A 72,089-nucleotide genomic window follows, 5' to 3' on the forward strand; every position below is an offset into this window, starting at 1 on the left:
TAGACTCCCATGGCATCGTACTGGTACAAACTGGTGGATCCACACCCTTCTGTGATCACCTGGTAAGGCTTGCGCCCTTGGATATAGAGTCGGACACTCTTGCCAATCATGGCCTAGCTATTTCATACGCCCACAGATATAGAGCCGGACACTCTCAGTACCTGGAACAACTCAGAACCCAGTTCCGATTGTGTTCCACCAAAACACAACCATGCATGCTGATATAACCAAACAAACCACACCCATTTGGTAATCCAAGAATCATGATTTTTTAAACATATACAGTTTAAATAAAGTCAAGGCATGACTATCCCTACTACACAGCATAAATCACCATATACCTATGATTTTTCAACAAAAATAGGGATGTAACCCAATACCCCATTTTTCCCAAAACTGTAACATGAAAAACCCATAATTTTTACCCATTAGATTCCCCCAAATGAGTAACCAAAACACACACAAGACCGTGAACCACATTTCTACTGAGTCCGATTTAAAAAATAACCGACATAAACTGAATCCCCTTACCTTTTCCCCAAATGGCAAATCCCGAACTCCGAGGTCCCTAAACAGCGAACTGAGTTCCAAAACCTACAACGTACAGTACAAAATATACTCACCACTCCATTCTCTACAAAACTAGTGGAACAAAAATGAAAACTGAGCCTTACCTCGATTTTACGCCAAAACCCAAAAATGCCCGCACTGAAAATCCGATCCGTAGAACTTGTAGAGAATCCTTTCACAATCCTCGTGGTAAAGTCAAATCAATGATTCCCATGATGAACGGTGAAGAAATCTAGAGAGATGGAGAGTAGGTTGAGTTTCTAGAGAGATAGAGAGAGAAAATGAGATTTCTTAGCTGAGAAGTAATGAAAATATCTATTTATAGCCCTTTGATTCGGCCACTTCTCGTTGATGAATTGCTTCCTCGTCGATAAGGCCTTATAGATAGCTCGTCAATGAGACAAGGACCTCATCGACAAATCTAATATTACCAGTTTCCCGAAACCCCTCAGTTTCTCCTCGTCGACGAGCCTCTAAATTTCGTCGACGAGCAGTGCATGGACTTCGTCAACGAACTCTAGCTTTGTTAATGGAGCCTACTCAATTCCCAATTTGCCCCTCTCTTAATTAATTAAACCCACCATCAGAGTTCAGGTTCTTACAGATTCTATTAGACATATACCAGAGTTCTAACTATATCTTTAATACATAGGATCCATACTTAAAACATAAACTGTATTACATCCCCAAAAGAAACTAACCATGCTAACAACCTAGTACTAGTACAAAAACTTACTCCTATCAATCAGATTCTAAGCTCCAAAGTCTCACTAGAAGACTAGGATCGATGCCCTGAAGGACCTGAAATAAAGGTTGTAAAATTGGGGTGAGACACTTCTCAGTAAGGTGGAAGATATTACAACAGCATGTGATTACATAAGCTTATTCTAGTTAAAACATTTGCACAATTCCACATTCATATTACTGCACCATAGAAGATATACAAATATAATTCAGCATCTTTACAAGTGGGAGTTCCCGAGGTTAGGGTAGGGTACAGGCCCATACACTATACGATCCCTCCACACGGTACTCAACGTTGTGACCTTACCCATTTTAATTTTTAAATCACGTATATGAATATTTAGAACAATGACTAGCTTTGAAATGTCATAATATGTTTATTTACCCTATGGCACGGGTTGTGCGTTGATAACTCTGATATGCCATGTTCGTGCAGGCACTATCAAGCGTCTATTATATAGTCCGACTGCCCCACCTAGTCCATTATTTCACCAGTGGTCCTAATACTTCTGCAAGCCGACTATCTTTGTACCCACACTGGTTCATATGTATGGTTGCACTGTACTTTACTAGCAACAAACCGCACCTTTAAAAACTAGAGTATCTTTCAACTCCATTAATCTGAAGTATCTTTCAACTCCTTTAGTAACAAGTTGTGGTCCTATTTATCATATATACAATTTATAATGAAAACATAATAACCTGTGCATTTCCAGTATTTTCACAATCTCATTAATAAACTAAATAAGCATTCTTTCTTTCTTTCAAACTGAGGTATCAACCGGCACACGTACTCTCGGTTTTCCCCTTTTCACATATAAAACTTGGTATTTAACCGGCACCTGTTTTCCACAGTTTCAGATAGTATAATGGAAACTTAGTTCCTATAGTTCATAATTGTATATTCCAATACATTATAAGTCCATTTAACAACATATATCACGTTCGTTTCGTCAAAAACTGCTTTAAGGAGTAATCGGTTCAAAAAGTCATTTAAATGAAAAATGAGGGTTCAAGCATTTCCTACTAGTAGTTTAAAGCAACTAGGTAAGTTTTTAAACCTTTGGAAATTGTATGCAAAAATCCTTAAATTTACCAAAATCGTAAAAATAATTAAATCGACACTTTTACCCGGTAGAATTTTGCAAATGAATAGTCATAACGTACATAATAGTATAGACTATAGTTTTACCGGTTTACTTTTCAAAATAAACTAATGTAAGCAAATCCCCTTACCTTAAACCTGAAATCATAACATGAATGAATTGATCCAAAACAACAACTCGGGGTCCCCAAAACCTAAAAACCAAAGAACAATACTTCAATATAATTTCCAATACTACCAATCTATCAAACCAAAACCGAATTCAGACCCTTACCTCAATTTTAGGGAAAATCCCAAAATTCCACAAACGAAGATCTATTCTACAATAAATGTAAAGATTCTCCTCCTGATCCACATGGTAACCACGGATCGTTGATTCTAACAACGGACGATGTGAAATCCTTGAGATAGAGAGGGTTGGTTCAAGTTCAATAGAGAGAGAGAGAGAGAGAGAGAGAGAGAGAGAGAGAGAGAGAGAGAGAGAGAGAGAGAGAAAGAGAGAATGAGAGTTTATAAAATAAAACCTAAATTACCCTTTTAGTAATCAAAATAATATCTCCTCCAAGATATTTATATATAAATATCACAAAATATCTCCTTTCAAAATATCTTCTCCAAAATATCTCCTCCAAAATATCTCTTTATTTATTTATTTATTTATTGGGTTAGGTTACTACACTGATAATAACCTATTCCTTCTTACTGAGAGGTGTCTCACTCTAATAATTTAACATCTCAGGGGGCCAAGCTTAGAGAGCTCTGGGGCGAGATTGTTTAGTTTTGAATTGGAATAGGTACTGGTGAGACTTTGATATGTTCATGTATATGGATATGTTTTGTAAACTTTAGGCAGTAGTATTATTTGGTTTTTCTTATGGGGAGATACTATTGTATTATGATGGATCTAGAGCTCTGGTATTGTTATTTTGATAATTATGTTTTCTGCTGCATGTTGGATAATGAGTTATGACAAGTTTACCCGGTACCCTAGTTCGGGTTCGGGTCAGTATAGTTATGGTATCACATCATATATATAGCAATATAGTTTGTTGGGTCGTTAAAGTTTTGTGTCAGAGCCTAGGTTTTTAGGTTCTGTAGACTTCAGCAGATAACAATACCAGAGTATAGGAATGGATCTTGGGGCGGGTAGGAAATAGGAAGATCAGAATTTTAGTAAGTCATTACTAGGGGTTAAAGTTGGAATTTAGGGTTTTGTCGTATAGCCTAGAGGTAGGAATTCCATGATGATTTTTCTGATTTTCCTGAAATGACGATTTCAGGAAAGTCATGACAAACTATTGTCGGTTTTTGTTTCTTAGTGGTAAGACTAAATCTTAAATTGGGATCATGGAAATTAAGTTGGTAGGTTTGTGTATGAGGATATAGTATGTTTTATAGTTTCTTAGTTAAATGATTGTATTGATCGTGTTATGATGATGGGATTCTAAGATTATCATATCCTATTTTTAGGATGGACCCTGAGAATGATAATGCAAATGGTGGAGGTAGTAGCAATGTGGGTACCTTTAGTAAGGATGGCAAGGATTTAGATACAATGCTACGTAGTATAGCCCAGCAGGTCATGGCAGAGATTGTGAGAAACTCAGGGGAACAGGGCTGCCCACCAGGTCACTAGGGTTGCACTATCAAACAATTTATTTGGATGAATCCCCCAGCTTTCTCAGGAGGAGCTGACCCATTCATTGCAGAGAATTGGGTTGAGAAGATTAAGGAAATACTGGCAGTCCTCCCTAGCATTGATGAACAAAAAGTCGTGTAAGCTATTTTTATGATGACTGGGGAGGCTAAATACTGGTGGAGATCAATGAGGTTACTAGAAGAACAGAGGCTAGAACCCGCAACTCTAACTTGGAATCATTTTAAGGAAATCTTCTTCGATCTGTACTTTCCCACTACTACTAGAAATGCTAAAGCGAAGGAATTTCTGAACTTGACCCAAGGGTATCTGACAGTCCAGCAGTATGTCGCTAAATTTGATGAGCTGTCTCACTTTGCCCTGTATATGGTACCAGATGAGGAGAAGAAGGCGAGGAGATTTGAGAGAGGCATAAAGTAGGGCATTTATGAGCAGGTGGCGATCTTGAAGGTATGGGATTTCTCGTAGCTGGTGGATAAAACCATCATAGCATAGATGAGTTTGCATAGAAGTGCAGGAATACAAAATCAATGGAAGAGCCCCATAGCTTCTGGTTTTCACGCAGGTATAAGTCAGGGCCTAGGGTGTGGGCATTGTAAAGTAGAGTTCAGGGACAAGATGTAACGACCGGCTTCCTACTGTTGTTTTTTTATTTATTTTTATATACCATGAAATTTATAATGCTTTGATACCTACTAGATTAAATCAAACCATCAACCTAAGCAGCGAGAAGCTGAATTTATATAATTGAAACCATGCATATACAATACCAGAGTGCCGCAATATTCCCAAAATATACATATAAACTATCCTAAAAAATACCCTCAACTGAAACTAGGGCTATACAAAATAATCTCCTAATAATACTCACTCTATCATCAGAGCAGCACTGAAGCCCCTTTACCTGCGAGCTTGATCAGCTCGCCTAGCTGGATCACCTGAAAAATATTAACTAAATGGAATGAGGCGATGCTCAGTAAGAAGAAACATGCTATTACTAGTGTGTAGCAAGTGAGTCATATGATTGTAAAATATGATTAGAAATTACCATAAATAACAATACTGGAAAAACCTGTATACTTGTTACAATATAAAACATGCTAATGTAGCTTAACATAAACTAATTTGAAAGGGTGTTTTATTCATAATACCGATAACATTTGTAAGTATAAGTGTTTTCTATAAATCTGATCGTAATATGTATAATAACTATGAAAATTTCGTGGATGGATAACTGAAGTCATGAATTAACCCCTCATGACAGGGTTGTGCGGCCTGTAGGTGGGACCTAACCTGGCTGGCCGACCAGGGTAAGTCAACTGAACTCCGATAGTCAAATCGGCCCCCTCAACCCATATCTTATGGGGAGCCTGTCCACAATATAGGCATGATCGACTTCTGAATACCACCTATTATCTGAATAGGGGTTGCACTCTGAACTAAATATAGCTACAGTACCGGGCTTTGCTAGCCAAATATGGTCCATCAGGGTCTGATACTATATATAAATAACCGATATTTCTAAAATACTGCTTTTACCATGATTTTGTAACAACTGAAATAACCATAACATTATATAAATTACTGAGTAAATTGTAATAACTAAGTTTCTAAGATATCTGTGTGTTTGAATAACTGAAATATCTGATTTACCTTATGAACTGAATGTTATGGTTTTGAAATAGGTATATCATAATATTCTGGAAATACTGCAAAATACAAGTTTCTGCGCATATGTTGAGAATCATGGTATTCTGAAAATTATGGAAACCTTATACTGAGCTAATACTAACTCATGCCACACAATTAAAAATCAACATTATAAAGCTTTGAACCTGCATAGATAATTTGAATAATAATTTGCTGAAAACATATAATTTATACTGATTCATAATAGGTTGGCCTAGCATAGCATATTTCCCTTACCCGATTCCTGCTAAAATCCCCTACTGTGACAGGTCCTACACCTACAGGGTTCTCCACTAAACACCCTGAAAATAGCATTTCCTAGAGCAAAATATCACTATTTTTCAACTACTACATTTCCTACAGCTGCCAGAAAGCCAAACTTTGACAAAAAGACCTTACCCTGAATTTGGGATGAAATTCAACTTTGTCCCACAACCGATCCGCTCTGACAAACTTGGAGAGAACTTCCCCAGGAGCGTTGTGGTGGCCTCATATCATCGATCTGGCAAATGACGGGGCCGAAATCGAAGAGAGAGGGAGAAGGAACTAGAGAGAGAGAGAGAGAGGAGAGAGAGTTCCGCTAAATTTTTGCGTAAAATATGAGTTTAACACTATTTATACTGTGGGATTCATCGATGAGCCACGTCACCTCGTTGACAAGGCCAAGAGGAAATTTGTTGATGAACTCTCCCCTTCGTCGATGAAATTCAGAGTCACCTAGAACATCCTCTCGGTATCTTCTCATCGATGAGGCACACCCTCATCGACGAGCCCAGTATGCAACATCGTCGACGAACATAAACCCACTGCCTCCTTCTGTTACTGTTTCCCATTTACCCTTTTCTTTATTATTTAAATATTATTATTTTTCAGGTCGTTACATTCTCCCCTCCTTATAAAATTTCGTTCTCAAAATTTACTTATCTATATGATTCCTCATTCCTTAAAATAAACGATCTACTTATTTTATTACATTCCCTCACTTATAGCGGAGAAATACCGTGGTTACATAGGTAGTTCAGGGAGATTACAACTATAAAAGAAAATTCTCCCAAAACCAAAATACTACCTATCATATACTCTACATTACAATTACACTGTACTAAACAAAATAAAATTATTACTATCTTAACATATACATCACTGCTGTATTCCATTAAACAAGTGGGGTATTTCTGTCTGATCTCATCTTCAAGCTCCCAAGAAGCTTCTTCTATTGTGTGATCCCTCCATAGGACTTTTACTAGTGGTATCTTCTTACTGTATAATTCCCATTCTTTTCTATCTAAAATTTATACTGGAGCTTCCTTATATGCTAGAACATCACCGGGTTCCAATTCTGCATAGCTGATGATATGGGAAGGATCTGGGACGTATTTCCTTAACATGGAAACATGGAATACGTCATGAATCCTAAATAAAAATGGTGGTAAAGCTAGCCAAAAAGCAACTGACCCAATCTTCTCAAGTATCTCAAATAGGCTAATAAACCTAGGGCTCAACTTACCTTTCTTCCTAAACCTCATGATTCCTTTTAGTGGTGCTATTTTTAGAAATACATGATCTCCCACCTCAAACTTTAATTCCCGATGGCGAGTGTCTGCGTAGCTTTTTTGCTGTCTCTATGCTACACTGATTCTATCTTAAATAAACTGAACTTTATCGTACGCCTACTGTACTATCTTTGACCCCAAAACTCGCCTCTCACCTAGCTCATTCCAATATAAAGGAGAATAACACCTCCTACCATAAAGCGCTTCATAAGGTGTCATGCCTATGCTAGCCTGATAGTTGTTGTTGTAGGCAAATTCCACCAACGGCAAATACTGGGTCCAGCTAGTCCCAAAATCTAACACACACGCTCGTAGCATGTTCTCAAGCACCTGGATTGTTCTCTCTATCTGTCCGTCTGACTGAGGATGGAAAGCGGTGTTGAATGCCAATTGAGTCCCCAAAGCCTTCTGCAAGCTCTTCTAGAATCGCAATGTAAAACGTGGATCACGGTCTGAGACTATAGATATCGGCATTCCATGGGGTTGAACAATCTCTTGAATGTAAATATCTGCCAATTTTTTCATAGGGTAGCTAACTTTAATAGGTAGAAAATGAGCCATCTTTGTTAACCTATCAACAATTACCCAAATGACATCTTGACCATGCGGCGCCAATAGTAACCCAATAACAAAATCCATGGATACTTGGTCCCATTTTCACTCGGGAATGAAAAGTGGCTGCAACTGTCCAACCGGTCTCTGGTACTCAACCTTAACTTGCTGGAATGTCAAGCACTGCTGTACAAATTCTGCAATCTCTTTCTTTATGCCACTCCACTAGAAATACTCTTGCAAATCCCTATACATTTTCGTAATGCCAGGGTGAATAACATATAGAGATCTATGAGCCTCTTCTAGAATTGTTCTCCTAATGCTATCATCCGCAGGCACACACAATCTAGTCCTAAATCTCAAAGACTTATCATCAGACATGCTGAATTCTTCTCTCTAACCATCTTATATTATGGCTATTACTTCTGCTAATTTTGGATCATCCCCTTGAGCATCTTTAATTCTTCTATATAGTGTAGGCTATACAATTAGACTGGAAATAAATGCCTGAGGATCATCTTCAACTAATTCCATGATGAGCCTTTCTAAGTTCATCTGAATTGGGTTCTGAATCACTGCTGCTGCTAACTTTGCCGTATCCTCTGATTTACTGCTCAATGCATCAGCTACCACATTTACTTTACCTGGGTGGTAACTGATGGTGCAATCATAATCCTTGATGAGTTCCAGCCATCTCCTTTGGCGCATATTCAAGTATTTTTGTGTAAATAAATACTTTAGACTCTTACGATCAGAAAATATCTCACACCTCTCATCATATAGATAATGTCTCCAAGTCTTCAGTGCGTGGACCACTACAACTAATTCCAGATCGTGAGTAGGGTAGTTCTTTTCATATTCTTTCAACTTCCTGGAAGCATATGCTATCACCTTACCATGTTGCATCAGTACACAACTGAGCCCTTTCAAGGACGCATCACTGTAAATTACATAACCATCCCTTCCTGATGGTATCATCAGTACTGGTGCAGTGATGAGCCACTGTTTTAATTCCTGAAAACTTTGCTTGCATTCTTCATCCCACAAAAATTTGGCATTTTCTTGGTTAAACATGTGAGAGGCCCTGATAAAGTAGAAAATCCCTTGACAAATCGATGATAATAACCTGCCAGTCCAAAGAAACTTCTAACTTCCTACACGTTCTTCAGCCTGGCCTAATTCACCACCGCATCAATCTTACTAGGATCTATTGAAATATCATCTCTTGAGATTACATGGCCCAAAAATGCAACCTTCTTAAGCCATAACTCACATTTACTAAATTTAGCATAAAACTTTTTCTCCCTAAGCGTCTACAGTATCTGTCTCAAATGCACCTCATGATCCTCAAAACTCCTCAAGTACACCAGTATGTCATTAATAAAAACCACTACAAACTGATCTAGATACTGGTGAAAAAATTTATTCATTAAGTCCAGGAACACAGTTAGGGTGTTTGTTAGACCAAACGACATATCGAGGAATTCGTAGTGCCCATACCTAGTCCTAAAGGTTGTCTTTTAAACATCTTTTGCCTTTACCCTTACTTGATGATAACCTGATCTGAGGTCGATCTTGGAATACACTCTTGTACCTTGAAGCTGATCAAATAAATCGTCTATACGGGGCAGAGGATATTTTTTCTTAATAGTGACCTTGTTTATCTCTCTGTAATCAATACATCCTCATAGTCTCGTCCTTCTTCTTTACGAACAACACTGGAGCTCCCCACGACGATGCACTGGGTCGTATAAATCCCTTATCCAGAAAATCTTGCAACTGATCCTTTAATTCTCCCAATTCAGCTGGAGCCATTCGGTAAGGAATCTTAGAGATCGGTGCTGTCCCTAGAGGTAAATCTATAGTGAAATCCACCTCACGTTTGGGAGGCAACCCTGGTAGCTCTTCTGGAAAAACATCGGGAAATTCTCATATGACCGGGGTACTGTCAATTTTTGATTCATTCTTTGACGCTTCCTTTACAAAAGCCACAAACCCCTGACTTCCATCCTGGAGTAGTCTACTTACCTGTATAGCTGATACTATCTGCAACAGAGCATGTAGACATGAACCAACAAACCTGAATTCTTGTTCACCAAGGGGTCTGAAAATTACTTTCTTCTTATGGCAATCAATACTGGCATGATTAATTGCCAACCAATCCATTCCCAATATTACATCAAACCCACACATATCAAACACAATCGGATTTGCTGGTAGCACTCTCCCCTGAATTTCTATTGGATAACCCTTGAGTACCTTTTGACACCGCAACACTGACCCTGACGGTGTAGCTACCGACAACTCTATATCTAATGACTGGGTATTACTTTCAAATAATTTAACATAGCATGTAGAGACAAATGAATATGTAGCACTTGAATCAAATAAGACAATAACTAGATATGATAACGCAGTAAAAGTACCTATCACCACATCTGTGGCAGCCTCAGCATCACCCAGCGTCAATGCGTAAACTCTCGCTGGGGCCACATTCTTCTGTTGACCTCCTCGAGCCGCCTGATAACCTCCCCGATAGGGCCTGGGAGCTAGGACCTAGTCTGGAAAACCTAGGCATGTACAAGTCATGTGGCCATGGGACCTAGTCTGGCAGACCTGAGCATGCACGTGTAGGGACCTAAGGTCATTTTAAGGTCTAGGCTTTTTAATCTAGCTTAAAAAACCTGGCATCGGTCAACCCTTTTCTATGGTCTTTTGAGCTTATGCATCCTATCATGCATGCAATGCAATTATTACAGTCCATAATATTATAGACCCAAAATATAAAACAAAATGCATTTACAATATAGCACAAATGTCTTCTCCTTCTTCTTTTGCTCCTCTGATTTGTCATGGAGTATGCTGGATGATATGGTCTTTATGTTCCTCCTGGCTTCCATCACTTTCTTATGTGTGCGCTAAAAAATTAAGCCTTCTCAAGCACTACACACATAAGTACCTTGCAGTTTGTCATTATCAAAAACAGAGATCGAATTCAAAAATCAACATATATATATATATAAGCATGTCAGACTATTTTACGATTATCCAGAACAAGTACAGTTTGACAATGATTTTTAGAAAATGTTATAAATATTACAGAAATTATGACATGATAGTTCAGCTGGCATCATACCGTGTTCAGTATATTATGATAGTTTAGCCAACTTTATGCCGTGGTAGTTTAGCTGGCTTAATGTTGTGACAGTTCAGCCAGGTTTATGCCGTGATCAGTTATGAAATGATAGTATTATGATATGACGGGATTTTTATTGGAATTATAAATATGACAGGTTTTGTTCTTGTTTGTGGAAATAATTATTGATAATTCAGTGTTGAGAAACAAGAGTTTGTATTGAGACCAATACGAAGGGATATTTAGTATAGAGAAATATGTTCAGAAGTCTATACTGAGACCGATGGGGAGGGATGCTCAGTATAGAGAAATATGTTTAGAAGTCTGTACTGAAACCAATGGGGAGGAATGTTCACTATAGAGAATTATGTTGTGAAGTTTGTATTGAGACCGATGGGGAGGAAAGCTTAGTATAGAAATTATGGGGGCTGCTATGAAGTTTGTGTTGAGATCATGATATTTGTTGTAATATAGTAAATATGTATATGTAAATTTATGTAGACAGAGAAATTTATTGAGCCAAAACATATGTTAAGAAGAAAATATGTGCTTTCTAATATATATATATATATATATATATATATATATATAAAAGGGTGAGAACATTTTTGCATGATTTCTCAGACGAAGTTAATAAATTCATTGATATTATATGATTGTTGATCCAAGGAAAAAGTTTAGTTAAATATATATATAACAGATGACTTCCACAAATAGAGTAACTTATTACGATAAGTATGCTTATGATGAAAATTATATATTTTTCAAGTATATATATAGATACGAGTACAGATTTACATGATTTATCAGTTAAAGTTAATTATTTGTAGGATATGTAAATGATACATTTAACTCATGTTGTTACACACTGATAATAACCTATTCCTTCTTATGGAGAGGTGTCTTACTCCAATAATTTAACATTTCAGGAAGTCCAAGGGGCCGAACATAGAGAGCTCTGGGGCGAGATTGTTTAGTTTTAAATTGGAATAGGTACTGGTGAGACTTTGATATGTTCATGTGTATGGATATGTTTTGTACACTTTGGGCAGTAGTATTATTTGGTTTTTCTTATGGGGAGATACTATTGTATTATGATGGATCTAGAACTCTGGTATTGTTATTGTGGTAATTATGTTTTCTGCTGCATGTTGGATAATGAGTTATGACAGGTATACTTGGTACCCCACTTCGGGTTCGAGTTAGTAGTACACTTTGGGCAGTAGTATATATATATATAGTAGTAGTAGTATAGTTTGTTGGGTCATAGTGGGGGCTATGAATAATCAATCACAATGTGATAGAAGAGTGTTTCATGCATATCCACTGTGGCAAGTTGTATGAAACCAAGATGACAGGCCAACAACTATGAGTACTATTCATTATTCAAAAAGGGTTGAATCCATCAGCTGCTAAGCCAAGACTTACATTATGAGGAGCAGTGTAAAAATTTTCATATCGCTCATCAAATTATTTCCATGTTGGAGAATTGGCTAGATGTCTCACTATCCCATCATTAGTTCTACCCTTAACATGCCACTTCATCAAAGGTACAATCTTTAAAGAAATAAACAACTTTTGTAGTTTTGGTTTAAAAGGGAACCACCACAGCACCTTTGCTACCATTTTCTCTCTAATTGGCTTATCTTCACATTTTCACCTAAACCATCACACTTGTTTGCCACCTCAAACTACCACATTTTAGACATGCTTCATTTTTTTATTTCTTCCCAAAATAACATACAACCATTCGGACAAACATCAATTTTCTTATATCTAGACCCTAATTCCTTGACATACTTCATTCTCTCAAAACAATATATATTTTGGTAACTTAGCATCCAATGGAAGCATATTTTTTGTAATCTCAATTAGCATTGTAACTGTCTTATTGCCTATTCCACTAACTGCCTTAGTATAACTAAAAATAGTATTAAATACCAAAAATTATTCTTAGTAAAAACAAAATCACTCAATACCCTTCTTTTATGCAAACACACTCACTCTTAAAACTCGTAGTTAGTTAGATTTGTTTTGAACTTTTCATTTACATTATATATGTCTTTATAAAGAGTAATAACATATCCTAGTTGAATGTATAGTTCACTATATGCATAGCTTTTCTTCGCTAATTTTTAATACCCCTACCATAAATTTCTTAGTTTTAATGAAATTCCTAATTCCTCACCTTCTTTAATAACCTTGTCCCTTAGTCATAAAAAAAAAAACTATTTTTTATTTCTTGATATCAATCCTAAATTCCTTATTCCAAAAAAACTAATAAATAAGCATTTTGGATACTCGTATTTATTTGAAGACCCTAGTGACTCTATTATTTGTTTATTTTTTATATTTAATATGTACTTATAAAAACATAAAGAATATCTATATGTATATTCCTATCTCAAAAGATAAACATATAAGTGAGTATACATGCATTCATCCATTTAATTTATCCACTTTCAACATCAGTAGATCCATACCTATACTCTTGTAAGTTGAAAACAACAATACAAGCATAACTCTAGAACAAAGTGGATTCCAATTGTGTATCTTTTAGGTCCTAATCCCATTAAAATAGTATGTTCTAAGTAGTCGAGTAGTTGATTGTGTGCCTCCTACAAAGAAGCTAAAAAAAAATCACCAACCCATTACAATAATAATACGTATCGTAGGTCGATCTAAAATATGAACTTCTTTTCACCGTGGCTGACTTGATAATGTCAATAAATTCTAACTATAAGAGAGAAAAATGGGGGTTGTGAAAATTAGGGTGTAATTCCAAGAGGGGGGGGGGGGGTAAATTGGGTATTTTAAAATTTTATGCGTGGAAGCTCAACCAATTTTAAATGTTATGATTTTCACAAGTGCGCCAACTTCTCAATAACCACTGAAGTGTTTTCAGCAAACAACTATACCAATAAAGATATTCCTAACTACGAAAGAGTTTAAGTTGAAATTTTACTACGTAATTAATCTCCTCACAAACAGCAATGCTCACACCAAATTTCAAACAAAACTTATGATCAACTATTGTAGATTGTAATTAATAAATATGTGCTCAACTATAGCTGAGTTGCTGCAATGATTCTAGCAACTAATCCAATCAGCACAATATAAGTTGGAGGATTCTTAGCATTCACAAGAGATATTTATGTTGAAATAAATATGTTTAAGGTTAATATCAATATATAGGACTATCAAAATCAATCATAACATTCACAATATTCAAAAAAAAAAATGCTTGAAAAATAAAGGAGATAAAGGAAAGAGTGAAACTCGATTTTTTATAAGGTTCAGCAACTGTGCCTATGTTCTTGCCTCAAGCAACCTGCTATGAAAATTTTACTATCCCTCTTTCAATAGGTATAGAAGCCTCTCTCTTTTAGTAGGTAGAGATGTCTTTTACAACTCTCCTTCAATAGGTGGAGTCGCCTCTCTCCTTTATGTAGGTGGAGTTACCTCTCTCCTTTGCTTAGGCGGAGTACCTCATTCCTTCACTAGGCAGAGTCGCCTCTCTCCTTTACTTAGGTGGAGTTACCTCTTAAGTGAGAGCAATCCTCCTGCTTGTTAACGATTCACAACTAGAATCGTTAGTTTTTACAACCAAGTAAGAATGGATTTGTACGAAGAAATGCTCTCCAACTAGAGTGGATTCTTACAAAATATAAGCACTACAATACTCTCAAAAGTTATTTGCTAAGAATCTTAAAAGATTGGCTCAATTTTCTAGGTTTGAAAGCTTAGAACTTGAAAGTATAAACTAGAAAATCAGTTTCAGCAAAGGAACGACGCATAGAAAATTTTTCAATGTAAAATCAATGTATTATCTTGCCTTAATACGATTAGAGTTAGCTATATAGTGCTAGGTTTGAATTCTGACCGTTTGTGCAAGTTTTGGAAACATTATCTTTTAAAATAAAAAAGGATTTCTCGCCATTTGCTAAACTTATTGTGCGCTTTAGTCGACTAAACTAGTAGTTTGGTTGCCTGAACCATTTTGACTTATGAATTTCAAAACAAGCAGTAGTCTTTCGGTCGACTGAAATTGCAATTCGGTCGCCAGAACTAACCCTATCTGGAACTTTAATAATGGCAGTAGCCATTCGGTCAACAGAACCTATGGTTCGGTCGCTCGAGCTCTCTGATGCCAGACTAGTTTGTTTAGACTCCTACATTCAGTCGATTGAGCATAAGTCCGAGGAGCCCGAACATCCAAAAATTCAATGTTCTTTATATTTTGATTTCAAAATTGATTTTTATCCATTAGAAATGATATTTTAACTTTGTAAAAATATTTTCCAAATCTTTAAAAAGGTATCTAGGTCCAAGTATATAACGTAAGATGTAATAACCCAGAAAAAAATTTTAAAAAAATTAATTAATTAAAATTATCAATCAATTAATTAATTAAACATTATTAAATTAATGTATTAAATAAACAAATAAAAGGAATAAAAAAAATTAAATTAAATTAAAATTATTTATTATTAATCAATTAATTAATTAAGTATTGTTAAATTTGATTTGTTGAATAAATACTATGATATATATATAATAATATTATTATCATATAAGTTAAAGTAAGTAAAGAAAAAAAAAGAAGAGAAAAGAAGAAAACTTGAAGCTTCCTGTAGATTGAATTGCAAAGAGAGAGCTCTTGCACTCTCTCTCAGTCCGTCACTCTCCTCCGTCCCTCCTTCCCTATCTTCTCAATTTCTCAGTGAATATTTTGCCTATCGGAAAACGGAAGGTATCGTTGGGTTTTTAGTTCCACCACCAACATTTCTACTGGAGCAAATTTGTCGTGGGGACGGCATAGACACCACTCCTAGGGAAAGGTATATTTCCTCTAAATCCTTAATTTTTCTTTAAATTTTCCGTTAAATCGAAAATTAGGTACCACTACAGGAACCTAGTCGCGATCGTCGTCATTTTGGCATGAGTAAATTTCCAATTGGGGTTTTGTAAGCCCCACTCCAAAGCGAGAGTGTGATTTGGGAAATTAGGTAAATTGGTTATATGTGAGGGTGTAATTATTTATTTGAAATTTATAAGCTTAGGAAATATTAAAATAATATTTTATTTAGGATTAATTCAATGGAATTAGGATTTTTGATTCAGGGCTCGAGTGAGCACTACAGGTATTTTTTGGGGACTCTATTGGCAGAGTTCAAGAAACCAGGTAAGGGGAAATTGTATATTAAATCAAGTTTTATGAAGTTAACAGTAATAAATTATGTTATATTTATGTATATGTTTTGGTATGAGTTTAAAAATGCCAACCACGTAAATTATGTTTTCTGAGCCTAGGACTATTTATTTAGCTATGTATATGTGGAAATGAACTAATGAAAGTAAAGGTATTTTCTAGGAAATTATGTATGAAATGGAAATTATATTTTCAGTATTTAAATGCTAAATGTGGGTTGACTTATTTTACAATGAATATGTATAAATTTTATTGTTAAATTGTGTGATATGAGTAAATGTAAGTTCTGTGCAAATGTACATTATATGTATGAGATGCAGGCTAACGTAAGTAATGCATTGAGAATAAAATATGAAATGAACTATGTTGCTTGTGTAAGTTAATGCAACCATGTAAAGGTATGACAGCTAAAAGTTGTGTTAGTAGATTTTAGCGCATTTCTATGTGGACTAACTGATGACAGCTAAAAGGAGTTGTGTTAGCAGATTTTAGCTCGTTTCTATGTGGACTAACTGATGACGGCTAAAGAGTGGCTGTAGTATGAATGAATGAAATGAAAATGGAATGAAATGACAATGGAATAAAATATGAAATGTGAACGATGTAAATGGGAAAGAGTCACTTAAAGTAAAATGCAATGCAATGTTTAAGCTATGAACATGAACAAATATGAATGGTTGAATAATGACAAAAAGAATAATGTATTATGATATTAGAAGTATCTATGCTCGTAGAACATGTTATGATCGAGTGGGGCGTGCTCTTCACCTGAGGGCTTGTTAAGAAAGGCGAGTGTGCTAGCAACTTCAAATGCGACAGTAGCTATATAATGTACTAAGGCAGAGGGAACCTACTTGTATAGGCGGGTAGATTTCCCTATCTTTGGGGCTTTCGCTGGTAAACCTTTGTTTGAACTGTGTGAGTACGAGATTAATCTAATACTAGAGGACTTACTAAGTAAGGTGAGTGCCCTGATATGCTTCAATAGTGACCTTCGGGTTGCCAAATGTACCAGAGCAGAGGATTGCTACTTGTATGGTCGGGTAATCACCCCTATCCTTGGGTAATCTTGTGGGTTAAATCTTTTGCATGTGATTGATTAGGTTCAGAGAATGATTTCAGAAATTATGTTAACAATTTTCAAATGTTAAATATTATGTTGTATATAAACTCATGTTAGCCACACGCTATTTTAATATATTATTTCTTCCCTTACTGAGATGTGTCTCGCCCGAATATGAATTTATCCTTTTCAGGATTTCCTCGAGATCGAACTTTGAGAGCTCGAGGTTTTATAGCATTTTTGGGAAATATAAAGAGAAAAGGGTATATTTTTATGTTATTTTTGAAATGTATAAATTTATATTTTATGTTCTATGTTTTAAGTTTTCTAAGATATGGATGGTTGAGAATATTGGTATTTGGGGATTATGTTTTGGAGACATATATATATATGTGATTACAGGTGGTGAATAGTTAATTTGAATTATGGATAGGAATAATAAACTTTGGTATTATATTTGTGGAGATTATATTTATGTTTTTTGTTGCATACATGATATTAGTATTTGGATTATCAGGTAAATGAATGAATTAGTAGCACTCCAGGCCCACATAGAGGCTTGGGGCATTACATAAGAGCTTCATTGACAAAGACTAATTGAGAAGTACTTATATGAGACCTATTGTACAATAGACATTATAAACTACCTAGGTCTTCGTATCCATAAGCTTGATCTTCATCCAAGCTTTCCTTCAAAAGCCATCCTTCATTTATTTGTGTTCTTTATGGCTTTACATTTAAACATCTTTCATTGTGCTTTTAAACCTTAACACCTGAAAGTACACTTGATAGCGCTATTAGATACCTTGATTTGTCATTTCAAACAAGATTAAGCCTTGTTAGGCCAATAGGGTGGAGGGAACATTAGCTTATTAACTGTCAAGTTAGGAGAATTAAAAATAAAACCATAAGCCAACAACATCGTTAGTACCTTCAGAGAAGATTCACCGATCGACCAAAATTACCTACTACTAGCTTAAAGCTCAATTTTTCTTTACCTGTAAATAAGGAGTTAAAAGGAAAAGGTATGAAAATGAAATTAAACACTATAGATTGGGTGCATAGCATAAAGACATAATCCACATTGAATGGAAGTAATTAAAAAGAGGAATTCAATCAATATCATGCTCATAGAAATAAAAATGACTAATCCAAACCCCAAAAATGAAAAAAAAAAAAAAAAAACTAAGCATGCAAATGCATATTATGCAATACACATGTACGTATATCTAATTTTTAACTATACATAAAACTCTCCCCTTGCTATCAAATTTACAATGGACTCCTTGGTTTACACAATGGACATATCCCAGGATACATGTGCTTCAAGAAATAATTCTTAAGCTAAAAAAGAAAATGAGTCCAAATTGGTTTACGTTATGCTTCGCCATCAGAAACTGAATGACAGGACATTAAGGAGGAACTATTTTTGGAAAATTACTCGTACCATCATATTTTATATTGTAGGCACCATGGTTATGTCTACAAATAGTCTTTAGAGTATGGTTGCATTTAAAGAAATTCGTATTGGTATTTATTGTTAAGGAGATTATGGAGAAATAAGAAAACTCATATTCTTGGAAACATCACACTTGTGTTGTTTCAAGTGTTGCTGAATCTATATGTAGTTGATGAAAATGGGGTCATCATGAGATATGTTCATATTTAGTGCCAACTAAGTGAACCAGCAATGATCCTTTTTCAATTTGATAAAACACTAGCCATGAGCACACAAATGTGTGCACAAATAAAGGCAACATTCCAAAATGCCCAAACTTAAAACTCTTTTGAATGGCATACAAAAATCCAAAGGAAAATGAACCAGGTGACGATCAATTTTCAATATGTGAAAACATTGGCCACAAGCACACAAATGTGTGCAGAAATAAAGGCAACAAACCAAAATCTCCAAACCCAAAACTCGTTTGAATGGCAAACAGAAATCCATAGTGTTAGCTTTGGTGCAACCCTAAGAGGGGGGGGGGGGGTGAATTGGGAATTTAAAAATTATTACCTAGGTCAATGGGTTTAACTGCAGTATTACACAACTTAAGGTCAGTCTATGCGATCGATAAATAAACATACACGTGCAATAAAAGTAAAGTGCGGAAAAGTAAATAATACACGCGATATGTTATCGAGATTCGGCCAAATTGCCTACGTCCCCGCGTTGGCCACACTAGCACAAGGATTTCACTACTGCTAATTTAACGGGCAAAGCGGCACTGGTTACAACTAGGTCAATTAACGGGGCTGACCTCAACCAACACGTCTTACTAGGACGGTGCATCTAACTTTCCTAACCGAGTTTAAGCCAGTCTGGGACTATTTCACAAGGCTAGTCTCCCTCTTCAAGCCCACGCCTAGAATACAAAAAATGTGTACAAATTTTGTACATAAAAATACGCTTACACAAGCAGGTATGTGCACCAGTACAGGTCAAGCAATAATGCAAGCACGTATGATATGTAGATATGCCCAGTACTCTAATGTGTGCTACACACTCATTCAAGTATAGATTATCAGTCTAGATCTAGAGTGTATATCAAAACAAGATTTGAAACAAGTATATGAATAACACAAGATCAAATTAGGGTTTCAAATATGTTAAGAAAATTGATTCAAACAAACTCAATAGAATATTTTAATATACAAAGTACAATGGAGTGTTTGAAAACAAGCTTTTGAAAAGGATTTTGTACACGAAAATATAGGCTTAGGTATCTTGCAATGACAATGCAAGAACAATAACCCTCAAAGTCCTCCCACATAAGATTTATGAAATGAAATTAGTAGAATAACTTTAATGCTAAACTCTCTAAACAACATCAATCAAGCAATAATGCAAGTGAGAGTTCTAACTAGTACGATTAAGCACAATAGCTTTAGAGATACTCACAACACTTAAAATGATCAAAGAGAGTGGAGTATGTGAGTGTTTGGAAGTAGTATGGGCTAATATAGGGTTTTGGATGTTGAGAGTTTTTGCCATAATCAAGTTTGCTAATCCTTGTTAATTATGACAAATGAACAGGTATTTATAGGCAAGGAGGATTTTTTGACCGTTGGGGACTAAATGGATATAATTAGAAAAAGTTTAAAATAGGTTTACAAAAATTAACCCTATTTACCCCTTTTTAAAAAATTAGTAAAAATATTTTAAGCCGAGGGGTTCGAGTGCTCGACTTGAGATTCAGGTGCCCAAATAGAATCAGACACAAAACAATATTTTGATGGTTTGGGTGCCTTATTTGAGGACCGGTTGGCTGAACCAAAGTCAGTAGCAAAATGTTCATAGGTTTGGGTGCCCAATTCCAAGTTCGGTTAACTGAACTGACCAATTTGGTCACCCGAGGCCATAATGAACGTGAAGGTTCGGGTGCCTGGGTAGTTGAAAAGCATTCTGACACATGTTTAAGTGCCTAAAGAAAAGTCAACAAGTTGACTTGTCCAGGGTTTGATCGCCCGAAACGTTTTAAACGCAATGGGTTCGGTTGCTCGAACACTCGCAATATTTTCAATTAAGTCCATTTTTATCCTATTTTAATTCCCCTGATATAGTGAATGATAATGGGGACTTATTAGTGCATATGTGTTGGAACCTAAGGTCTTTTCAAGTACGCCCAAAAACCTGGCGTCGGTTGACCGAAGGGTGCCCTAAGGCCCTATGGTCAATCTATGGAATTTCTAAGCATACCTACCTATCATGCATGATGCAAATTATTACAAGCCATAGGTGTATAGTACATAATTAAATTTACATCCTAGAATGAAGAAAATGAATAGAAAATTCAAATTACAATACAAATTTCTTCATTCTACTGCTTGATCACCGCACACCATCATGATATGCCTTTCAGTTTGAGTACGCGTGCAAGTTGAACTTGCATGCAAGCCTTTGTACAACTATTAGTACTAAGAGTATTTGTCATGATCAAAATTGGGTGTGATCTATCAGGTCAACAATCTCCCTCTTTTTGATGATGACAAATACTTTATGTAAAAGTGGGTACAACCTAGAAAGGGCTCCACCTAACTTTATGCATAAAGACAATTAAAGCTCAATTTAAATGATTTATTAATGGGTAATTAAATTTGAACTTAGCAACGTACCTAGTTTTGCCTCTTTTCCCCCTTTTGGCAATAGCAAGAAGGGCTAAGCAAAGCAATCAAGCATGAAGGCAAAGGAGATCATTTAGATACAAAAGGTATATTGGGAGGATTTTAAAAAAATTTGGCAGCATGTTGTTTGAAAGTAGACAATTCCCAATCATAACTTTGTACCTAAGTGACCTGTGTTGAGTTTCAATCAATAGCATATAAGACATATTCATCAATCAACTCAACCAGTACAGTATGATCAAGAATTATGACTTTTAGCATCCAAAAAGATAATATAATCATACAATGCACAATGAATGACAAAGTATGATGTATAGCAATTTGATCACACAAACCATATAACTGGTCATTTAAATGATTTAAATGACATGAAAACAAGGTTAGACTATAAACATACACAAACCATTACAATTGAAACATATCATAAGATCCGTGGAAGATTTGAGTTAAAGGCACAGGACATGTGATACCAAAAAGAAGGTTTGAGCATAAACACAATCTAACAAGTTCGCATGCATTTTTATGTGAAGTTACCTAACCCGTTATGCAATTTTATAACATATATATGTATATAATAATAAATATATCCCCCTTTGATATTTGAAAAAAGTATTGGGGGATGCTTGCTAAAAAAAGAAACTTTAATTTAAAACAAGCAAGCACAAATTTTATGATTTGTCAATGAAGCACATACTAAAGTATAACCAAAAAACCACAACCATAATGATCCTAAAAATTTAACAATCACATGCAAGATCATATGGCAAATCAAATGACTGTGGCAAATTAACATATTTCAACATAAGATTTTCAATAAAGTATTTCATTCAAACCCATGCCATACTTGATTCAATAACAAATCTAAGCTAAAAGTATATGAGAGCATAGTAAGATGAGCATTTTAATTTAAGATACTCCCCCTATCAATTTGACTTATAGCTTAGATGCAATAAATAGATTATGCTAGATAAAGAATTATTTCATTATGCGTAGTTATATAAGCCATCATTTTAAAAGTTTTAACATAATTACACTAGATATTAGCTTATTTATTTCAAACATGGCAACCAATATAGTCTCCCTAGAACCTTCACAATGCATCAAAGAATATATATTATAAAGCATATAATCGAGAACAATCCATATCTAAATATATAGCTTTAAGAGCTAGATATGATCAAGATTCTTAGAAGAGCTTCAATATTCAAAATTCAAAGCATGATGCAAATGAGTTCTTTTATGATCTTTCAAGAGGTATAGAGTTTAGCTCCTCTAAGTATGTGATGATTATGCAAGGATGAAAGTGTGATATTTCTATTTACGTTTTCACTCATCCTTTCAAAAACATTTTAACATTTTTATTATCATAATCATCTTTGTACAAAGTTTTATTTTGGGAAAAAATCTATTGAAATTTCGGCAGCATTCCGTTTGTAAATTGGTTGTTTTCCCATAAAACTTATACCTGATAATGAGTTATTTTCAATAGATAAATCATATATCACTAGCAACAACCTAATATCCACAACTAGCATGAAAATTATATCACTGCATTCGCCATGCAGGAGACCTTCAACACAAGTATGCTTTCCAGTAGTTCAATCAACAACTCATAAAAAAAATGAACTATCCAATAGATGCTATGAATAATAACTAACAATGGATAGTTATGAGATTAATGCAGAGTTGTTCTCACAGGAGCATACAAACACATAAGCATAGATAAAAATTGAGAGCATTTTAATGAATATAGATATGAAAGATGAATGCTCCCCCTCAATTATGCACTCGACTCATTTAATGTCTTTTTATTATTTTTCAAATCATTTAGCCAAGAGATCGCAATTTTTAATGATGTATGCTTGGCTTTGGACAAATAGGCTTAGAGGACCAAAAAGTCACAATAGATATTTCTTTGAGAGTTCTAAGCTTATATTTGCCTCTTTTCTTATGATTTACAATACGTGAGAGCCCTAAGTTCAAATGACTTGTCTTTCTTATCATTCATGCATAGGTTTCTCAGTTATTGCATTTTCATATGTGTTGAAACCAATACCAATCATATTAGCCATTTAACTTAATTCCCAAAGCTGAAGCTCTAATGGATTTGATTTACTGTTTGAGAGCTTATGAAAGGAATTTTGGATTAATACTCTTGAAAGATTAAAATTTATGTTATGTTTAAAGAGTATTCATTATGAGTGGACATGATATACTTAACTTAAGATTTGTATATTCAATTATGAATTAAGCATTGAGAATAATATGTCAGGCACAATTGCCTTGTCTATTTGGAAGTGGATTTTCATTTAAGTATACTATAGCCAGTGTTTTCATATTTTATCCAATCATTATGATATATTGATATATATATATATATATATATATATGTATATGTGTGTGTGTGTGTGTGTTAAGTTTAAATTCGATATTTTATCTGAGATTGCATAATAGCTTGATTTTCTAATGTTCTTAGCATATAGTGAAAGTGTATAATGAATGCACATACTAAGATTTAACATTTTAAGCGTAAACCACTTCGTAGGCCAATAGACATCACTCCCCCAAAACCTAGAACCTAAGGAAAGCATTTATGTAATTCCAATTTGAATCCGTTCATTCTTGAGTCCTAAGGAGTTTCCCTTATTAATAACCCATACCATTTTTCTACCTTTGATTCTTGATGGGTTAGGATAATATGGTTCTTTGACTCTCTAGACCCGTTTGGGCTTCACATCTTTTCTTTTAAATAGGCAATCAAATTTTATGTGCCCTTTCTTTTTACACAAGACACATGTGGTGTGAATGTATGGACTGGAGGAGGTACTAGCATAATGATTCAATTCTTTTACAAAGTACCCCAAGTATAGGTTCTTCCTTTTCCTATTTTCAATTCCATTAAAACCTGTACCTTCTTTATCTAAGGTCATCTTTTGTGAGCCTAAGAGTTTGTCAAAATTTTCTTTACCTCTAGTGAATGTATGGATGATCTTAGACTGGTCTTCTATTTTCTTTTCTAGATCTTGAATTTTTGAGTTCTCTAGACCTTTGCAAACATTCTGAAGCTTCATAAATTCTTTAGTCATGTTGTTTGCTTTATTTTCAAGATCAAGGATATGAAGATCCTTTTCATTATCGCTTGAAATTTGAGATCTTACAACATTCAAATCTTTTTCTAATTTTTCATTCTTGTTTACTAACTATTTGATTTATAAATCATTTTCCCTTTCAGCAAAAACTTTTGATTCTCATTCTTTCAAAGATGCCTCATACTTGTTTTTTAGAATAGTATATCTTTTATTAGCTTTAACAAGTGACTAATGAATTCTAATTTATTCAATTTGTAGTTCTTCATAAGTAGGCATGCTTTCACTATCAGTGCTATCATATGATTTAGAATCAGATGCAACATTTAAATCATCACATGAATCATTTTCAGATTTATCTAATAAACTGGAAGGAGTTGATATTACCTCATCATTAGTCAAAGCAACAAAGCACGGGTTACCTCCTTCAAGATCCATAGAGCTTGAGTCACGAGGAGTGATCAATTTATTTTGCATGGATGCTCCATATCTCCTCTCAAGTTCATCCCAGATCTCCTTAGCACTGCTACATGCTATAACCTCACATAAAACATTAGAATCTAAATCATGTAGTAAGGTATTCATAGCATCAAAATTTACTTGCACTAAGTTCCTATCATTATCATTCAGTTCACATTCATATTTAGGAACATCAGCACAATCAATGGATTTAACAGGCACACTGTCACCCTAATCAATGACTTTCCAAAATCTCCAATTTAAAGCTTTCATATGTACAGTCATTCTAAATTTCCATTTAGCATAGTTTTCACCGCAAAATACTCGTGGGTGTGTGACCTTCCTCACATAAAGGGGATGCACTAACACGAGCCATCACGATCTTTTACTAAATGACATTTAAGTCTAAGTTACGAGGCTCTGATACCAATTGCTAGTTTTGGTGCAACCCCAAGAGGGGGGCGGTGAATTGGGAATTTAAAAGTTATCATATAGGTCAATTGATTTAACTGCAGTATTACACAACCTAGAATCAGTCTATGCGATCGATAAATAAACATACACGTGCAATAAAAGTAAAGTGCGGAAAAGTAAACAATACACGCAATATATTATCGAGGTTCAGCCAAATTGCCTACGTCCCCACATTGGCCAAACCAGCATAAGGATTCCACTACTGCTCACTTAATGGGTTGAGCGACACCGGTTACAACCAGACCAATTAACGGGGCTGACCTCAACCAACACGCCTTACCAGGATGGTGCACCTAACTTTCCTAACCGAGTCTAAGCCAATCCAGGACTATTCCACAGGATTAGTCTCCCTCTTCAGGCCCACACCTGGAATACAACAAATGTGTATAAATTTTGTACAGAAAAATACGCTTATTACACAAGTAGGTATGTGCACCAGTACAACTCAAGCAATAATGCAAGTACGTATGATATGTAAATATGCTCAGTGCTCAAATGTGTGCTACACACTCAATCAAGTATAGATTATCAGTCCAGATCTAGAGTGTACTTCAAAACAAGATTTGAAACACAGTATGTGAATAACATAAGATCATATCAGGGTTTCAAATATGCTAAGCAAGTTGATTCAAACAAACTCAATAGGATATTTTAATATGCAAAGCACAATGGAGTGTTTGAAAACAAGCTTTTGAAAAGGATTTTGCATACAAAAATATAGGCTTAAGTATCTTATAATAACAATGCAAGAACAACAACCCTCAAAGTCTTCCCACATAAGATTTATGAAATGAAACTAGTGGAATAACTTTAATGCTAAACTCTCTAAACAACATCAATCAAGCAATAATGCAAGTGAGAGTTTTAGCTAGTAAGATTAAGCACAATAGCTTTAGAGATACTTACAACACTTAAAAAGATCAAAGAGAGTGGAGTATGTGAGTGTTTGGAAGTAGTATGGGCTAATATAGGGTTTTAGATGTTGAGAGAATTTTGGCCTAATCAAGTTTGCTAATCCTTTCTAATTATGACAAATGAAGAGGTATTTATAGGCAAGGAGGATTTTTTGACCATTGGAGACTAAATGGGAATAATTAGAAAAGTTTAAAACATGTTTACAAAAATTAACCCCATTTACCCCTTTTTAAAAAATCAGTAAAAATATTACAACCCGAAGGGTTCAAGTGCCCGGCCTGAGGTTTGGGTGGCCGAACAAACTCAGACACAAAATAATTTTTTGATAATTTAGCTGCCCGATTTAAGGACCGGTTGGCTAAACCAAAGTTAGTAGCAAAATGTTCGTAGGTTCAGGTGCCCGGTTCCAAGTTTAGTTAACTGAACTAACCAATTTGGTCGCATAAGGCCATAATGAACGTGAAGGTTTGAGTGCCTGGGTAGTTGAAAAGCGTTCTGACACATGTTTGGGTGCCCAAAGAAAAGTCAACAAGTTGACTTGTCCAGGGTTCGGTCACCCAAAGCGTTTAAAATGCAATGGGTTTGGTCGCCCGATCACTCTCAATATTTTCAATTAAGTCAATTTTTATCCTATTTTAATTCTCCTGATATAGTGAATGATAATGGGGACTTATTAGTGCATATATGTTGGGACCTAAGGTCTTTTCAAGTACGCCCAAAAACCTGGCGTTGGTTGATCGAAGGGTGCCCTAAGGTCATTTGCTCCCTATGGTCAATCTACGACATTTTTTAGCATACTTACCTATCATGCATGATGCAAATTATTACAAACCATAGGTGTATAGTACATAATTAAATTTACATCCCAGAATGAAGCAGATGAATAGAAAATACAAATTACAGCACAAATTTCTTCATTCTTTTGCTTGATCACTGCACACCATCATGATATGTCTTTCAGTTTGAGTACGCGCGTAAGGTGAACCTGCATATAAGCCTTAGTACAACCATCAGTACCAAGAGTGTTTGTCATGATCAAAACTCGGTGTGACCTATTAGGTCAACACATAGAAAAATGAACAAGGGGGTGATCTGTTATTAATCTACTAAAACACTGGCCACGACCACACAAATGTGTGTAAAGAAAGGCGATAATCCAAAATGCCCAAACCCAAAAATTAATTGATTAGAAAACATAAATACAAAGCAAAATAAACCAGAAAGATAGGAATGCACCACCAGATTAATCGATGACAAAAGGGTAATTTTAGCGTATTACATATCATAACAACAATCATAGAATTAATATCATTATAAAAATTTTCCAACACTTCAACATTAAGCCTTCAAGCTTATATCAAGTCATCATCTGAATCCACCAAACTCAACCAAAAAGGAAAAAAAAAAAAAAGAAAAAAGAAAACCCATCAATGTCTAAACCCACCAAACTCATAACCAACCAAAAAAAAAGGGGAAAAGGAAACTGCCAATGTCAAAAATATAAAATGCCATTAGCATATTTTGACAGAAAACATCCAATTCCTGCTGGTCCATAATCGAACACTTATTCCCTATGAGCATACATGCCATTAGCATATATATATATATATATATATATATACAGAAAAAAAAAACCAGTTTAGTTTGGAAATGGTGGAACAGTAGCTTCCATAGCATTAGCCAAGAAGGCATGCAGATGAACGATTCCACTGTACGTAAAATTCATATATAAAGTCTCTCGATAAATAAAAAAGAATACGCTTAATTTCCAGGTGTATAGAATATTTAAGCAATATTAAAGGCAGCCTAGTTGGCTAATCATTCAACGAGTTTTAAGGCATAAGAATTCCGCAAAGATGTGATGCAGAGACTCCTCCAATGCATAGATCCATCTCACATCTCCATGCGGAATAGCTTCCTTAAAATATACACTCACTTCCTATTTTAGATTGTAATTTATTCTACTCTTGCTAAATTTCAGATTTTTATGAATTGACATAAATACCAATCACGCAAAATCAATTATAAATTAGATACTGTGCTTCTAGAAGTATTAAAATAAAAGTCCATAGTTGCATATTTTGTACTAAATGTATATGTACCGAATCAAGATTGACTAGTATTTGTCTTGAATATGTAATCAACTCAGCTTTTGCTTCGAAGTATATAAATGCAAGGAGTTGTTTTGTCGTCCCTCAAATAGCTGATGTGATTTCCTCTCAACTCACATCTCAATCCTCATTTGGTTCAATCCAATAGGTATTCATTAAAATAAGAAGGAATTTAGTTTAAATTTTAGAATCCAAGTGAATAGTTATTTCATGTATGTTCCTAATTATTTCATTCAATATATAATAAGAAAGAAATAACTTCCACGAGAAAATTTTGGAATAATTATTCCTTGTCTTTTAGATTCATAAAAATATTTCACATTATTATTTTCTTTGTATTAATAACATAATTTATCGTATAAATAGTTAATTTCTATAAATTGGCATTCCGTAAACCAAATGTGGCCTAAAGAAAAAATATAATAGGTAGTCAACTTTCCATACGCATTGTTTAATATATATATATATATATATATATATATTCATTAGATTGAATTCATAACACGATAAATTTTATACTATTTCTAGTAAAAAATAATCCTTAATAAACTTGAATTTTATACGTCAATAACTCATTGGCCAATCACTTGTACACAATTTATTTCATTTGCACACACTCTAAGAAAGAAAAAATTATTGTGCTACATTCAGATGGAACTGCTGAAAATAGAATAACACTGATAACTTCATCTGGTTAACCAGCATGCGTGCACTCCATAGAACAATCCTAGGTTGAATCCATTACATCATGCTTTGAAACGCATACCTACGGCGTCAAAATATAAATTTTATTTATTTATTTCTATTACTGGTCCAAAATAATGCCAATTGGATTTGAATATTATACGTCAATGCCTTGCTTACCAACCATTTTTACACACTCTCAATAAGAAAATATTATCATGTTCAATTGTCTAAATACCTCACATTTTAACGAATCAAATTTCTTTATTCGGCACAATTTTTTTAAAAAAAAATTGACTTAAATAGATAATCATCCATCAAAATCTTTCAAATTTTAAATATTTAGTTGACTATTTTAAATATATTATTGGTAGGGAATTTGGCTAATAATTTAACTAAGCTGATTACTTTTTTTCTTTTTTAATGTTTTCCTTGGATCAATCAAATTACATGAAGTTGGAAAGAATTGAAAACTGCAATCTTTCATTTTCACCTTTCCTTTATTATTATTAGGATGAAAGAGGTTAACATTTCCTAAGTTTGGAAAAAAAGTTAGGAAGTTTCAAAAATTTTATTTACGTGTCCTGAAATTTTAAAAATATCATAAAGATTTAAAAATCTTTCTAAGATTTGTCAAAAAGACGCAGTCTTTCCTTTGTCTTTTGACAAAATACAAGGAAATTTTTTATCATTTTGACAAAACCTTATGAGTGGTTTCTCAAATTCTAACGACCTTTAAGTTCCTGAGATTTTAGAAATCTGGAAGAAAGTCTGTCCTTTTCTCAAGTGGTCCGTGCCTTTTACCCTCATTATTATTTTATTTGATTTTCTTTTTTTAACCATTTTAATTAATTTTATAAATTAGGAAAGAAAACAACCAGCGAGCAATGGTATTCTGCAGATGGCGGTGCGCACACAAATTCTCACAACTACTACCGTCAGACAACATCCGCCCCTCGAACCAGCCTTCCCTGGTTTCCACCCAATCACCCTTTTTTCTTTTAGTTTTCTCTCGCGGGACACGACGAAGACAATTGAAATCGAGGTTTCTTAATTTGGATGGAATTCATGAATGAACCTTTCAAAGTTTGAATGATCTGGGTCTGGGGTGACTAGTCAGCCACATGCAGAAACACCAACAGAGGAATCAATCTCCTGTAACTATTGCGTCACTAAAAACGCACTCTTAGAAAATTCTTCATTAACTTTAGTCAAACATAATCTCCTTGCCTCCAAAAATATAAACAAGTGCAGGTCCGACGTCCAAGAAACATTGAAAATATATTACCAAGGGTTTGCAGCATTGAAAAAATAAACTCAGAATCTGTCATTATCTTATTTAAGCAATATAATTACCTACTGTTGGAATTGAATAATCTTCATACGACCTTGATATACACGGGCAAGTACCAATTTAATCTAAATGTTTAAGTTATAAAGTATGGGTCCAACCATATATATAAATCACCCATCTTTCACAAATGAATTTCCAACATACTCTTTCTCACTTGTGAGTCTTTATAACTTTCACTTGAGCGGGAATCGTCTCTCATTGAGAACTGATTTGCGTGTCTCGAATTGAATTTCACGTGCTTTTAAACCAATCTTAACTCACATGTTTTATTTTCATACACTTGATCCTCCAACTATTAATTAGCAAGTTAGCAATATTATACTCTTGATTCTTTCTTATTTCTTTTTCACCTTTTTGGTCCAAAGTTATGAACCGTTCCCTTTGTTACCGCTAGTTAGAATAGAAGAGTTTTCACACAGACTTGATATTCATGGATGAGCACCAATTTGACCCAAAAGGTTAAACCACCAGGTCTTGGTTCAAACTATGTATGTATGTATGTATACATATAAATCACTCATCTTTCACTTAATTATCTAATGTGGGACAACTCTCATTAGTGAATTTCTAATACTTGATTAGTTACAAGTATCTTAGGTGGTGTTTGATTCAAGTTATCCTAATCCTACCTTTCAAAGAGACATTGAATTTGAATTTATGTGGGTTTGGACAAAATTCAATACAAAATTAAATTAAAATTTGTAAAAATCCACCTAAATCCAGTTCAAAATCCAAAATTCATTCCCTCAAAAGCAACTTAAATTTCTTTCGAAAATTAGTTTTTTGATCATCTTTTGCATGGAAATTGGAATAGGAGTTGTCATGAAAATATTTTCATTCAACTCGCTCATTAGAATTTTCATTGATATAAGAAATAATATTTAGTTTAACATAATATTTTTCATTAGACACTAGTGTTGCGACGTCCCAAACACACCAACGTGCACGGGTGCAGCTGCGAACTGGGAAAAATGGTGTGAATTTTGAAAAGGTATTTTTGTGGAAAAACAAGGTGTGATGGAGTTGCCACTAACCTTTTGAAGTGTGGTTAGAACACTTGATCATTACCCAATTATGGGTAGAATCTGTTTGCATTGTTAAAGTCGGGATTAGGAGTACGGTTATGAAAGGGGAAGGTATTAGCACCTCCTACACACCCGTTCTTGTGAATGGTACCAAATTAATCGAAAATTATCCCTCAAACTAAACTTAATAAGCCTTTGATTACTCTTTTCCAAAAATCAAGAGAATAATGAAAATACCATATAGATATTCCCTCAGGACTGGGGCATATCGTACTCTAAAGAGTTCATGCCTCACTTTGAAATCATCGAGATTGTAAAATCAAGAAAATAAGGAACAAAATATGCTCTCAGGATTTTTGAAATTTGTATAATTTTTCTAAGTATGAAAATAATATTCTGGGAGGTTTTCGGACTCCTTCAAAACGATGTAGACCTCAAAAATATTTTTATGGTTTTCCTAAGATTTTTCTGATTTTTTTTTTTTGGGATTTTGTCAAGTGCAAAGACATTTCGAGAATTTTTTTTTTTTTTTTTTTTGTGATTTTTCAACATTTTTCTTGAAATAATTAAATAACAAAAAGAGAATTAAGGCAAAATTTGTGAAAATTGAAAAGAAGATAGAAAATAAAATAGAAGGCTAAACCGGTTTCATACCGATTCAGAGGACCCAAACCAATTTGGAAATGAATCGGTTAAAGGGGGTCCACCAGTTTTAGGCCCAGTCAAGATCGTGTCAACACACGGTGCCTATGAGGCGCACGAGTTAGCGTGTGTTTTAGTGTGTGCATGGAATGTGTGTAAATGTGTGTGTGCATGGGTGTGTTGCATGCATGCTTAGAGTTTTGTACGTGCATGGGTGTGTGGTTGTGTGTGCAAGAGTGTGTGTGCATGTGCATGAGTGTTGTGTAAGTGCATGGGTGGGTGTGTTGCAGTGTCTGTTGTGTGCATGGGTGTGTACGTGCATGAGTGTGTGTGCATGTGCGTGGGGGTGTACATGCATGAGTAGGTGTTTTAGTGTGTGTGTACAGTGTGTGTTAGTTGTGCGTATTGTAGTGTGTGTACAGTGTGTTAGTGGTGCGTGTTGTAGTGTGTGTGCAGGTGTGTGTAGCAGTGTGTGTGCAGGTGTGTGTATAATGTGTGTTAGTGGTGCATGTTGTAGAGAGAGAGAGAGAGGCAATGGGAGAATGGAGAGTGGTGGGTGGGAGAGTTTTCAAGAGGTGAGAGAGGGTGAAGGTGATGAAAAGAAAAAATGCAGAGCTCCTGACGAGTGCACAGTGAAAAAAAATCGCCAGCCCTCTGCTGCGCGTGAGACTCTTGATAGAGAGTCCAGCCATGCCTTCACACCAAAAGGTTGTTACAGAAGAATAACTCCCCCATGTGGTTCTATTATTGGGATTTGGGAGGGAATATTTCAGTGACTGTGCACATGCTTTCCCTTTTTATTTTTATTTTTTTGCATTTCTTGTACATTTATTTTTTGTCCAATTTTGTTAAGCCCCACGGGCATGGTGCATGTGACATTAGATTAGATTTTGTATTTTTTGTTTTCCTCTTTGCACCTTTGATTGTCCAATTTTATACTCAAAAAGAGAGAATCGATCTAATAAGACTTGATTCCTCACAATTAGAAGGACCCCAAGTTGACTATTATTTTTTTTAAAAAAATACAGACTCAATTAAAATTCAACGGAACTTAATTAAAATATCAAGACTCGATTTAAAATATGGGGACTCAATTTAAGACACCGGGACTCAAATAAAAATATCAAGACTCAATTAAAAATACCGAATCTCGATTTAAAATATCGAGACTCGATTTAAACCATCGGGACTCAATTTGACATACCGGGACTCAATTTTAAACACTGGGACTTGATTAAAAAACATCGGGACTCAATTACAAATACTTGGTCTTAATTTAAAACACTGAGACTCAGTTAAAAACATTGGGACTCAATTAAAAATATTGGGTTTGTCAAATAGGGTCCTCCAACCCTACAAAAAAAAAAAAAACTGGTTTTTAATGACGAAATTATTAGTGATGGATTCAATTTCGTCACTAAAAGTGGGTATTAATGACGGTTTTAGTAACCGTTACTAATACGACACTATTAGTGACGAATTTGAATCCGTCACTAATAATTTTGTCACTAAAAATCGAAAAAATTTATCGAAAATCATGTCTCACGTGTTGGGGAATAAACCGACCTGGAGTAATAATCACGCACAAAGAAAAATTCAAACACACACAATGAACACCGGATTTACGTGGTTCGGTCCAAACTGACCTACGTCCACGGGAGCACACCACTGCACTATAATCTGGGAGAAATAACACACGGAGGAGCCACTGCTCAACTCTCTCTCTCACCACAACTCTCTGCTCTCTGCACTCTGCACTCTGCAATACACACACTCTCACAACTCTCTGCTGCACACACCACTCAACACCCCTACGCACAACTCTTTACACAGCCCACGCACACTTTCACACTCCTCACAACTCATATATATATACACAAGGTGAGGGGGAAGAAGTCAAACAAAGGCTGCTGCAAAGTCACAAGAGGTGGGCAGATTTGGTGGCCTTCCATTTGCAATTCAAAGTCGGCGGCTGGGCTGGTGCGGCTGCCGACGGCTCCACACCAGCAATCCTAACAATCTCCCACTTGGAGACGGAGGCAGCATCTCAACCAGTGTATATGCAAATGTTGTGCTCAGGTCCGTCTTCAATCATGAAGACCAACTGAAGTTGAGCACAACTTCAGTTTCTCTCTAGTTGCCACCTTCCTGTCTACTAGATTTCTGCAGACTAATCTGATGGCTGGTATCTTCACAACTGGTGTAAAAATGCCGGTGTAGTCAATCCCTTTCTTTAGCTCAAAGCCTTTGACTACCAACCGAGGCTTGTACTTTTTGGAGCCGTCATGCTCCTCTTCAATTCTGTACACCCACTTGTTGTGAAGGCCTTTGGGCAACTTCCACGTTCTGTTGGAGGTGAGAGACTTCATCTCGTCCTTCATTGCAAGCTCCCACTTGCTCGCATCTTCTGCCTGACAGCATTCAGGCTCTCCTCCATCTGTAAGAAGTAAATAATCTATATACCTTCTGTTTGGTATATGAGGCCGAGTAGATCTCCTAAGCTCCGGAGCTGGAGTAGGAGGCGGTGGTGTGACGAATTGCTCCACTGGTTCCTCTGCCTGAGGATTCTCGGCATTCTGCTGTTGTGTTCCCATACATTCTGGGACATTATCCGTATCTACACAGGTTGGTTCTCTCTGAACTGGTTCGGTGGATTCAGCTGTGTGCCTATCTTTGTACATCACCTTTTCATCAAAAATCACATCTCTGCTTCTGATCACCTTTTTGTTTTCATCATCCCAAATGCGGTATCCAAATTCATCTCCACCATAACCGATGAAAATGCATTTCCGGGATTTCGGATCCAGCTTTTCCCTGACATGATCATTGATATGTACATATGCAACACAACCAAAAACTTTCAAATGTGAAAGTCTTACCTCTTTGTTACTCCAAACTTCTTCTGGTAGGCAATAGTCCAATGGTACTGAAGGACTTCTATTAATCAAATAAGCTGCTGTGTTGACTGCATGTGCCCAAAACATCTTTGGCAAGCCTGACTGCATACGCATGCTTCTGGCTTTTTCTGTCAACGTTCTGTTCATCCGCTCGGCTACGCCGTTGTGTTGAGGCGTACCTGGCACAGTTCTTTCCATTCTGATGCTGTGCTCATAGCAGAAATTCTTGAACTCGGTGTCAACATATTCTCCACCGTTATCAGTTCTCAGCCTTTTGACTTTCAAACCAGTTTCGTTTTCTACCATCGCTTTCCAATTTTTAAAAGCATTGAAAACATCAGATTTATACTTCAGGAAGTAAACCCATACCTTCCGTGAATGATCATCGATAAACGTGACGAAGTAATGCTTTCCTCCTGTAGACGAAATGGTTGTTGGTCCCCATACATCTGAATGGACTAGCTCAAGTTTCTCCTTCTTCGGGGTACTGATATTTGCCTGGAAACTAACTCTTTTCTGTTTCCCAAATATGCAGTCCTCACATGTGTCAATCTTCACCGACTGTAAATCACTCAACTTACCCTTTGAGTGCATCACCCTAAGTCCCTTCTCACTCAGGTGTCCAAGTCGTTGATGCCATAGGTTGCTATCATCATTTTCTGTAGCAACTGTAATAGACATACATGTATCAGGAGTTACATAAAGAGTGCCACTTTTCTTACCTCGAGCAATTGTCAATGCACCCTTCGAAATCTTCCATTCATCACCAATGAAAGATGTGTTATAACCTTCATCTGCCAATTGACCGACTGAGATCAAATTCTTCCTCAGGTCTGGAATATGTCTGACATCCTTCAGCTTCCATACTGACCCGTTCATTTTGATCTTTACTGTCCCCTTCCCGGCAATGTCGCAAGGATGATCATTGCCCAGATATACTTTACCGAAATTACCTGATGTATACTCCTCCAGGCAATCTCTGCTGCAAGTGGCATGGAATGAAGCTCCAGAGTCTAACACCCAAGACTCCTTTTTGCTCTCCAAAGAGCAGATCAACAAATCATCGTTCTCGGAAGCAATATTTGCTTCTATCTTTGCCCTCGTATCTTTCTTCTGACTTCTGCACTGGTTCTTGTAATGACCAGTCTTTCCACAGTTCCAGCACTCAATAACTTTTCTGCTCTGAGAACCTGTGTCCTGAGTACCTCTGGAATCTCTGGATTTGGACCTCCTACTCCTGGATCTGCCACGATTGTTAGATCTTCCATGCCCGCTTCCCTTTCCTCGGCTTTCCACATTCAAAGCTGAACTTGAAGTGGAGGCATTGTTCGATTGCATTCTGATCTCCTCTGTCAAAATCATGCTGATAACCTCGTCGTATTTCAGCTTCGATTTTCCTGCAGAGCTACTGATCGCAGTTACAATACCTTTCCAACTCTCAGGCAGCTGGCTGAGAATTAATAGAGCACGGATCTCACTGTCAAAGGTAATCCCGACCGAGGCGAGTTGATCCGACAACTCGTTGAAATTATTCAAGTGTCTGTTGAAGCTTTCACCTGCAGACATGCTCATGGTAAAAAGTCTCTTCATTAGATGTACATTATTTGCGGCTGATGGCTGCTCATACATGTTCGATAGCGCATCCATAAGGGACTTGGTGGTTGTCAAGTGCTTGATGTTGAAGGCAACAGACTTTGCCAACGTCATCCTCACAACTCCGAGGGCTTTTCGGTCAAGCAACTCCCACTCGCTCTCCTTCATGGATTCTGGCTTCTCCATCAGTGGTAAGTGTAACTCCTTGCCAAACAAGAAATCCTCGATCTGCATTTTCCAGAAACCGAAGTTCGTGCCGTCAAACATCTCGATGTGAGAGCTTTTCTGGTTCGACATCTCGATTCACTGATCTAGAGATGGAATTAGCTCAATCGGACAGCACGGTTGGATCCGGAACGGTCGAAAACCCTAGGAATGGCTTAAGCCGCTCGAAAAACGGACCCGAAATGGCTTCAAAAAACCCGGTCAAACTTTTGGTCAATCCTGGTCAAACCTGGTCAACCCTGCTGACGTGGCACGTGGGACCCACTGCTGACGTGGCACTGTGGGGCCCACTGCTGACGTGGCACTGTGGGGTCCACTGCTGATGTGGCACTGGGGCCCACCGCTGACGTGGTGCTGACGTGGCGTGGACGTGGCGGCTGACGTGGCAGATGACTGGCGCTGACGTGGCGCTGACTGGAGCTGACGTGGCGCTGACGCAGCAGCGCTGACGTGGCGGGCCTAGCTGACGCGGCGCTGACGTCAGCGTCTTCAAGCTTCTTCTGGTCGCCGGACGTTCGCCGGCGCGTGGGGGCGCGTGAGGACCACTCCCTTCCTGTCGCCGGCGCGTGTGGGCGCGTGCGGCTTCGTCTGAGCTCTGTTTGAGCTCCGGTTACTGCCGTTGGCTTCGTCTCGGCGAGAGGACTTCGATGGTAGCCTCAAAATTAAATTTTGAGGTACTGGACAGGGGCTCAAAAAACCGAAATTTTTCTTGATCTGGCTATTTTTACTCCGACCAAAGCTCTGATACCAGTTGTTGGGGAATAAACCGACCTGGAGTAATAATCACGCACAAAGAAAAATTCAAACACACACAATGAACACCGGATTTACGTGGTTCGGTCCAAACTGACCTACGTCCACGGGAGCACATCACTGCACTATAATCTGGGAGAAATAACACACGGAGGAGCCACTGCTCAACTCTCTCTCTCACCACAACTCTCTGCTCTCTGCACTCTGCACTCTGCAATACACACACTCTCACAACTCTCTGCTGCACACACCACTCAACACCCCTACGCACAACTCTTTACACAGCCCACGCACACTTTCACACTCCTCACAACTCATATATATATACACAAGGTGAGGGGGAAGAAGTCAAACAAAGGCTGCTGCAAAGTCACAAGAGGTGGGCAGATTTGGTGGCCTTCCATTTGCAATTCAAAGTCGGCGGCTGGGCTGGTGCGGCTGCCGACGGCTCCACACCAGCAATCCTAACATCACGCAGAAATTATCTCAGGAAAATATTAGTGACGATTTCTATGGTATTAGTGATGAATTAAATCCGTCACTAAAAGATATTCATTAGTGACGATTGAAGAACCGTCACTACTATTATTTTGAAAATAAATAAGATTTTTTTATTCAGAGTATTAGTGACGAATATGTATATTCGTCACTATTGGCTCATTATTAGTGAAAGATTTGATAACCGCCACTAATACTTCTCTTATTTAAAAATAAATAAAAATTTTTGATTTAGAGTATTAGTGACGAATGTGTATATTCGTCACTATTGGTCCCTATTAGTGACGGATTTGAGAACCGTCACTAATACTTCCCTTATTTAAAAATAAATAAAATTTTTTTATTCAAGGTATTACTAACGAATGTGTATATTCGTCACTATTGACCCTTATTAGTGACGGATTTGAGAACCATCACTAATAATTCCCTAATTTAAAAATAAATAAAAATTTTAATTTAAAATATTAGTGACAAATATGTATCTTCGTCACTATTGACTCATTATTAGTGACGGATTTGATAACCGACACTAATACTTTCCTTATTTAAAAATAAATAAAAAATTTTGATTTAGAGTATTAGTGACGAATGTGTATATTCGTCACTATTTGCCCTTATTAGTGACGGATTTGAGAACCGTCACTAATACTTCCCTTATTTAAAAAAAATAAATAAAAATTTTTGATTCAGAGTATTAGTGATGAATATGCATATTCGTCACTATTGGCCCTTATTAGTGACGAATTTGAGAACCGTCATTAATACTTCCCTTCTTTAAAAATAAATAAAATTTTTTTATGCGGAGTACTAGTCACGGATCTTTGACCGTGACTACTACTCTTTTATTTTAAAAAAATTAAAAAAATTTAGAAGTAAAGTATTAGTGACGAATCTGGTTATTCGTCACTACTAGGTGGTTATTAGTGACGGATATGAGACTGTCACTACTGTCCTTTTATTTTTAAAAAATAAAAAAAATTAATTTAAAGGGCGAGTATTAGTGACGAATTTTGACATTTGTCACTACTTGACTGTTATTAGCGACGAATTTGGGACCATCACTACTTCCCATTGATTTAAAAAAATAAAAAAAAAAATTTAGAAGATGAGTATTAGTGACGATTGTAGTATTCGTCACTATTAGTCCTTTAGTAGTAATGAATTAATAAAAAAAAATTTAGAAGACGAGTACTAGTTTGGTGGTTTCGTCACTACTAGTTCTTTTCTTTAAAAAAAAATTAATTAATTTCCCACTAGTAGTGACAGTTATGGATTCGTCACTACTAGTTCTTTTATTTATCGGGTTTCGTCCCAATCTTCCTCTGTTCCTTGCTTCCCCTTATCTTTTTCACACTCCTCTCCCGATCCTCCCCTTCGGAATCTCCTCTCTCCGTCACAACGCCGTCGCCGTTCACAGACCATCGCATCCTAAGAGCCTATCGTCGTTAGTTCACCGACCGTCGCAATCGAGGGTCCGTCGCCTTCAGTCCCTACTCAAGAACGTTTTTTCGGCAAACCAGCTCCAGGACCTTCAAACAGTGTGACCCTGTGCGATCTCGAAGATGATGAATGTTTTCAGCCCCTAGTCGTGGATTCGGACCACGATCTTAGGAAGAATTCGGCTCGATTCTCAAGCGTTTGAGACGGGGGCTCAACAACGGACCGACATAGGTGCATAAGCGAGAATCGATGGAGGTTTCTTGTAATGTGGATGATGAAATAGAAGAGTTTTCTTCGCAGGAGGGTCTACGCGAAGGTAAATAACTAGCTACCCATTGGCTTTTATTTTGTTTTGGTTTAATTTTATCCCTAATTATGTGTTTGTTGCTGAGAAAGAAAAGGGGATGAAGGGAAAGAATGTTAGATTAGAACGTTAATGGGTTTTCATTTAGATTGATTCTCTCCGAAATCATTTTCCCATGCTACTCTTTCACATTTTGTGCTACTTTTCAGTATTTCATTTGCGGCATGATATTTTTGAATGTGGCAATTGTTTGAGACTGACGCTGAATGGAATTTAGGGAATGACTCAAAACTGTGAATGAATGTGAGTTTAAAATTTGAGATTTATTGATGGGAAATTTTTACAATTAGAATGGTATTCATTCAATTGGGAATTTTTGTGGCATTTTAGATTGGCATATTGTCTGCTTGAGACAGCTTCAAGTGAAACTAATTCTCTAATGCGAGATTACTTTAGGCTAATCTCCAATGTGATGGAAAACGAAAGTAAAACATACTTAGGGCATTCATATTTTAATATTAACCGTTTTATTATAAATGTAGCCTAGGTCTAGTAGGCCTCCTAACTGAATTGTTTTCTTAAAAAAATAAAACAAACATAACTAATTTTCATGTCACCTCATTCTTTATCATTTTTTTAAAATAAATAAATTGATCACTTGTCATTACATAAACTTTTAAAATATTTTTTAAAAAGTTGTTGACCTTATAAATCACACCCGATTTTGATAATGACAAATACTTCTTATATCTAATGGGTGTTTGATGTTATGTGCAAGAACTAAAATTGACAGATCTTAATGCACATAGAAGAAAGTGAAGAGTGAAGACCCAATTTTTTATGTTGTAATATATTTCATTTATGTAAAGGGTCTATAATAGTAATTAGAGCTTTTGGTTTGTAATAATCTCACACATATCACAAGCTTTGTCTAATAGATAAGCTCAAACTGAAACATAACTGAAACATGATTTAGAAAAGACCCTAGGACACTCACTCACTCACTTGTATGTGTTATACTTTTAAATAAGGTGTTTGTTTGATGAAACATGACCGAAATACACAAAATGTGCACACTCGGTCAACCGGCACCTCACGTTCATTTTGCCCCCAGTCGACCGAACCTAGTCTGGGTAAACGGGTTGAGTACAGCCCAGTCAACCGAACTCCTATAGTTCAATTGGCCCTGGTTGACCGAAACTCCTACGAAGTCAACATTTTGACCTCCTAGTCGATCGAGAACTTTTTGTATACCACCAACCTAGTCGACCGAGTTCCCGCATGCGAGAACTCAACGGTCTGGTCGGCCGACTAGTCTAGTTCAAATTGACCCTGGTCGATTGAACCTCGCAAATATTGAAAAATCACCCTCGGACATACATTTACGATCAACCGAATGGGCAGTTCATTTTTGGCTCGGTCGACTAAACCCCAAGAATTTGGGTCGACCGAACTTGTCCTGGTCGACCGACGCTATCAGGTTTAACCTATTTTTTTACCGTGGTTAACTCGGTTAAACAGGGTTAAAATAATTAAATATCATTAAATCTTTTCTAATTATTTCAACCATGTCCTTAATGGTTATATTTCTAGGGAAGTCTATAAATACCCCCTTATTTGGAATAATTAGCATGGGATTAAAAGTCTTGATTAAGAGAAATTCTTTGAAATTCCCAAAATCCATAATACTCATATTTAAGCTCCATTCCCTCATACTTACCTTCTACGATTGCCTAAATCTTGAGTAAGTTTGTTTTGAGTGATTGTTTGCTCTAAGAGGGTTTGCTCTCCTTCGGTGTGTGATCGTATGATATAACTTTTCTTGAGAGCCAAACCTTAAGTATTCTTAGGGGACTTTGTTAATAAGTCTATCCTAAGAAGACTTTGCTAGATCTTCTGAGATTGCACTTTCATTGCAACATCTTGAGAAGCTCGTATTTCATTTTGGTTGCAAAATCTTTTCTAAATCATTTTCAAATATCTAGTGCATTTTACTTTGAAAAATATTTGAAGAGATATTTGTTTATGAGGTGAAAGTCTTTGTTGCAATATTCTTTGAATTATATCTTCTGTTGAACATAAAGATTGAATCCCCCTTTTCAAACCGAAGTTATACGTTGCTTAAGCTTTATATGATTGAGATATTTAGCTGATTGAAATATTTGAGAGTTGATTGATATCTTTGTGTGAGCATTTAGATTGAATATATCTTGTGATACAAAGATCATACTGGTTTGCAATCTCATGCACTGATTACATTGATAGAAAATCTTTATTTGAGAGCATATATTAAACCACATTGAGCTTACATATTATATCATTTGGTGGTGTATGTGATTGCACGCAACTGGGTACATATCTACTTTACATGAAAGCTTAATCACTGTACCAATCTCATTGATTGTGAACATACTGTTGTATTTCCAGGCATGGGCCTGAAGAGGGAGACTAGCCTTGTAAAATAGTCCTAGATTCGCTTAGACCCAGTTAGGAAAGGTAGGTGGACCATCCTTTTAAGGTGTAGGGTGAGGTCAGCCCCGCTAATTGACCTAATTGTAAAGGTTGAGGTTAGCTCTATGATAATTGACCTAGTTGTAATAGGTGCCGCTCCACCAGTTAAGTGAGCCTTTGGTGGAATCCTCTGGCTTGCGAGCTAGAGGCGGGGACGTAGGCACAGTTGGCCGAACCCTGATAATATATCGTGTGTGCATTGTTTATATTTTCGCAGTTTATATTTCCGCACGTGTATATTATAGTGTGAATGTTGCGTATGATTTAATTTCCACGTTATATTTATCTGCGCATATTTGAACTGCATAGACAGACCCGAGGTTGTGAATGCAGTACCGCTATTTAGGTCAAACGTAGGAAAAAGTTTTTTTTAATTCCAATTCACCCCCCTCTTAGGAATACACCAATTCTAACAATTGGTATCAGAGCCTCGTTGCACTAGACTTAAACGTTTTTGCAAAAAGATCGCAATGGATCAAATTAGTGTATCCGCATTCAGTGAGGGTCAGTCACCTTTCAGTCCTACTATATTTTGTGGTGTCGATTACACCACGTGGAAAATTAGAATTAGTGTTTTTATAAAATCAATGAACTGGAGGGCCTGGCAGGTGATTGTAAATGGAATTTGTATGCCTGTTGAAAATGATATTAATTCGATGCATGCAAATTTATATGCCACGGGCGTGCTATATTGTGCTTTAAATACTGATGTTCTTCATGAGATTATGGCATGTAGTAGTGCACAGGAGATCTGGATTGAGCTAGAAAAGAGATATGGAGAGACCCAGGACAAGGAAATTGCCACTCTAGAAGCTCCAAGATCAAATGGTTTGATAGTGGCGAATCATGAGCTAGAAATCAATGAGGAGGCATATGATTCTCACTCTAGCTCATTTGATGATTATTGTGAAGAATGCTTTGATGTATCATATACTGAATCATCTGTTGATAATACTATTAATGATGCATGTGATGATTCTTGTGGAAATTATTGCAATATATTGTATGTTGAATCATCTGTCAAACCTTGTGATAATTCTGAAAATGATTCATGCGATGTTTACTTTGAAAAATCTTGTGATGAATCATCTGATAGCTCATGTGATGTTTTGGCTGAAAATTCATGCACTAATTCATATGATAACTCTTGTGTTGAATTGTGTGATGAATCATGTGCTAATTTGATAAATAAAAGTATGCCATTCTACAAAGAACTAGAAAAGGATTTACTTAAAATGCATAAACTTCTAGTTCGGATGTCTAAACAGAAAACAGTCATGAAGAAAGAAAATAAAAGGGTGGTAACACAATTAGACAATCTAAAAGATTATCATGCCACATTAGAAAAGAAAAAGATTGAGAAAATATTGAAAATTGTCTGCATAGATGAAGAAATAAATGATTATTCTAAAATTGCTATCAAAATTAAAAATGAAAAGAATAATCATAATAAACCCTTCAGAGTTAAGAAGAGAATTTTTTTCAAAAAGGGTTCACTTTGTAAATCCCTTCGTCATAAATTTTTCCATGTCATCTCTAGTAAAAATTAGGTATGCAAGCACAATCTTTCACATTTATTCACTACAAAAAAATAGGTTTTTAGTGACGAAAGAATTAGTGACGATTTTAAAACCGTCACTAATAGTGTTGTATTAGTCACGGTTTTTAAGAACCGTCACTAATAGTGTAAGCATTAGTGACGGTTTTAGCAGTCGTCACTAATACGACACTATTAGTGACGGTTTCAAAATCGTCACTAATACTTTCGTCACTAAAAACAGTGCAGTAAACAATTTTCGCGAAAAAATTTTTCTGGGAAAATATTAGATAAGGATATTAGTGATAGTTTGGAAGATCTGTCACTACTAATAGGGTATTAGTGACGATTTTGAAACCGCCACTACTAGTTTTTTATTTCAAAAAAAAAAAAAATTAGTTAATGGTATTAGTAACGGTTTTGAAACCGTCACTACTAGTGTTTTTATTTAAAAAATATTAAAACAAATTAGTTAAAGGTATTAGCGACAGTTTTGAAACCGTCACTACTATTGTTTTTATTTGAAAAAAATTAGTTAAGGGTATTAGTGACGGTTTGGAAATCGTCACTACTAGTGTTTTTATTTAAAAAATATAAAAAAAAGTTAGTTAAAGGTATTAGTGACGGTTTGGAGAACCGTTACTAATAATAGGGTATTAGTGACGGTTTGGAGAACCGTTACTAATAATAGGGTATTAGTGACGATTTTGGAACCGTCACTACTAGTGTTTGTCTTTAAAAAATACTAAAAAAAATTTGGTAAGGGTATTAGTGACAGTTTTGAAACCGTCACTGATGCTCAAAATCTGACATCCCTCCTTAATTTCTTCTTTCTTCTATTCCTGCCTCCTTCTCCCTCCTACCATATTTTCTTTCCCTAAATTTCATTCTACTCCTCCCTCTGCCCCTCCCTCCTCGCTCCTCCATGTACGCAGTGCCATCCATAGCGGCTCCTTGATCTCTGCATCCATGGCAGAACGATGGGCTTGCAGTGTGATCTGGGTGGGACGACTTTCCGAAGCCTAAAACTTGTTGCTGCCCCTCCGTCTTCTTCTTCTTCTTCTTCTTCTTCTTCTTCTTCTTCTTCTCTCATATTCAGACCATTCTCCAGAACCATATCCCTATCCCTAGGTTTATTTTTCAGCCATCACTCTCCTCAAAGACCCTCGCCATTTCTCACTACAGCTAAACTACTCCCGTCTCTAGACCCGATGACAATGGTTGTCTCTCTTTCTCACTGATTCCATTTTCCATTTCTATTTTAATTATTAATTGGGTCTATGTGTTTCTGCAGTGAAGCATGAATGGAAGGCTGCAATAGACTTCAAGTGGATAAGAGACAACAAGGCCGCTGTAGCTGCCAACATAAGGAACAGGAACGCCAATGCCGATCTAGGGCTCGTGCTTCAGCTCTACCAGAAAACCAATCTTCATAAGGTTAAGGTTCTACTGTCTTAATATATTGTTTGTTTGTGAGGCTTGTGTGCGACATCTGGATTTAAATGAATTACTTTCTGCTTTGCATTGAGCTTAGAAGAGTAATTTTGCTTATTTTTCCAAATATTGACCCTAGATTTCTAGTTTCTTGCTCTTGTGAAGTAATTTTTACATCTTATGCTTCAAAGTTTTTCAAGTAAGTCAATCTTTTTTCTGTGAGTTAAGGGACGGCAGTGATTTCCTGGATTTGGAGTTGGGTTTAGCACTATTGGGCAAGTACTGTTACCGTTTCTGTTGAACTTGGTGCTTTTCTTATTTTTTTTACTAGTTCAATTACTGTTGGTTTCGAGCTGGGTTTGTCAGTTTGTGATCTGAAGAGCTTGGAGCTAGGAATTAGGGATTTGGGTGCTTGAATTATTACTATTGGGTTTGAATTTCTGGTTTTGGGGTTTATTTGGTATGTGGGTTGTTCTTAATTGGAACCATGGATGCGTCAGAGTGCTGTTTCTTGACTTTTGGGGGCGAACTGAGACTGGTTAAGTGAAGTATTTAGGTTTTTGTTTGGGGGTTTTGAGTTACGATTTGTGACAAGGTTTCACTTTCTATAATCTGTGCTGTTTTTGTACATGTCTTAATCTCTTGTTAAGGTTTCTCCTTGGTTAAAACCTTGTTAAAAGAATTAGAAAAAAAATTTGATTTATACAATGATTAGTTCTAAATTCTGCAGGTGTGATTCAGCTGTCTTACCTGGTGTCACATTAATGCTATTCGCTTGCATTGTGTGGTTAAAATTGGTTTCTTATGCACATACAAGCTACGATATGCGAGCACTTTATTAACTCTTTACTAATAGTATGAAAATTTTGTTATTGACTATGAATGTTTGATTTGCTAGCATGCTGCATATCCTGTTCTGGATGCTTCCACTTTATTCTTTGGAGTTTATGATGGACATGGAGGTGAGAATTGAGAGGTTCAAGTACTCTTATAGTGGTGTGGATGGTTATTCTTTATCTAGTTTACCTAGAGTTTTTTTTCAAAATTGATTTGAAATGCAATAAGCTTGCCCATGTTGACAAAATGAATTTTAACCTTTCATCTGATAGGTTGTCTCTTATAGTTAAGGTATGATTTAAATATTAATTTTATTTCTCTTGAATCTTGATGCCCTTCTTGCGGTCATTGCATCCACAAGAAGGGCATCAAGATTCAAGAGAAATAAAATTAATATTTAAATCATACCTTAACCATAAGAGACAACCTATCAGATAAAAAGTTGAAATTCATTTTGTCTACATGGGCAGACTTATCGCATTTCAAATCAATTTTGAAAAGAAACTCCAGGTAAACTAGATAAAGAATTGTTGATGCATCCACCACCATCCACGACCTCGTCGTCCTTCTCTGTTATCCACGACCTCATTGTCCTTCATTACCCTCCATGACCTCGTCATTTGCTTTATCACCATCAAGGTCGAGGATTTTGAAGTTGGGCCCTAGCTTGCATATTGAGCCTTATTGTTCGAGAACTTCACCCTCGAGGATGACGCTGCAACAAGCCATAGCCGCCCATGCAGCCATGGTCTCTCAGTACTGTCGAAGCTCACATCACCATCATGGTGGATCCATCCTCGATGCTAAGGTTCCATTGTCTTCTTCAATGAAATAAGATTTTTGTTCAAAAAAATTTTAAATTAAAATATATTTTATTTATTTAAAATATATTTAGGTTGATCCAGGTAGCGCTGTGGGTATCGATGGAGTCCGACTGGGCGGTGGGTGATTGTGATGACCTTAGTGGCTGTGATTGTCAGCTTTGTGATGTTTTTGTGGTAGAGATCGAGGGAGCAAGGGAAGGATAATGTATTTGAATTTGAATTTGTATACTGTATTTGTATTTAAATTTGAATTTGTATAATATATTTATATTTGAATTTGAATTTGAATTTTGAATAATTTATGAATTTTTTAGCAATTATGGTTTAATGTTACGTATACGAAAATGTAATTACAGATTTTTACAGGAATTAAAAATTGGAAAAAAATTAATTTAAAATTATTAGTGACAATTTCCAATTTAAGTATTAGTGAAGGTTTCAAAATCATTACTAATAATTGCCTTTTTTTAAAGAGTTTTAGTGAAAGTTTTCAATTGTCACTAATAATATAGTATTAGTGACGGTTTTAGAGTATTAGTGACGGTTTGAAAACCGTCACTAATAGTTGCCTATGAGCAATAGTGACGATTTTCAAACCGTCACTAATAGTACAACATTAGTGACGACTTTACAATCGTCACTAATACTATGGCTTTAGTAATGATTTTTGATCAAGCTGGTGTAGAATTTATAGTGACGGACTTAGGATTTTTAGTGACGGTTTTAATCCGTCACTAATACTCTATTATTAGTGACGGTTTGAAAAATTCGTCACTAACAAGTATTAGTAACGGCAGATATAGCGACTAATTCAAAATCCTCACTAATAACCTTATTTTTTGTAGTGATTCAAAATTTGCTTGCACCATAGAATGAAAAGGCACATCAGTTTCAGTTGTCTATTTAGAAGTGCCCGAGGCCTAGACAAAGAAATGAAATGAATGATCATGAAAGTAAACCCCATAGGTCCTAAGGAAAAATGGATTTAAATTAATATTACTTTATTATTAAATGTTTCCTTAGACCCTAGGCTTAGGTTTATGGGGTTGTGATGACTGTAGGCTTGGGAAGTGGTTGTTGCTTAAAATGAAAATCTTAGTATACGCACTCACCTATCTTGTTATACTAAGAATCGTTATCCACTTCCAAATGGACATGACATCTATGTTTGGTATTTAATTCAAAATACTTAACCCATGCTAACATGAAAATCACGAGTTTAAGCATACTGTTGTCCATTGCACAGAAATGAGCTTTAGGGATCCATCCTATTCTATATATCTTTAACCCTAATTTCATTAGTCAAAACCTGGTCATCACTCTAGATATTAGTAATGATAAAAAATTCCATATCTATCTTGTGCTAATAATAAGACATCCATCTCACAATCAAAATTAGAGGCATCCACTAGGGAATTCGTATTTTGTTGTTAAATCAAATCATTCCCTTTGAGTTTAATATTTAAATTCTATAATCTTGATTCACCTATCCCCTTCATAGGAAATCCTTACCAAACCATGATCATACTCGGTAAGGTTTCACCTATATACTTGTATCCTTGTTCCAAATTGTGATAATATCTAAAGGATACTTTCCAATCACCAAAGAGTGTCAGTTACTAGTTATCCATATCCTCCACAATGCTATTTTCCATAATAAGTTAGGACATATTCTTTAGAATTCTTATCTTGTACAATGCCCTACTTTTGAATACTCTTCGAACATAACAAGAATTATAATCTTTAAGAGTGTTTAATCTACTTCACACGCATAGCTCTCAAAACATTAAGTCATATCCTTTAGAGCTTCATATTCTTAGAAATAAGTTAAATGGCTAATATGATGGCCATAGGTTTCAACATTATGGAAATGCAATAACTAAGAACCCTATGCATGAATGATAAGAAAGAAAATCCATTTGAACTTGGGTCTCTTTCATATATTGAAATTCATAAGTAAAGAGGCATACATTAGCTTGTGACCCTGAAGAAGTATTGCATGTGAATCTTTGGTCCTCTAAGCCTAAGCATGTTTAGCCAAGATTAAATCACGAAAAATCTAAACACTTGGCTAAGTAATTAGAAAATGAAAAGGCATAAATTGAATAAGTGCATAACTCAGGGGGAGCATTTTTCTTCATGAATATATTTATACATTAAATACTCTCATGATTTTTATCTTTTATGCCCATATGCATTCATATGAAGAGCACTAAATTCCTACTATTCATTATGCATTAAATGAGTATATCTTCTAATGGATAGTTTATCTTTTGCTGATTGCTACCTGATTGCATGCTTAGTTTAGAATGCCTCCTGCATGGCGGATGCAGTTGATGAGAATTGCATATTGGTAGTGGATATAGGTTCTCATGTGCCGTGAACTGAATCATATATTGCTTATTTGAACCTATCAGGTGCAGGTTTTATGAGAAAATGTCTGATTTACAGACGGCATGTTGCCGAAATTTCGACAGGAATTTTCCCAAATAAAAACCATGTGCTAAAGATGATTATGATAAAATTAATGTTAAAACATTTTTGAAAGGATGAGTGAAACCAAATAGAAAATTAAAATTCATCCTTACATAATCATCGAATAATTAGGGGAGCCCAGCTCCATCCCTATAGAAAGAACTTAAAGAATCCATCTGCATCACTTTCATCCACTGAAATATTGAGGCTTTTGAGAATACCCTAAACATTATATCCAGTGCTTAAAGGATTATGTTTTGATATGGAATGTTCTTGGGTCATGAACATTATTGCACACCTCAATATATACTCTCTGATGCATCTATGATCTATAGGGACAACTATACTAATCAAGTGACAAATGTAATTGAAAAATACTCAGTATAGTTGATTTTAAATATTTGGATTGATGGCTTATACTACTAAGAATAATGAAATTATTATTTGGTTAGTATAAGTAGTTAAAGAATCTAAGTACGTACTCAAATTGATAGGGGGAGCATCTAAACCAAAAATCCTATTTTGTTTTGCTCACAAATATGTTTAGTTTAGATCTGTTTTTGAAACGAGTGTGGCATGTGCTTAACTGAAATGATGTTGGTGAAAAGTCTTACGTTGATATATATTTCTTTGCCACATGTTGTTTGTGTTGCCATGTGATCCTTACTTTAAATTGTTTGACATCTTTATGATCATTGTAGTTGTGATTTTTTGGTTATATTTTAGTATGTGCTTAATGGACAAACCAGAAAACTTGTACTTGCTTGCTTTAAATTGAAATTTTTTTTTCGTGCAAGCAACCCCTAATACTTTAAGCTAACATCATAAGAGGGATATCTATATATATATATTTATTGCAATACTTTATGGCAAGATTTGTCTTCAAAACTCAAACTTATTCTCTTGCCTCATTATTATTACTATATACATATAAGCTTTAAAGTCGCATAACTGGTTCGGTAACTTCATATGAAAATGCATGCGAACTAGTTAGATTATTTTTATACTTAAACCTTCTTTTTGGTATCATATGTTGTGTGCCTTTAACTAAAATCTTCCATGGGTCTTATGATATATTTCAATTGTAATGGTTTGTGTATATTTGTGGTCTAGCCCTGTTTTCATGTCATTTAAATCATTTAAATGACCAATTTTATTATATGGCTATTATATTTCTTGAATGACTGAAAGTTAGACTTCTATTTTATGTTTTGAGAATACGGAACTGTTTGAGTAGTTGTGGATAAATTGTTAGGACTTATAAACTCAAATAGGTTATTATTTATACAGGATTTGTTTTGGAATGTCTAATTTTCAAACGACACTCTGTCGAAATTTTTCAAAAACTTTCCCAAACTTATAGTGTATAAATATTATACTCACCCATTGCCTAGAGCTCTTCACTCTTGTAGCCCTTTTTGCTGTTGCCAAAAGGGGGAGATGGAGAGGCAAAAATTGGGTAAAATAAAATAATTGGGTTAAAATTTGATTCTCCTTAATGCATATTGATAGGGGGAGCCTTCTTAGGCTTATACTCATATTTTTGCTGGGTGTATTTGTCATCATCAAAAAGGAAGAAAATGTTGACCTTATAAGTCACGCCCGATTTTGATAATGACAAATACTCATTATATCTAATGGGTGTTTAAGGTTATGTGCAGGAACTAAAATTGACAGATTTTAATGCACATAGAAGAAAGTGAAGTAAAGACCCAATTTTTTATGTTGTAATATATTTCATTTATGTAAAAGGTCTGTAATAGTAATTAGGGCTTTTGGTTTGTAATAATCTCACACACATCACATGCATGGTCTAATAGGTAAGCTCAAATCGAAACATAACTGAAACAGGAGTTAGAAAAGACCCTAGGACATTCACACCCTCGCTTGTATGTGTTATACTTTTGAATAGGGTGTTTGTTGGATGAAACAGGACCGAAAGGCACAAAATGTGCACATTTGGTCGATGACACCTCACATTCATTTTGCCTCAATCGACTGAACCTGGTACGGGTCAACTGGTTGACCACAACCCGGTCGACCGAACTCCTGTAGTTCAATTGGCCCTGGTCGATAGAACCTTCTAGGAAGTCAACATTTTGACCTCCTGATCGATCAAGAACCTTTTGTATACCGCCAACCTAGTCCACTGAGTTCCCACGTTCGAGAACTCAATGGTCTGGTCGACCGACCAGTCTAGTTCAAATTGACCCTGGTCGACCGAACCTCACAAATATTGAAAAATCGCCCTCGGACATACATGCCCAGTCGACCGAACGGGCAGTTCATTTTTGGCCCGATCGACCGAACCCCAAGAACTTGGGTCAACCAAACTTGTCCTAGTCGATCGGTGCTCTCGGGTTGGACTTATTTTTTTACCGTGGTTAACTCGGTTAAAGAGGGTTAAAATAATTAAATATTATTAAATCTTTTCCAATTATTCCAACCATGTCCTTAACGGTTATATCTCTGGGGAAGTCTATAAGTACCCCCTCATTTGGAATAATTAGCATGGGATTAAAAATCTTGATTAAGAGAAATTCTCTGAATTCTCAAAATCCATAATACTCATATCTAAGTTCCATTCACTCATACTTACCTTCTACTATTACCTAAATCTTTCGTAAGTTTGTTTTGAGTGATTGTTTGCTCTAAGAGGGTTTGCTCTCATTCGGTGTGTGATCGTATGATATAACTTTTCTTGAGAGCCAAACCTTAAGTATTCTTAGGGGACTTTGTTAATAAGTCTAACCTAAGAAGACTTTGTTAGATCTTCTGAGATTATACTTTCATTGCAACATCTTGAGAAGCTCATATTTCATTTTGATTGTAAAATCTTTTCTAAATCATTTTCAAATATCTAGTGCATTTTATCTTGAAAAATATTTGAAGAGATATTTGTTTATGAGGTGAAAATATTTGTTGCAATATTCTTTGAATTATATCTTCTGTTGAACATAAAGATTGAATCCCCTTTTCCAAACCAAAGTTATACGTTGCTCAAGTTTATATGATTGAGATATTTAGCTGATTGAAATATTTGAGAATTGATTGATATCTTTGTGTGAGCATTTAGATTGAATACATATTGTGATACAAAGATCATGCTGGTTTGCACTCTCACGCACTGATTACATTGATAGAAAATATTTATTTGAGAGCATATATTATGTAACGCCCCAGCCTGGGTCTGCCAAGGAGCACTGCGTCTCTCCTCCTCCACCTGGACCAGACAACAGGGGGTGGGCCTTATTGGACTAATGAATGGCCCCACAGACCAACACGTGTCCTTTTCAGTGTGTTTTATCCTCACTCACACACTTCCTCAGAAAACTTTCCAGTTGTTCACCCATCTCAAGATTGCTCCAAGCCAAGCATGCTTAACTATGGAGTTCTTACGGGAAAGATCCTGAAAAGAAAGGTGCATCTTGTTGATATGGGTAGTAACATCTAATCCTTTTAAGTCTTTCATCCATGGGGTATCACATATTAAACCACATTGAGCTTACATATTATATCATTTGGTGGTGTATATGATTGCACGTAACTGGGTACATATCTTCTTTACAAGAAAACATAATCACTGTACCAATCTCATTGATTTTGAACATACTATTGTATTTCTTGGCACCGGCCTGAAGAGGGAGACTAGCCCTATGAAATAGTCCCGGATTGGCTTAGACCCGGTTAGGAAAGTTAAGTGCACCATCCTGTTAAGGCGTAGGTTGAGGTCATCCCCGCTAATTGACCTAGTTGTAAAGGTTGAGGTCAGTCCTGTGATAATTAACCTAGTTCTAATCGGTGCCGCTCCACCCAATAAGTGAACCTTTGGTGGAATCCTCGGGCTTGCGAGCTAGAGGTGAGGACGTAGGCACGGTTGGCCGAACCCCGATAACATATCGTGTGTGCATTAATTATATTTCCACACGTGTATGTTATAGTGTGAATGTTGCGTATGATTCAATTTCTATGTTATGTTTATCTATGCATATTGGAACTACTTAAACAGACCCTAGGTTGTGAATGTACTGCCGCTATTTAGGTCAAACCCAAGGAAAAGTTTTTTTAAATTCCAATTCACCCCCCCTCTTGGGAATACACCAATTCTAAAAAAAAGTAATTATAAGATAATAAGAACTTACTCCATATGGGAAAAAATAAAATAATAACTCGATATTGATGAAACATAGTAAAACTCTTGAACAAGAGAATGGATAAAAGCATAATAATTTGTATTCATTAGTACAGTGATCAAATATGAGATGGGATAATTAAACATATATGTGACTTAGGGCACCAACCCTAAATCAGGGGTAAATTCGGTTCATAATTAGTTTCTCAAAATTGCAAGTTAGATTTTGTGTTAGCTAGATTTCATAATGAAATAAATCCAAACCTAACCATGCTATCGCCTCTACTTTTGTGAGTCATGTGTGTAAGTAAATATTAGAAGCGAAAGTTGTCTCAGTTTGGGCATCTCCTCTCATCATTCTACCAAGAATTTTCTCCTTAACAAGAAATGTGAAGAGTGGTCCTCTATATACATCTATCTATAACATATATTTACTATCAATAGACATTCAGTCATACAAGTTAAATAGGCATTAGATGATAATGTCAATGGGTCATGTTCTACACCATGTCAAAATAAAAATCTTTAGCCCATCATTTACTCCATTAGTGGCTAAGACTAGATAGCATTCTTCAATATTAAAGAGTGTTTAGAAAATGAATTATGGCACAATGAAATGAATCATGATGCCTTGAATTTGTGCACAAGGGGAACCATTGACTTCCTATTGATCACCTCTTTCATTTAATTTAATCTCCATTGTGTTTTTAGATTCTTTTTTTTTTTTAATTTAATTAATATTATTATCCTATTGTTACGAGCAAGTGGTCACACAATTAGTATTATAACAACATCATGTTTAGTATTGTTAGTTGTCTAATCACCTTTTTATTAGATATTATAGCAATATTATAATCATCTTAGAATATAAAATACAAGTGAGTTGCCTAGTTGTAAGAGACAACACTCGGATTTTGTTGTTAACATGTTAATCTAATGGCATAGAGATTTAAGTAATTTAGGTTAGGTTAGGGTTTTTGACTTCATCAAGTTTTTAGTGGCTTTGTTTTTTTTTTTAGGTTAATTTTTAGCAACTTGACTATTTGCATGGCAACAAATGATGCATTTAATTATAATTTGAAATACTATTATCCATCATAGAGTTTTAAAATTGTTTAGTTGGATAACTGTTTCATATTTTCATTTTCAGTATACAATTTTTCAAAAGAATTAAGAAACAAGAATTTTTCACTTTTAGCATACAATTTAATGAATCGCTGCCTAAAAGAATTGTAAGTGTTAAACAAGAATTTTTCATATTTTTCTTGGTGTTCAGTTCCTAGTTTCTACCCATTATCCAAGTACTCCCATGAAGTCATTTTTTATTTTGGGATCTATTTTTTTGCCTAATAGAGATTTCATAGCCTCTTCTTCTTGCAATGTGTTTCTAAGTGCATTCCCTTCCATTGCCCCCCGCCCCCTCTTTCTTTCTTAATAAATGGACAACTGCTGTTTTATTTAATTCTGATGTTCGATTCTTGTGATCACCCTCCTATCACCTCGCTTATGCATTTCGCCGCCCAAATTAAAAAAAAAAAAAAAAGGAAAGCAAAATTTTTTTCTTGTTGGGCTGCTTTTATATTTTGCTTGGACCAAAATATCATTATTCTGACACTTTAGATCTCTGAATTGTTTATTTGTTTCTCCATACCTTAGCCCCCAAATTTGGTGACGTTTCTGCCATTTAAATAATTCATTTTCTTTTTTTTGAAAAATGGAAAATAAGATTTCTCCATGTAGTTCCTATTTAGTGTCTAATAGCATTGATTTAGTTTCCTTTCTATTGACAAATGATTGGCAGGCTTAGGGAGCTAAAGTCGCATTTGGAAGTACTTTGTCCAATATAGCAAATCAAGTGCAAAAGGATGCCAATTCTCCTAGGTAATTTTGAGATAAAAAAAATATTGATCCTTCAATTGCATTATCTTTTATAGTTTTAGTTCTTATCTTCAATTATGTTTAGTTTTTAACTTTAAAATTACAATTTTTTTGATCTGACGGCTCTGAAATGAAGTCAACTCCGGGGGAGGGGAGGGGCAGGGTTGTTTAGAATCATTTCTTAGAGGTTTGATGTATATTGAGTAATGTGAATGCCAATATTTGAGCTGCTTTGCAGAAGTTATAGTTGTTGAGTTATTTTGTGGGTGGTCCTGATGGAAAGGAATGGGTAGTGTTTTAGGGTGAAGGGGTTTCTTAAGTTCTAATAAATGCATTGTTTGCTGATCTTTTTTATTATTATTTTGATTCTTATTAGTGTGGTCTTTGCTTTGGAAAAAAAAAAAATCATGTTTGGAGAATGACAGGGTATGATTTATTATGCTTCCCTATTTAACCATCATAGCTAGAGGAAGACATGTGAAGTATATTTTCCCTACTTGGTTGCTGAACAGCTACTTTTTGTCTCCTGAGTAATTATTATATATTTTTAGATCAGTACAATCTTATTGAGTATATATGCAGTCCAGAATATTACTTGCTGGTACCACCACACCATCATCAATCAACTAATGTTAGTGTTTTAGTGACACATTTCATTTTTAAATGATGAGAGTGCTAGCTTTCTTTTCATTGAGACCAACCACTTTGTGTTCGTTTCCCTATTAAGTAGGCAACTTGGCATTTCATCCTAAATCTAGCGGCTTATGACTCCTACAAATAAAAGGCCCCTAGTATTGATGCAAGAAGTATGCCTCACTTATAAAAGGGATTCCTAGGGAAGGTAAGGGAAAAAAAAACACATAATGTATCTTTTTATTCCAATCGAAATTAACTAGTTATAAAAAAATTAATCCAAATGACTACTGAAATTTTGGAAATCTTGTCTTGATGGATGGTATTATGTGATATGAATTGTAAATTGAACTACTGAAATACACGCCTCTGTCGAACGCCAACTGCATGACTAATGCAGTACATTGTGAATTGCATGCTGGTAGTGGATTTAGGTTCTCGCATGCTCAAACTCACTGGTATCTGCATGATGTGTATTATTGTGATTTTTTTGCTTGAATTTATTAAGTTTTAGTGTAGAAATTTTTTGGAAAATGTCCAATTTACACACGGCATGCTGCCAAAATTTCGTTAAAGTTTTTCCATAATAAAACTATGTACAAAGAAATGTATGCATGATCAGTTAAAACTTAGAGTCGTTCTAAGTCACGCCTCTTATGTGTTGAAATTTGTAAAAAAAGAGGCAGTCTTAGGCTTATAATTGAAAATCTAAAACACTTGGTTAAGAACAACAATCTTAAGTGTATTGTGAAAGGTCAAGAACTAAATGTCATATGAAATAAAATGCCAAATTAATTACTGTCATTTCATGTATTCATTGAAGCTTAGACCCATCCAAGAACAGTTGCTATACATTCATACCTAATTGTATATGTGAGACAAATCAATTGTTATAATTCAATTGATTATTAGTCATATTATGTTGACTAATAATCACTTGAATATGTTAAATTATTTGTTTCACTTACGCTTAGTAATGTTTGTATTTCAACCATTCTTGGATTATCCAATGTGGATAGTTCAGGAAGTTGTATTTACAATGTTGTCATCGTTCATGATTTGTCAATTGTCATTATATATTTCGAGCACGTCTCTACTTATGTTCTCTGAGTGCATAGTGGGGTGTCGTGACAATTTGTTAGTGATGGAAAACTAACAACATGTTTACTTCCCCCATCTTGTGTACTTGGAGAGCCATGGGGAGATGCTATCGAAAATTATAATGACTACGACGAAGGAATTTGAGCGATTGATTGCAATATAAATGCAACATTCCTGAATGAGATAGGATCCATACCCTTTAAAGTATGATGGTTGATTATAGGATTCACGATGCATGGGTTATAAAAATTATGAGAATGTAATGAACACCATTTACTTGAACATGCTATAGGGTAATTAATGAATATGGATAAGAGTTGGATGAATGTTCGGGGTAGGTTTTTCCTAGAATACGTGAAAGGGGTATATGATTTCATAGAGTTCACGCGTCCTCGTGCAGACAAAGCTAGTAGAATAAGGTGTCCTTGCAAGAAATGTGAAAACATAACGTTCAAACACATTGATTTGGTCCATTCACATTTATTAGACTTTGGAATAGAGAAAAGGTACACAACATGGGTTTTCCACGGTGAAGAATACGCAGTTCAGAGCGATGATGATAACGATGAAGATGAGGGGGCAAATATAGTAGGTGGTGATACATGTTCAAAAGGGGTAATTGAAATGTTAGGTGACTTGCAAAGGGGGATTGCAGTGGACATGGGCGATGTCGATGTGTCGCGTACTTTTGATTAATCTACTTCAGCAGGTACCGTACCTTGCTATCCTAGTACGTTGAATCGACTCGGTAAACCATTTTCTAATCTCATGAGGGATGCACAGGTGCCCCTATATCCAAACTGTAAAAAGTTCTCAAAATTAGAGTTTCTGATAAAGTTGCTTCATGCACGGACAATGCATGGGTTATCTTAGAGCGCATTCAACATGCATTTAAGCCTTATTAAGGCGGCATAGCCTAATGGTGAAACACTTTTGAAGACTTTTTATGAGGCGAAGACATACATGCGTGAATTGGGTCTCGGTTACACTCTAATACATGCGTGTAGGTATGATTGTGCACTCTTTTATGATGAACATGAAAATGCGAACGAGTACCCAAAATGTGGTGAACCGAGGTATACAAATAATCAGAAGAAGGGTCAAAAGATCCCCAAAAAAGTTTTGCTATATTGTCCATTCATCCCGCAACTACAAGGATTGTATATGTGTAAAAAGACTGCTACAGATATGAGATGGCATCAAGAGAAACATCTTCATGATGGAAACACCCTTAGCCATCTAGTGGACTCCGAAGCTTGGGCCGATTTTGATAAAATGCATCCGTGGTTTTCTAGTGATCTTTGCAACATTAGACTTGGCCTTGCTTCAAATGGGTTCAATCCTTTCGGTAACATAAATAACTCGTATAGCATGTGGCCAGTTATGATGATGTCATACAATATGCCATCATGGCGATGTATGAAAGAACCTTTCATTTATATGACTCTGCTCATTATCGAACTGAGGGCACCTGGTAATGATATTGATGTTTACCAGCATCTGTTAATTGACAAGTTGAAAGAACTATGGGAAAAAGGAGTGGAGACATTTGATGTGGAAACTGAGACAACATTTCGGATGCATGCTGCAGTGTTGTGGACAATTAATGATTTCCCCGCTTAAGGCAACCTGTCAGGTTGGAGCATAAAAGGTTACTTAGCGTGCCCAGTATATAATAAGGATGCTAGGTCCTTATCTTTGAAGCATGGCCACAAGTTATGTTTTATGTGTCATCGTCATTTTCTATGAATTGGACATCCTTTGAGGACTCGTGGCTTCAGAAGCTTTAATGGAAAACCTGAACGAAGGTCGCAACCAAAGTGACTAAGTGGGGGAAGAGATATTAAACCAGCTCAGGTTGATCGGAGATGTAAAATTTAGGAAACCACCGACCAGTAGAAAAAAAAATGCGCTGAGTGAGAGTTGAATTGGACAAAGAGAAGCATCTTCTTTCGAGTTGCCATATTGGAAAGATCTTTTACTATGCCACAACTTGGATGTCATGCACATCAAAAAGACCATTTGCGAGAATGTCATTGGTACATTGCTGGATATAAATGGGAAGACAAAGGACACCGCAAATGCTTGTCGGGATGTGGAAGATATGGGAATACGGCCCAAGTTGCACCTGTTTCATGATGGGAACAAAATTCTCATGCCATCAGCTTATTACACATTTTCAAATGATAAGAAGAATAAATTCTTCGAATGGTTGAAGTCAGTGAAGTTCCCTAATGGATATCCATCAAACATAGCTCGATGCATAAACACGAAGGAAGGGAAGATGTTAGGAATGAAAATTCATGACTGTCACATCCTTCTACAATGGGTTCTACCCGTTTTCCTTCGTGGACACTTGACTGAAGATGTTCGCTTGGTGCTGATTGAGCTGGGGATCTTTTTTCGACAATTGTGCTCCAAAAAATTGAGCATAAACGTACTTGAACAGTTAGAGGATGACATTGTGATCATACTATGCAAGCTGGAGAAAATATTTACGCCAGCATTCTTTGATGTGATGATCCACCTGACCATCCATTTACCAAGGGAGGCTATAATTGGAGGACCGGCTCCATATCATTGGATGTATCCTATTAAGAGATAAATTATAAAGTCCTTGTATAATGGTCATGTGATTTCCTTTTTTTTTTTTTTTCTTTCTTTTTTGTGTCTACAAATCTATAATGCTATGTAAAATGCACAGGTTCTTGTCCACTTTGAAGGGGTATATGCGCGATAAGGCACGACCGAAAGGTTCAATCATTGAGGCATACATTGACAGTGAATGTCTTGCATTTTGCTTAATGTATCTACATGATATTGACACAAGGTTCACTCGTGAGGAGCGAAATGCAGACGTTCATGCTATTAATACTGAAGATGAAGAACCAAGGAGCTTTATATTTTGAGAAAATGTTTGGCCTTTCAGTGCACGATTTTACGATTTCATTGATATGGACGACCTACAAAAGACTCATTTTTACGTTCTCAATAATTGTGATGAAACTGTTACATATATTGAGTACGCGGTTCCAAATTCCTTACTTTGCATTGTATTTACATATACGTACTTATATACTTAGTTGATATTAACATGTACTACTGTTACATATAGCGAACATAAAGTTGAACTTCTGGTCCCAAATGAAAGGAATGTTGATAAAAGACATAAAAAAGAATTTATCAATTGGTTTGGGAGTCGTGTAAGTAACAAATACTGCCATAGTACAAAGCAATGTACGTTTTCACTGTTGATGGTTTATTCTTCTAAAGTCTTGTTTATTTAATAGATGAAAGTCATGTATTACAATAAGGAACCAACGGCAAGTAAAGATTTGTACACGTTGGCATGTGGCCTCGACCAACGAGTTAACCGTTACAATGGTTGCATTGTCAACGGGTTACAATTTTATACAAAGTCCCTCGAACTGCATAGAAGAACCCAAAATTGTGGGGTTACGGTGCTAGGCACAGAAGGAGATGAAGAAATTGACTACTTTGGTGTGTTGGATGACATTATAGAGCTTAGCTATGGAGCCAACATACTCATCCACCTATTCAAGTGTATGTGGTGGGATATTGGCAATAAAAAGACTGGGATAAACATGGATGCCTACTTTACTAGCATCAATTTTAGTAAGACATGGTATCAAAATGACCCTTTTGTGCTAGCGACGCAAGCAAAACAAGTATTTTACCCTAAAGACACAAAATTGAAGGGTGAATGGCATGTGGCCCAAAAAATTCCTCCCCGAAGTTTGTATTCTATTACAAAGGTTTCAGATGGGGAGATGAGTGTCAGTGAGGCTGCATTCCAAGAAGATGAGTCATCTGTCAATTAGCACCGCAATCTGCTTTCAATGTTGTCGAAGAAGGCCCTGATCTTATACCATTGCATAGGGTTGGTGCCACTGCAGATACTGTAGAGATTGTTGACATTACAATTGAAACTTTTGTAGATTTTCACTTCATCAACAATAAGGAAACTAATGGGCAAGATGAAACAGGGGTCAAGTACTGTAGTGAAGAGGAAGACACTTTAGAAAGTGAAGATGATACTGATATAGAGGACGTGTAGGGGGTAAGCAAGTGAAGGTTGTCACCATGTATCTGACATGTGTGAATAACTAAAAATATATTTATTATGCATCCATCTAATATTCGTACTTTTTATATTTACTTGTCTAATATTTTGCAGACATGGCATCAGGAGACCATCGTGGCCAACTTCCTTCCACACTATCGACTACGTCATCGCACGAGGTTGATCCAGCGGCCTTGAGACCAGTGGAGCACGTCGGTGGTACTGCGGCACCATCATTGTTTAAGCCATCTGGACCTTGGCCAGACATGGATACCACAGATGCTGCTGATATGCGGGGTGAGTTGCCGACCATAATAAGCAGTGTTGGTAAGGCTATGATTAATTTATTTACATTTCAACTACTAATGGTTATTCATGTGTATGATTATAATTTTGTTCTTAATTTAACTCTTCTTTAAGCATCTACATCCACAGTGAGGTCAGGTCATGGTGCAACGAAGAACATGTCGCTGAAGAAGCACCTGGAGAGGACTATGTAGCGGATTTGGATCGACATTCCTCCAGGCTACACAGCCCTACTTAACGATTGGTGGACCTCGTGGACCCAGAAGCTCGACATTATATGCCGACAATATGCTCCAGTCATAGCCTTCAGCTGGGCGCAGGTGACTCAAGAGCAGCGCATGGTTCTTTACATGCGTATTTTGGTAAGTAATCCCAAACTTTTTGTTTTGTTTTGTTTTTTGACTTTTAATATACTATCCAATTAACAACTTTCTAACATTCTAATTGTATTACCTATGCAAGAGGAGTTTGATATGGACATCCTCGAAGCTGACCATGTGAAGAGGGCGGTGGATGTCCAACTATACAGTAAATTTAAAAGTTATCGCTAGAAAATACGCTAGTATTTTCGGGCGATGGGAGATCAAGCAGAAGCACACCCATATGATAAGATATCCCAATAGGATTGGGAGGTGGTGTGTCACCATTTCTGCGACCCACACTATCAGGTGAAGTGTTTGTATTATAATCACTACATTTTTACATTGATCTCGCTAATAAACTGTCATTACATCTTTCTTGTAGGCTATGTGTAAAACAAATGCTGTGAACTGCAACAAACTCCCTATGATGCATTGCGGTGGGTCGAGGTTATTCGTAAATCATCAACGGGTAACTACTATATATAAAAATATCTTACCATTACATGACTTAATATTAATGATGTCTCATATGATAATGTAGCGTGATCTTGATACTAGTGCAGAGGAGCTGCTCCCGGATCTTTATCAGAGAACACACCAACGACGATCGGCGGAGTGGTGCAAGGGTGCATAGGGCAAACATGTAAGTCAAAGAAAATATTTAGTTTATCACTTGATTCAAAACAATGAAGTTGTATTCTTACTTCTTCCTTTTTATCATTTTCATGACTAAAATTAGGCACGGATGGTGGAGCAGAGGGATGCACCTCTTTCAAAGGGGAGTTAGCAAATGACGGATTTCTAGATAACTGCTTAGGTGCTTGGGGAAGGAGCGGTGGGCTGGGTGAAAGGTCTTGGAAGTGGATACATTGCCCCAACAACATCATCATCTATGGGTTCGGCGGCTTATGTAGACATGGAACGAGCACATCGAGACGCCGAGTCTCATGCGGAGGAGATGGTTTGACGGATGCAGATGGTGGAAATGGAGAACCAGGATTTGAAAAACACGGTGTCCACCATTGTAGTGGAGAACCAAGAATTGAAACACATGGTGTCCACCGTTGTAGTGGAGAACCAGCAATTGAAAGACACGGTATCCACCTTTCAAGCCCAACTGCAAGCTATGATGAATAGGCAAGCACAATTTGAACAAATGATGCGCCAATCTCGACCAGATGATGCGGGTGGCTCCTCTTATTAGACAGTATGTAAAACGTAATTTGAACTGTATGTTGGAATATTTTTTCTGAGTGGAATTTTTTTAAAGAGTATATACCCATTAATTATTTTCCACACAAACAACGTACATGTGCATGACAACTCATCTCATCATGTAAATTATTTATCTCGATCCATTGGAAAACTAATATTTCTTTTGGGAGTATGGATTTCGGATCTTGAATTTGGATTTGAGTGGATTTAAACAAATTTCAATTAAATGAATGGTTTTCAGATAGAAACCTAATAAAAATGAGATTATTATTTGTACTTCAATGAGTTGCAATTATATTAAATTGGGTTTCCATCTTTCGCCTCTCTTATATGCTCAATGTCTCTACCTCCCATCTTCATGTAACTCCTATTGGTGCATGCATAATAATCTCAAATATGTGAGATATGCAACATTAGGTTAACTTCACCTAAAGAGATTTTGCATGAATAATGTGCTTGAAGATGTTTCACATAAAGGATTTACATAAAGGATGCTCAGTACTTGAAAACATGCAAAGAGAATATCATTAATAATCTTGAATATATGAGAGGTGCAATTTTCACCACCTCCCTAAACCTAAATTCAACTAAATGACTTGGCAATAGACACCTAGCACACAAATGTTAACATTGCAAGACCCCTATTGTCACCAACTGCTACGATCATGCCATGTGTCCAGTTGTTGTCTTGACCTTTCCAGTCCTATAGAGCAGCTTGAATACAGAAAAGACTACCACAACCTCTCGGTGAAAAACCTAGTTTAAGAGAGAGAGAGAGAGAGAGAGAGAGAGAGAGAGAGAGAGAGAGAGAGAGAGAGAGAGAGAGAGAGAGAGAGAGAGAACTCTGTAGAAAATCTAGAAAATTCAGTGACAATCAAGAGAAAATACAAGAAATTTAGAGAGAGACTTAAATTGAGTTAGAAGAAGCTGAAAAATCAAGTAGGTGTTCTTAATTTTCATTTGTTCACCTAGGGATTTTGGGTATCTAAAGGAAACAATGGTAGAAACTTACATAAGGTTGAATCCAAATTAGGAAGATTTAAGCTTGTTATCTCTAATTACTTGATATGGTTGCATAATGCATTCATTTTTTTATTTTATTGTTATCATAGTTGTATGTCTTGTTTAGTTGGGAAATTTTCATATGATAGATATTCATCTTGTAAGGATGATATCTTTACTTACTATGTCAAACCTTGTGTATGCATATGTCAAAATGTTATAGTATGAAATAGATAACACTAGTTGTCATGGCTATGAAATTGTGAAATTTAAGCAAGTAGGGATTGTGTCTCCCTTGGGTGAAAGACCCTAATTCTCCGTAGGGTATTTTTGCAATAAGTAATGGTTGATCAAGCTGTAATTTGGCACTAATTGGCATTTTTGCATTAAGCGGTGGTTAGGAAAGCTAGAATTTGGCACTTGTTTGAGATAAAATGTGCACTTAGTTGGGATAACACTGCTATATTTGAAAAAAAAAAAAAAAGGTGTAAATGTATGTTATTTGAATGTCATGTGATGGTCACTTTGGATGAATAAATTGCCTAGAATTAAGAGTGTGTTTATGCATATTGTTTTGAATAAAGAGTGTGTTCGTGCACCTTATGATCATGCATACATGTAAGACATCATGTGTTAAGTATTGAAATCCTTATTTGAATAAGGATGTGTATTGAGCTTGTGGTTGCTCACCTTATTCCATATACCTAGATGAATAACAATACTACACTGAATTCAATACTATCCACTGTTCTCTGCTATTTATATTCTTAATTTAATGGATAGATTATACATTGTGATTTGTTGATTGCTACTTGATTGCATGCTAGTTTAGAATGCCTCCTGCATGACGGATGCAGTTGATGTGTATTGCATGTTGGTAGTATATATAGGTTCTCGTGTGCCTTGAACTAAATTGTAAATGGCTTATTTGAACCTATCAGGTACAAGTTTTATGGGAAAATGTCTAATTTACAGACAGTATGCTACCGAAATTTCATTAAAATTTTTTCAAAAAAAAATCATGTTCAATGATAATTATAATAAAATGAATATTAAAATATTTTTGAAAGGATGAATGAAAGTTAGGAATCATAAGAAAGGAGACAATGTAGGCTTAGTTCATTTAAAGAAGCATTCATTTTTATATTTTTGGTCTAGTAAGCCTAAAGCATTCATTGTCGAGCCTAAATCATTGAAAATCTTAAAAACACTTGGCTAAGGATTTGAAAATTAGAAAAATGCATAAGTTGAATATATACATAACTCATAGGGAGCATCATCTTCATAATTCTTTAAATTAAATGCTTTCATTATCTCATAACATTCATGTCCATATGCCTAGATGAATAATAATACTACACTAAACTCAATACTATCCATTGTTCTCTACTATTTATATTCTTAATTTAATGGATAGATTATATATTGTGACTTGTTGATTGCTACTTGATTGCATGCTAGTCTAGAATGGCTCCTACATGGCGGATGCAACTGATGTATATTGCATGCTGGTAGTGGATATAGGTTCTTGTGTGCCTTGAACTAAATTGTAAATGGCTTATTTGAACCTATCAGGTACAGGTTTTGTGGGAAAATGTCCAATTTACAGATGACATGCTGCTAAAATTTTGTTAAGATTTTTCCAAAAAAAAAAAAAAAAACCATGTACAAAGATAATTAGGATAAAATGAATGTTAAAATATTTTTGAAAGGATGAGTGAATGTTAAACAAAAAGTCATTATATTAAGCCATAAATTTGCATCTATTAACATACATGGCAAATCATTTGCGTTTAACTATGGATAAGCATTATCATTTGTCCACCACCAAGGATATTCTGTTTTGAGAATGAGTTAAAGTGTTTACGTGCGTGGTTTGATGCATGCAATTGTATATATTCATACATACACCATTCACATTCATTTCAGTTATTCATTTAGGATTGAAAATTATTGTACAACACACTCTCTATAATTTTTTTTTCCTGATTATACTGAGCGCCAGCTCTCCATTTGTATGCTAATTTTTTTTATGATTCTTAATTTGTAGGGTCCGTGGTTGTCATAACATCAGCACGATGTCATGCATGCATGCAATACAGTCATCGAACGCAACTTTTTATTATTTCTTTGTAATTTTTATTATTATTTGAACAAATGGATTTTTTGTATTTTAATTTGAATTTGTACTAGTATTTGTATTTGAATTTTGAATATTTTGAATATTTTTTTATATCTGAACATATGTTATTTCTTTATTTTAATTGAATTTGTATTTGAATTCAAAATTTTGAATGATTTACGAATTTTGTAGTAATTATGGTTTCAGGTTATGTATGCAAAAATGTAATTACAGATTTTTACAGGAATTGATGATTAAATAAAATTAGTATTAAATATTTTTAAAATTTTTTAATTATTAATGAAGGATTCAAATTCGTCACTAATAGTAGGGTATTAGTGATGAATTACAAATTCATCACTAATAATAAAGTATTAGTAAATGATTCAAATTTATCACTAATAGTTGAGTATTAGTGACGGTTTTTAGATTCATCACTAATAGTATGTTATTAGTGAGGGATTCAAGTCCTTCACTAATATTGTACTATTAGTGACGAATTTGAATCATTCACTAATAGCCTACAATTAGTGACAAATCCAAAAACCATCACTAATACTCCACTATTAGTAACGAATTTCAGCAGAGCCGATGTAGAATTTATAGTGACGATATTAGGGTTTTAGTGACGGTTGTAATTCGTCACTAATAGTTAGTAGTAACTACAGATATAACAATTAATTTAAAACTATCACTAATACTTATAAATTCATCACTAGTAGTATTAGTGACGAATTTATAAGTATTAGTGACGAATTTGATCCTTCACTAATACCCTGATTTTTTGTAGTGCAATTTTTTGGATTCGAAGTCAAATTTTATTACACCAGGTCTTCCTAAAAAGACTTAGTTAAAATTGGGGTGTCGATAGCTGACCCTCTTTGTAGGCTTTGTTGCTTCAATGTAGTAGTAGGAACTCTCCTACGTTATTTGCAGCAACAATCCTACAAAGAAAAATGACACTTATTTTAACCAGGCCACACAACAGTGTAGCTTTCAGGCACTTCCTGACAAAAAGGGTGAATAGGATTTTTTTTTTTTTTTTTGTTTTTTTAGGTTAATGGTTAGTGGGGATTAGTGGTTGGTGGGGAGTGTGAGATCATAAGGTATGGTAATGAATTGCATCGGATTTGATTAATTCGAGCCATAGCGGGTACACGGACCCGAGCCAAAACTTTCTTCAAATGACTTGCCACATATGTGATAATTCAAGCCACAACGGGTTCTATGACCTGAGCCAAAACTTTCTTCAAATGGCTTCCTACCGATGTGATAATCTGAGCCATAATGGGTTTGATAACCCGAGCCAAAACTTTCCTCAAATAGCTTGCTACGGATGTGATAATCTAAGCTATAGCGGGTTCGATGACCAGAGCCTAAACTTTCCTGAAATGGCTTGCTATGGATGTGATAATCCGAGCCACAGCGGGTTTGATGACCCGAGCCAAAACTTTCCTCAAATGGCTTGCTATAGATGTGAAAATTTGAGCCATAGCGGGTTCAATGACCTGAGCCAAAACTTTCCTCAAATGGCTTGCTACGGATGTGATAATCCAAGCGACAATGGGTTCGATGACCCGAGCCAAAACTTTCCTCAAATGGCTTGCTACGGATGTAATAATTTGAGCCACAGAAGGTTTGATGACCTGAGCCAAAACTTTTGGTTTTTTAGATATGAATTCTTGTGTTTGAAAAATGGTTACTTCATTGGGGAAATCTGATTAGGTGCATGACCCCAAGATCTTTTGGAAAGTTGCCTTAGATGTGGGATTCAAAGTCCTTAAAAACATGTTGCTCTACTGGGATGATGAATTGGGTGCAAGATCCTGAGATTTTGGAAAATGATTACTTGGGTTTGAACAAGGGTTATCAGGAGCAAGATCTCGAGACCTTTTGGCAAATGTCCTTTAGATGGGGCTTAAAGTCCCTAAAACGTTACTCCACTAAGGATGAACAATCGGGTGCAAGTTCCCGACATCTTTTCCTGAGAAATTTTTTTTTTTTTTTTGCAATGCATAAAGATGCATGAATCTTCCTTTCCAGCGCGCTTGTGATCACCAACCCTGTCTTTGATCTTGACCCTATTTTCTCATTCAAATATGAAAAGAAGGCGCCTGAATGGGTTCTACTGAAACTCAACGTGGAATCTGCCCCAATTGCATTCATCTGCCACTGACCTTGGCCATGCTTTCAACTTCCACTCTAATATGAAAGCATCTAAATGGGTTTTGAAGTTCATGAAATCTGCCCCGGTTGCATATATCTGCCACTGACTTTGACCATGTTTTCAACTCTCACTCTGATATGAAGGTACCTGACGTAACTCCAATAAGACTCAACATGAAAAACTGCCCCACTTACATCTGTATATGACCCTGGCCATATTTTCAAATTCCACTCAAGTAAGTAAATTTTTGAATTGGCGTTCCTAAAACTTGATGTGAAATATGCCCCAAGTGATGCATTTTGTGATGGGTCTTGTCCATTTTGCATTTTTCCAAACAAGGGCTTTCTTTGGATTGCATCATCAATGCTTTAAAATTTATTTGAAATTTAAATGAATAAACATGCAATCAGATAGCTCAATCTTATTACGGATATGAATGGAATGCTCAAGCTCGCTTGATTTTTTTGTGCTTGTTTAACAAAAAAAACAACCTTACAAGTACTTTGTAGCTTTGCTACTAGCTCAAGGAATCACATCAATGAGCGAACCCCCCCCCCCCCGGTTTCTTTTATTTTTTTCTCTTTTTTTTTCTTTTTTCTTTTTATATCAGCCTCCTAAGCATAACTCCTCCATTGCATCATTGGCCAGAGATTCTTTCTTGCTTATCTCAAGCTTTCTATCTTGAATTAGAACTAGTTTCCCATTAAGCAATCTGATCAATATTCCAATATTAGGGTGGACTTTAAGATGTAGGATGAAATGTAGCCTAGGGATTTAGGTTTCAACAAGAGAAAGGAAACTAAGGCTCTCCCTTAAATGACATTTTCTACCCTAGTTTATAGTGAAACATTTGCAAAGTATTGACTGAACTTGTTATTTGAACAAGCTGTCTGAGTACCTTTTTAGGATCAGGTCATTACGTAGTTCACACTCAACATTGAGCCTGACAAATCTATTGAAACAACAGTATGCCCGAATCAGTTCAGGACTTTCATTTAGACCGTAATGTAGGCTGATGGATATTGGTTAAAGAAGAAAAAGAATTTAGATAAAGCTTAAAGTCGTCGATTTTATCACGGGTAATCATTGGTCAAGGATCACATATAATGTATGTCCCTTATTTCTTTCTTTCTTTTTCCTTCTTTTTCTCTTTTTCTGCATTTTCCTCTTTTAATGCACCCTTTTTTTTTTCCTTTCATGGAGGGATCTTAGCTTCTCTTTGATCTAGACTCCATTTGGGACTATTCCTTTTAAAACTGCCCCAATATGGGGTGGGATCCTTTGACAGGTTAATCAAGAAATGAATTTTTGTTTTTCAGGCTCAAAAGGGTTAGTAAGGGGTTTTTCTTTGAATTTATTTTTGGATAGCAGAAAGATGGCCTGCCATCCTTTTGGTAGTGATCATTGCCTTAAATGACTTGTCAAACCCTAAGAGACCCAAACCCAGGTTGCATTTTTGGCAAACTAACATTTAAGAAAAATCTAGTTTAACATTTAGGTTCAACTTGGTTAACAAATGGTAAATCATTGTTTGGTTCTTTATGGAAAAATGGGTCAACCAAAGATGGCCACCCCTCATTTGATCAGAATATAATCATTATACTCCTAAGACACTGATCATGATTTATAAAATGAAGACAAGAGACTTTGTTCATTGACTTCGTCGAGGAAATGTAAAGCTTGATTGGTCGCTTACGCCTTCTCAATCAACAAAACTCCTTGTTTCTATTTTGCAAAGGGGTCCTTGACAAATTTTAGCTTGGATGCTTTTCCTTCTTCTTTTTTTTCTTTTTTCTTCTTTTCTCTCTTTTTTTATTTTTCGCCTTTCTTTTGTTCTTTATTTTTATCTTGTTCTTTTGTTTTTTGCTTCTTGAATAGATTCACAAAATCAACTAACTACTGGCTCCAAGCCCCTTGTTTTGACAAAATCATTTCCTGTGTCAAAGCACAAAATGCAAGCAAAAGTGGAAAAAACTTGAAACAAGGTGATGGGGATTATACTAAAATGCATTGCATTTAATTCAAATTTCAAAATGACTAAAACAAAAGGGACCCATAGAAACACCCTTCTTAGCATGTGAATCATTTTCCGACCTCATTTCCAAACTGTCCTTCAATCTGATGGCCTTAATCATGCCCTCCACCATGGTTACGTTGTGGACTCCCATGTATACTAGTTTCTTCATCATCAAATGCCAAACACCATGTATCTCTTAGTGATTGTACCTTGTGCTTAAGTGCCCAGCAGCGGTCAGTGTTGGAGTGAAATATGCACCAGGCATCCAGATCGTACCACTGCAGGAGGGGGTGCTATTCAGGTATGTCGGGGATGACTGAGATGAGCTTCTTTCAAGCAGCTGAGGGAACAATTCCAAATAGGACATAGGAATTGGCTCGATCCTATTAGAACCCTTTCCATGATTCTGAAAGTCTAGGTGGGTGGGTGTAGGCTTGGGGGAAATAATCAGAGGCCTTGCGCCTGCTCGTGCTATCTGGTTAGTGCTGGGTCTAAAATTGCTTTTAGGCCCATGATGCTGACGTCTCTAACAATGTCTCCCTTGGATTATCTGGGCTTCTTCATCTTTCTTTTTACTGACTCCTTTGGACAGGCTTTGCCCGGACTTTGTATACTCCGCTTTTCAAGTATTGATTGCCCCTTCGACCTACTTTCTGATGATTCTCAGATTAGCAAAGTTCTGTGGAGTTCTTCTAGGGATGTAGTAAATGCACAGGTCATTAGAGAAGTCATCAAATGGACAAACTGCTTTTCCATTCCCAATCGGAGGATAACTCTGAGTCGTCATATCTTTCCCTTGATATGAGCATTCACTCGTCTTTTCCTCCGTATTTTGTAAAGCTGGCCTATCTAGAGTTATATCATTGTTGTGCTAAGTAATAAAAAGATGAGCTAAATCCCTCCATGTATGAAACTTAACTCGGCTATGCCATCTTAAAGCCTCTCCAGTTAAGCTATCTCGAAAACAATGAAAGAGCATATCATCATTGTCAGCATATGCAACCATCTTTTGGAGATGCATTCCTAAATGAGCAAATGAGCGCTTGGTCCCATTGAATTTCTCGAAGCCTGGGATTCGGATCTTCATAGGAAAAATCAAATCTGACACTAAACCAGGGTTACCAGTGTCTACTGAATCAAACATATTTGTTCCTTGCAAAGCTTGCAACTGCTCTTTCTCCATTTGTCTTTCATGATTCACTTCCAGAATGGGGGTTTATTCTTTACTTGCTTCTTCTGCCATTTTCCTTTTTAGCAATGCATGAAGATCCTTCTTCAGTTGGAAACCTGGGTCTTGAGTCTCTAGGACAAATGTGTGCAAGCTTGGGCCCAGACCAGCCATATGTTGGTGATGATGGATGCTCACTAACAAGTGGAAACGGAGGCTCGCTCTCAACTACCTGTTTCGGAGATTGCATGATATTGCTTAAAGAGGAAACTATCTCCATTAACTTATCCATATGATTCTTAACCTCTTGAATTTCTTGGTAGATCCTATCCTGACTTTGCTCAAGAGCCTTACATGGCTCTCCAATTGACTCCACATGATCTCTTATTTCTCCAGGTATCGTACAAGTGGATGGAAGTTT

The sequence above is a fragment of the Malania oleifera genome, chromosome 4, assembly GCF_029873635.1.
Source record: "Malania oleifera isolate guangnan ecotype guangnan chromosome 4, ASM2987363v1, whole genome shotgun sequence".
In the NCBI taxonomy this organism is placed as follows: Eukaryota; Viridiplantae; Streptophyta; class Magnoliopsida; order Santalales; family Ximeniaceae; genus Malania; species Malania oleifera.